Raw genomic sequence first — 57,711 nt, 5'->3', positions numbered from 1 at the left:
GCTGTATGGCAGATGCTACTCAATTTCATCAACTCGACACAAGCTAGAGTCCCTGGGGGAAGAGGAACCTTATCTGAGAAGATGTCCCCGCTAAATGGTGGAGGTATGGTTAGCGAGTGGCAAGTTCCATCCTCTGATCTTCAAACAGGCTTTATTTGTACAAGCAAGATATCACCACAAAAATGGCCTGTGGACATATCTGGGTTTTTGTTGTTGTTGTTGTTGTTTGTTTGTTTTGTTTTGTTTTTTCAAGATAGGGTTTCTCTGTGTAGCTTTGGAGCCTGTCTTGGAACTCACTCTGTAAACCAGGCTGGCCTTGAACTCACAGAGATCTGCCTGCTTCTGCCTCAGCCTCCCAAGTGCTGGGATTAAAGGCATGCACCACTACTGCCCAACTAATCTGTGGGTATTTTTTAAATTAATGATTGATGTAGGTAATTTTTTTTATAATGATTGGTCCACTGTGGGCAGAACTATCCCTGAGCAAGTGGTCCCAGATGGTATGAGAAAGCAAACTAGAAAAGCCTCGGGGAACGAGCCTAGGGAAGAGAGCCCCAGGTAGCAAGTCAGGAATCAGTGTTCCTGCATGACCTCTGTTTCCTTCCTACTTGTAAGGTCCTGCTTTGAATCCTGCTTGGCTTTCCTCCTGTGGCCAGGATGTGTAAGCCAAATGAACTCTTTCCTCCCCAGATTGCTTTTTGGTTGTGGTCTTTAACACTGCAACAAAAGCCTAAGGAGGATGTGGCTCCAATAACTTCCCTGCACCTACATCCCGCTGCTTAAAACAAGTAGTGTTTGAACACGCTGGCAAATTCCAGGCATCATGGCCTGGTGGAACGTGCTTCCCCCAGGTGAAAACTGGTCCTCCAAGGCTTTGAGCCAGCACACAGAGTCTGATACAAAAGGTGAACCCAACTTTTGTTATAATGAGTGTTGCTAGGCATAACCATTTTACAGATACAAAGACTCTGAAACCCAGTGGTGGTCAAAGAGTCATCCAACACAGAGTGGGCTTTTGGTCGCTCTACCTCACCAGTTAAAGGCAAAGGTGACTGAGCCAGCAGAACCAGCTTTTCTGGAGTGCTCTTTGCCAAATATATTCAGAACTGTAGAAGGATCGCCACCTTCTGACCCAGTAGTTTCTTGTGTAAGGCTCTGGTTCATAAGGCATGCCACCAGGACATAGGTGCCTATCACAGTGAAAAGAGGAAACTCTGCAAGCATCCCTGACATAGACATAGCCTTGTGATTGGATAGCACACACCTACTTAAAATAATATCTTTGTGGCTAGTGACATAAAAGGCTTAGCTGGGAAAGTGCTTGCTACCAAACCTGAGCACCTGAGGTCAACCCCAGGGTTCACATGGTAGAAGGAAAGCAATGACTCCTCCAAGCTGTCCCTCGACCTCCAATGTGGTGTGGCATGTATGCCGCCTCCTACACACACACCAAATTTAATTATTTAATTCATTAATATAATTAAAATTTTTATGATGTCTTCAAGGAATGTTTAAATGCCAGGGGTGGGGTGATGGGAATATAAGAGAAAGGATATGTTCTAATGATCTTGGTAATATTTTTTAAAGAACTATAGTAGCAAACACACTGAACTGTGGTCTTGCTTGGCCATCTCAGGTGCACATTTCTTAGCTCAACCTAAAAATCAATATTTGTTGAGTGAACAGGCTAACAGTGACCCTCTTTGTGTGAAATTATACAATATTTTAGTTTACTTATGAATTTTCTGTATCCTGGGGATGCATGGTTTAGTTTTCTGTAATGTGCTGGGATTGAACCCAGGGCCTTGTGGGAACTGAGTAAGTACTCTACTTGAGTTACAAACACTGCCTTTAAAAATATAAGTTTTTAGGCCAGAATGGCCTGAGCTTTCTCTTATTCCTTTGTATCAGGGTCTCACTACTACATAGCACAGGCTGGCCTTGAACTTGCTATGATCTTCTTGACTCATCTCCAAGTGCTGTCATTCCTGGGTCTTCACCCTTAATTTTTTTTCTTTTGCTATTACACATCCAGCACTTAAAAGATGAGAGCAGGATAATGAAGTGTTCAAAGTCACCCTCATCCACATGATGAGTTCAAGGCTAGCTTGATTTGCATGAGACACTATCTCAAATTAGCAATACTAATGATAATAATTTTTTTTGCTTGTGAGTCGGGTCTTACTAAGTTGCCCAGTTTGGACTTGAACTCAATGTGTGGACCAAGAAAGCCCTAAACATCTGGAATTCCAGGCCTGGTTCATTTTGGGGGGTTTTACAATAAGCATATCTTCTTTTAGAATCAGAAATTTGAAGTGTTTTGTTGTTGGTCAGTTTGGATTTGGGGGGGTTGTTTTACATAATTCCATCCAAGAGAAATTAGAGGCAATCTCCTTTCTGGGGTACTTTATCAAAAGAAGTATTTTCCAGGGCTGAAGAGAGATGCTCAGTGGTTAAGAGTGTTTGTTGCTCTTGCAGAGGACCAGGTTCAGTTCTCAGCATCCACACGGTGGCTCCCAAGCATCTGTAACTCCAGTTCCAGGGGATGCAATTCCTTCTTCTGGTCTCTTCAGAGACCAGGCACATACATGGTACACATAAAAACACAGGTAAAGTACTCATACACATAAAATCAAAATAATAAAACTTGGTTTAAGATAGAGTTCATAAAAATCCTCTGGAAGGAAATTCCGGCATTGGGGGGCAGTAGATTTATTAATCAGTCTACAGGCCTGTCAGGTGTTTTCTGAGGCACTATGGGGGCAGTGCTGGGGACTCACCCCATGCTGGCCAGCAGCCCTGGCCATGAGTCAAAGGAAGTGTCCCAAGGCCATAGCCATGGAAATTGGCTTCCGTACAAGGCCTGTGCTGGCTTGGGGCTCACAACACCCGGCTGAGGCATGTCCCAGGAGTGCACACATGGGTCCAGGGCCGCCAAAGCAATACCAGCAGTATCACTCAAGAATGCAGCTGCTAGAGGCCATTCACGCCTCATCGGTGCTCACTCAGTATATGGTGGATGGTGAGCCATAGATGTGTCGGAGCACATCAGGGTAACTTCACTCTGAGCTGCATCCGGACAGTCAAACAAGGGCAGGGGCACATCCACAGCCTGAGGCTGTACTCAGAACCTCAAACATCCCAGGCAGCAGCCTGACTTATGAAACACTCACAGCTTTACATAACCACGGGAATGGCGAGTGCGTGATTACCCAGGCCTCCAGCCTCAGCACTAGGTTTTCAAGATGGAAGTTTCTTTTGCTTTCTTCTGATTTCCAGGCCAGTTATGGTCATTGCCACCAAAACCCTGAGGACAAAAAAAAAAAAAAAGTAATGGTCAAAGAAGAAACTGTTAGTCGCTCAGCCTCATCCTTCAAATCTCTCTAGGTTCTGAGCTTATCCTTGCGACTTTTCTGATTTCTGCTGAGTTCATGTGTGTAACACACACACACACACACACACACACACACACACACACACTGCACACATGCACACATGCATCCGTTTTTCAGAGTGTGTGTGTGTGTGTGTGTGTGTGTGTGTGTGTGTGTGTGTGTGATTTGGAGGTCAGAGGACAGCTTGTGGGAAGACAATTCTCTCCTTCCACCACCTGGGTCCTAGGCCTCAAATTCAGACTAAATCTGTCAAGTTTGGCAGCAAGTTCCTTTCCTCTTTACTTGGTGAGTCATTTCTTCAGCCTTCCCCACTCCTGTAAATGCCTTATTAAAAAAAAAAAAAAAAAAAAAGATTTGATTTGCTTTTGACACAGGTCTCACTATGCACCCTGACTGTCCTGAACTTACTGTGTAGACCAGAATGGCCTCCGACACACAAAGATCTACCAGCTTGTCCCAAGTGCTGGAATGAAAGGTGTGTATAACACACCCAGCCCCTTGTTTTTTTTTTTTTTTTTTTTTTTTTTTTTTTTTACCAATATCTACCTGTTTTTCTGTCCCTTGAGTTTATTCTGGTAATAGTGTGCAATGGGCATCTCAGCTTTTTGTTTTTTGTTTTTTTTCCCCTTAGTATCCCAGTCTGGCACAGAATCTCAGTCCTCCTGTCCCAACTTCTTCAGTGCCAGCCCTTTGAACCCTGCAAAACACTGAGTCCAGGAGTACCCAGTGCCACTACCCTATGTCCTGCTATCAGAATACCCAGGACCCCTACACAGTTGTCTGAGGGTCTTGTTACCAATGCCAAGTGCTAGGCCCACCCAGCTGTATAGAGACAGGTCAGAAAGTTAAATGCAATGCCGAGGAGAGGATTGTCACATCTGGGACCACTATGGAGCAACATTTCCCATGGGTCCTTCTACTTTCCATTCTGGTCAACATGCTTTAGAAAGACTGCTTTTCTCAAGAGCTTTGGAAGCTGGCACAGTAGAACATGACTATAACCCTAGCACTCTGGAGGGCTGGGAGATTACAAGCCAGCCTGGACCACATAGTGAAGGAGCAACTTCAGAGGTTTGGCCTTCACTTTGACCCCATCCCTGCCCACCACCACCAGGGGGAACATCCCTCAGGAGCACCTCTTGGCATAGAGTTCTTGGGTCAATGGGTGTGAGGTCTGCCAGGTCTCAGCTGTGAAAGCCTGAGCCTCCATGTCTGAGGTTCCAGTTCACGCTGATAGCAGGAAGTCTAGGTGGACTCTGGCTTCACCCAGGGCCTCAGCCAAGGCACAGAGGGGCCAACAAGAGAAGAAAACACCAGAAGAGGTATCGGAGAGCATCAGGGACGCCATTGCAGATGGCTGGTGGGGTGTCCTGACAGGGCGTGTGTGAAAGACTGTGAGGGCAGGGACTGAAGGTGAGGGAGTATGAGCCAGCATTTGAAGTGTCCGAGAATAAGAGGAAGCGAGGGGAAGAGCTGAGAGCATAGAAAGTGTGTGCATGTGGAAGAACATGTGAGAGGCTATGTGTCAGTCTCAAACCTCCCCACGCTAGCTGCCCTGTGTGACCTAGCCACACAGTGCTGGCACTTCCTGCTGGGGTGAACTCAGAGCTCTGTTCTTCAATCTCAGTCCAAGCAAACTTTCCAATCCGTCTCCTGTAGCCACTGCATGCTACCCACTCAGCGCCCCTAGTAGCTCCTGGAACACTGTGGTGGTCGTGAATGTCCCTGGAGCTGAGGGGACATTAGGTCATGAGCACAGGCATCCTAAGGGTGCCTACCCTTTGCTGGAGGACCTGTGTGGGTCCTGGGAGACAGCTCACTTCAGTGTGTGGCTCAGCTCTTGGGCAGGTTGCCATGACCTCCGCTGTCACCTGATGCTGGTAGCAGGACATTTGTGCCACTTCTGACCTTCCAACAGAGCACCTTTGTGTCTCAAGGTGGACAGGTTAGAATGGAGGGCATGAGCTGGAGGAGCAGATTCCCTCCTGTGACACCTTCCTGACACCTCTCTTTAGGTGCAGCGCAGCTTTGATATTTACTGGATGAGTTATCTCAGACACTGGACAGTAATGCTTTCATTTCATTGGCATTTGTTGACCACCCCCCTACTATGTATAAGAGGTCCCTGAGTAGGAGTAGAGCAAAAGGCTAGAGGTCTCCTCCTGTATTTTACTGGAATAAATAAAATTATTTGGTGGTGCATGCCTTTAATCCCAGCCCTCTGGAGGCAGAGGCAAGAGAATCTAAATTTGCCGCCAGCTTGGTCTACATAGTGACAGACACAGACCAATTGAGGCTACTTATAGTGAGACCCTGGAGAGAGGGAGAAAAAGAGAGAGAGAAGATGCAGCTAGAAAGGCAGCCCTGCTTCAGACACTGACAATAAGAAACACCAAGAGAAAGACTTCACTGGCTCAAGTTACAGCAGGGACAAACCTCTATGTGGGAATGGGTTTGGTGGGTTTTTTGTTTCTGAGACATCTCCTTATGTAGCCCAGGCTGGCCTCAGTCCTCCCAGCTCAGCTTTCCCGATGCTAGGATTAAGGTGTACACCACCATGCGCAGTTGAGTTTCATGTTGTTGTGTATGAGCTTCTGTGAGTATATATGTGCATGCACAAGTACATGCATATGTGTGGAGGTCAGAGAAAAACCACATGTTTCATTCCTCCTGTGCTGTCCACCTACTTTTAATTTAATTTAATTTTTGAGACAGTATCATTAACCTGGAGCTTGCTAAGTAGGCTAGCTGGACTAGCTGGCCCGTGAGCAGTGTGAATCCATCTGTCTCTGCCTTTCCAGTGCTCAGATTTCAAGGTCACATCACACCACACTGGGTTAAACATAGCTTCCTACACTTGAGTCTCCTGAAGAAACAGCAACTACTCCTAACAACTGAACCACTGAACCATCTCTCCATCCTGGGGTTTTTTGTTTGTTTGTTTGTTTGTTTTTTGGTTTTTGAGACAGGGTTTCCTGGAATTAGCCCTTGTAGATCAGGCTGGTCTCGAACTCACAGAGATCCGCCTGCCTCTGCCTCCCCAGTGCTGAGATTAAAGGTGTGTGGTGTACCACTACCGCCCAGATTGGAGTTAATGTTCTTAAAGCAAGGTGTGGTGGTTTGAAAGAAAATGGTCCCCATAGGGAGTGGCACTATTAGGAGGTGTGGCCTTGTTGGAGGAAATGTGTCACTGTGGGTGGGCTTTGAGGTCTCCTATGCTCAACTACGACCAGTGTGGAAAACAGTTCATGTCCTGTTGCTTGTGGATCAAGATGTAGGACTCTCAGCTCCTTCTCAGGCACTATGTCTGGCTGTACACCGCCATGTTCCACTATGTTGATAATGGACTGAACCTCTGAACTGTAAGCCAGCCCAATTAAAAGAGTTGTGGTGGTCATGGTGTCTCCTCACAGCAATAGAAACCCTAACTAAGGCACAAGGTAAGCCAGGCAGTGATGGCACACACCTTTAATCCCAGCACTCAGGAGGCAAAGGCAGGCAGATCTCTGAGTTCAAGGTCAGCCTGGACTACAGAGTGAGCTCCAGGACAGCCAGGACTGGTACACACAGAAACCCTGTCTTGAAAACTCAAAAACAAAAAAGACACAAGGCAAGTCAGTAGTGTGCTGGAATGGATGGGGTGAATGCCACAAACACAAGAGAATGGGAGGCAGGCTAGGGGAGTGTGTGCTAAATTTTATTCCAACAGTGGAGGAGACCATTGAGGAAGCAACAGGAGTTTTCTCTGGCAACCACAAGGAATTTGAGTAGGAGGCTCAAAGGATATGGGAGGGAGCTGAAAGCCAGGTAAAATCCAAGGTCTTGCTGTCAATATCATGTGATTTATGATGTCTCTGAATAAAGATCCAAACCCTCAGACAGGAGATCTACCCCAACAACAGGACATTGGCAACACCTCCAGGTAGTCCAAGACTCTGATTCCAAAGCCAACTTTAAAGATGACCAAAAGAACTGAAATAAGCATCAAGTCCAGGACAAACTGAGCCTAATTAACATGGAACCCCAGGATGAAACAAGATATTAGAAGCAAGCCAATGATGTCCAAGATCCCAGAGTGGAGGTAGGGACATTGTCACTAGGGTGGACACACAGAAATTAGCCTCTTTTTCATTAATTCTTATCAATATACAACTATGGATATGTATTCCTAAATATAACCTAATCAGTCTATAGAATGTTACTTGTATGTGTGTCTTCAGGGTTAGGGTAATCAATGGGTGTGCCCTTTCCTGGGAAGACTATGTCTCCCACTCTCAGGACTCCTTATAGTTTCCTGAGATCTTTGAGTAGGGTAGAAAGAGAACAAGGAGAAGTATCTGGGAGGGTTTAGGAGGGAGGAAAGAGAAGGGAGAAATGTTGTAACTATGTTATAAACTTATAAAGAAGACATTCAGAGCACCTGCTGCAAAACCAGCTGCCCCAGCTACTGGTGGGGAGTAGACAAGTACCCCGAGCCTGCAGGTCTCATGTGAAGCCTGCAGGTCTCATGTGTGCCTGATGCTGGACAATCGATTCACAGAGGAGCACCTGGCCAAGCTGCAGGACTCCTTCTCTCTCTTTTTGAACTGTATGCAGACCTGCCCCAAGGGTCTGACTCCAGAAAGATGAAATCAGAAAGATGATGTCAACCTACAAGGAGAAGAAGGAATTGGCTTAACCCTCTCTGTGCTGAATGTGTCTTTCTAGTCCCATTTGAATCTCTTCAGGCATCTGAATGCTCCAGAAAAACAACATGCATAGTAAACATTTTAAGAAATAAATAAATAAAAAGACATGCAGATATACAGAAATGAACATTCAGAAATAAAAACATATACTTCTCTAGCTTATTTTACCACTCTCAAATAGATTGTGATAATTTTCCACTGAGAAGAAGAAGATGGCGAAGATGAAGTCAGCACTGTGGCATTGGAGAGGTAGTGAAACAGAGAGCTGGGCTAAGAGTCACAGACCACAGGGTTAGAAGGCCCAAAGGGTTCTAAGGTTTGCCTCCTTGGCCAGTTAGCAGTCCGAGGATAGAGGTGGCACTTTGCCAAGACTCTGACGGTGGAACACTGAGGCCATTCAGTCACAGGTCTAGGTCCTTAGCAGTCAGTCACCAGGAGAGCCAGCCTCCCTGGGCAGGGCCAGCAGAAGCCAGGGGCTATAACACACCACACTAGCTGTCTGATTGGGACACCTGGGAAACAGGCCCGACAGGGAGCATTGGGGGAAGGGTGCTCACTAGCAAGGGCCCATTCAATCTCATGATTGAATGTGAGCTGTGTGGAGGGCACAGAGGATCCGGACTGAGGCTATATCGGTGCCTCTGCCTCTGCCCAGCACCTTTTCACAGGCTTGTCTTTATCTCTGTAAAATGCAGCTTCCTCCTCTGGAAACAGTGCTGACCCGAGTGTGTGTCATGGATTCAAGGCAGATCCAACGCGTCTGGGATGTCTGTTACCTCCACTCTGGGAAGCCTCATTCCTCCCGGATCTACCAGGTCTGGAAAGCAGTAGGTGGTGCTCCTGTCCCTACAGACCTAGAGGCAAACCCAGCAATCCCTCAGTAGGCTCTAGTAGTGAAATCAGCCTGCTCTAGTGATTTCAGTATACCATTACTGGCCGTGTATGTTCATTCTCATGCCCTGTGGAGTCCCTAAAGCCCTGGGCTCTTTGAAGGCTGGGATAGTTGATGCGGTAGACCCTCTATCCACCAGCTCTGTGACCTTAGTTAACCTTGCCAAGTCTCAATCTCTTCCTTAGTATAAAGCGCAATTACCGATGAGTATCCCTCTTCTCAGTCCCACCCAAGTCATCCGGCGAACTCTGAGCCACACTTAGAACACAGAGTAGAGCTGAAGTTAATCTGTTCATACTGTTAGTGCGTGTGTTTAATTCCAACAGAGCACTGTGCCCAGGAAGCTTCTAATAAGAGTCCAGAAAGTGCGGGGCGGGGCCGGAGGCCACTCGTCGGCCTGGGGTGATCCGGGGCCCCGCCCTGCCCCGCCCCGCCCCCGCCCCGCCCCCATAGGCGGGTCCTCGGGAGACTTAACGCGCCCGCCCCGCAGCTACCGGCCTTGGCCGCTGCCTGTCGCCGCCTGAGCCGCCGTTGGCTCTGTATCTCCTTTCTCAGCGTCCTCGTCCTCGCCCGACCGCGCCATGGAAGGCTACCACAAGCCGGATCAGCAGAAGCTGCAGGCCCTGAAGGACACAGCCAATCGCCTGCGCATCAGCTCCATCCAAGCCACCACCGCCGCAGGCTCGGGGTGAGCGCGCGATTCCGCCGGGGCGGGGAGCTGGCTCAGTGTCGCGCTGCACGATGTCGCCATGAGGGCGGTGGCGGGGCTGCGGTCAGATGGCGGAACCTTTCGCTGCGCCGGAGCGGCTGGGTTCGGCGGCGTGGGCCTCGGCCTCGCGAGCGCCTCCAGCCGGCCCGGTTTCCCGGTTCCCGCTGCACTCGAGCGCGCCTCCGAGCTCCGCAGCTGCACCCTGCGGCCACCATGAACCTGGGACACGTGTGGGCCCTAGCCCTCTCCTACAACCTGTGGGTTCCACTGGCTTGCAGATGGGGAAACTGTGGTTCTGGGTTTATATATAATTGTTCAAGGTCACAGGGGGCGCTGGCATTTTCAGCTCTTGCAATGTAAGCGGAGAATGTGTGTAGAGCCCAGGTTGCAGGAGACTCGTGGCCCACCCTTCTCATCTCTAACCACGCTTTCCTCCTCGACTTTTGTTCCTACTCCCGCCTTCTGTGGGTTGGGATCCTACTTTGGATCCCGCGCTGCTGACGACTTCAGGGTTGGGACGGGTAGGTGACTCGTGTTAGCAGCACTCTGGGCTTGGGAGGAAAGAAGGGAGTCTGAGAGCTGACCCTGAGGCAGGAGGTTGGAGCGCGAGGCCGGGGGAAGGAGGTTGGCAAAGCTTGTAGAATGAAGGGGTGAGGCCACACGGAAAGGGAAGCTCTGGGGTAATGGTGTTTCGACACTGGGCCGTTTCAAGAAAGTCTGAGGTTTCCATCGGACCTGGTGTGAGACCACTGAGACAAGGAGACGTTGGCTTCTTGGAATGATTTGGGGGACTGGGTTGGGAGTGTTCAGGAACCCAACCAAGCTGTGAGGATACTGGATTCTGGCCAGTTCCATACAGAACATATTATTAACGGAGTTAATCTCAATGGTCTTTTATGTTTGTTTTGTTTTTTGGTTTTTTGAGACCGGGTTTCTCTATATCGTTTTGGAGCCTGTACTGGAACTCGCTCTGTAGACCAGGCTGGCCTCGAATTTACAGAGATCCGCCTGCCTCTGCCTCCTGAGTGCTGGGATTAAAGGCATGCGCCACCAACGCCCAGCTGTCTCTTACGGTGGATTCCTACTTATCCTTCCCGCTTTTGAGACAAGGTGTTCTCAGAAGGTTGGACTGGGAGCCCTTTGCCACTTACTTCTGCACACTTTGGACCTGTTATCTCTCTTGGGTTTAGAATTTACCTGTGGTGTAGGGTGTTCCCTGCCCAAGTAGAGACCTGAACTTCCCTTTCAACACTGTTTTCTTCCTAGCTTAGCACAGATTAGGTCTTCACATCCCTTATTGCTTGTTCTCTTTCAGGGCCTCTACGATTCCCTTCTGGTCTGAAGTCTAGTCAGAGAGGCAGAGCAATTAACTGGTACCTAGCTATGCACCTGCAAATTCAACAAAGTTGAATAAGTATGCAGACCTTGCTAAGATCGGGGAGCAGTTAGGTGGATATCCCTGGATTCCTTTATTTTAATCAGTTTACACATGAAGACGTTGAAAAGTCGTGTGTTAAGTGATTTGCAGAAACTGGTAGTTAGTTCTGCCTGGCTTCTCAGTCCTCTGGGGTACATGGGCAATATCAGTCTGGAGAATGAATGAAGGGGAAAGAAAGTCAGGCATAGCTTGGAGAGAAATTAAGTAACATTCTCATCTGGAAAGGAACTCCTTCCAAAGCAGGGATGGTCTCAGGGGAAAGGTTACAAATAGCTACAGAGTTAAGCCCATGTTTACATTGTAGCCTTAGGAATTAGATACTCTAAAAGTATCGATGTACAAAATGCAAGAGGCGGGTATGTAAACTATGATGTGTGTATTTGCTTTTGTGTTTGGGTATATTTTAGGTGCAGAAAAGTACTACTTGGAGAAATGTTTTTCAGGAGGAAGTAACATTGCCCCTCCAGCCCTGTCACAAGAATGATTTTGAAATGTGTGTGCAAAGAGTGTATGGGTGTACAGAAAATATTCCAGGAAGGCTTGAGATGGGAGTGTGTTTTGGCTCCTGAATATTTATTTGTAGACTCACTGCAGGGAGTAAGTTCCACCAAGTGTAAGCAGATATAGTACTGAAGTTCTGACCCAGTCAGTTATGTAGACAGAATGGACCACCAAGTGGTAGACTGGTTGGTCCATCCTTCACTAGCCACCCACTGAGGCTATCAGGATGCAGGTTGTTGGTTTTAGGATGTAAGCAGTCCTGAGTGGATAGTATTAAATGCAATAGACCACACTAGGCCACAGAATGTGGCCCCTGTGGGGAGCCAGGTAGACAGAACATCCTCAGAGGCCTTTCTGTTGAGGCAACACCCCAATGGTGGGACTCTGTGGGGTCATCTTCCATGTGCCGAAGTAGCCGTGGCAAGGGTCTAACTCATCCAAGCTTTAACAAAAGGAAATTCCAATGGCCTTGTTAGAAGTGGCCAGGTTGCCGAGGCCTCACCTTGCAGGACTAGACTGTGGAGCCAAGTGTTATCTGTGTGATGCACCAGTCAGGCCTGGTTTAAAGGGGAAGTAGTCTGTGCTTTCAGCTTGTCCCTTAGTGTTTCTGACCTGCAGCTTTGGGGAGAGGCCTGGCCAGACCTGGCTTGTGAGCATGAGGAGATAGGTCTAATCCATCTGTGTCCAGGTATTGAGAAGTCTCTGTCAATTTTCTAGAGTTTATATACTATACTATGGTCTTTGGAGTTGAAGACAGATAGTTATAGTAATGGTTTTTCCTTAGTTATGATAAATGATAAGTTACATATAAGACTTTAGACTCAAAGATAGGATAGATGATAGAATATTTTCTTTAAATCTTACTAAATGTTAATGGGCTAAATATATTGTGACTATAATTCTTATGTGATAACTGTTATTATATATTTTACTATGTTGAAGCTAAAACCTTTTTATTAGACAGAAAAAAGGTGATAGGAGATGTTATTCTGTATATGTTTCTCTTATTGATTGATGAATAAAACACTGATTGGCCAGGCAGAAAGAAAGGTGGGGCTAGGAGATGAGAATTCTGGGAAGTGAAGGCAGAGGTCAGACACCATGTGAGACTGCAAAGGGGTAAGATTTCTGGACCCTTCTCCAGTAAAATAAGAGCATGTAGAAATACTTAGATTAATAGAAATAGGTTATTAATTAAGACAGAGCTAGCCAATAAGAAGCCCTAGTCATCAGCCAACAGTATTATAATTAATATATAAGTCACTGAGTGTTCACTTGGGGTGATGCAGCTATGGGACCAGGCTGGCGGGAAGAATCCCATAATATATCTCTGTTCTGAACAGCTATGTCTTTGTCAGAAAGATCCTATTTCTCCATCTTCAAATGATGGGATCATAGGAAGGTGGTTAGTTTTTCTATAGCAAGATACATGAGGCGATCTAACTTTACAAAGAAAATTTTTTCGTTCATTTATTTGGGTTTTATTTTTTGGATTTATTCTATTTTTGTGAGTATATTGTCTGCATATATATATATACACATATACATACATACATACATATATATATGCATATATATATATGCCTGATGCCCATTAAAGGCAGAAGAGGGCATTGGATCCCCCAGAATAGGAGTTACAGATGGTGCTAGGAATTGAACCTAGGTCCTTGGCAAGAGCAAAAAGTATTTTTAAGCCCTGAGTCTGCTCTCTAGTCCAAAGAAAAGGTTGTTGGGTTTTTGGGTTTTTTTGTTTGGTTGGTTTGTTATTGTTGTTTCTTGTAGTTTTAGATGGAGAGAATCCAAACAACATGGTGGGTGAGGCTTGTGGTGGGAATATGTGTGAGAGGAAAAAACACAGTAAAACGGGAAGTCGGAGAGCATACCTCTAGAGCCCCAAGGACCTTCCAGTGTTCTATACCACCTCTACACTGCAAGCCTCCAACATGTAACACACAAATAGCATCCAAATCATGACTTTCAAAACAGGTCCCTTAGGAGTGAGGCCTTGGGGTCCCACCCATGCTATTGAAGTGGTTGGGGCTATTTCCCTGTTCCCTAGCTCTGGCATTCTGGGGCATTTTGATCAAATGTGCAGAGGGACCTCTCAAGACTTTAGCTCCTATGTGACTTCAGCCTCTTTGGGCAGAACTGGCCTTCTAAGGGCCAGCTTGTCCCTTCAGGCTGCTTGAGGATAGCTGGTTCCTGCCCCTGCTTGGCTCTGATTGAGGCGAGAGAAGAGTGGTTGAGATTACCCCAACAGCAGTGTTTCTCAACTGAGGGTTAAGACACCTGGCAGCTCTTGAACTACTGGGCTCTTTGCCTGGGCAAGTTCTGAATCAGCAGAGCTAAGGCCAGTATTCCTTAAAGCCGAGGACAAGGTGTGGGCACTAGATTAGGGTCTGCTGGAGACCACCTGGTGGCTTCCAGTGAACTCAGGCTCCTAGGCTTGGCCTATTGTCTCCAGAGCCTGGTCCCACAGAATCAGGAGCAATTCTCTTCCCTGGGGGTTAGGACACCCTTGAGACCAGGAAACTGGACAGGGCTGGGATTTTAGGTAGGGTATTATATCTATCTAGAGGTGAGGTAGAGCAGAGCTCACGCTGGGGCCTCTTGTGTAGAAGTTGGTTGCATCTATTATAGATGGAGAAGAATGTGATGGCTGAAGGCTCTATGAGTCTGGGAAGTGCAGACACCTCAGAACCTCAGCACTGTTCTCTTCCTTCACAGACATCAGTAACTGTTGAGTGGATGGAATGTTTGAAATGTTCACTTCTGACTCGTTTTGTTTTGGGAGTATTAGAGGGTGGACCCGGAGCCAGGCAAGTACTCTCTACCGCTGAGTTGTATTCTCCACTAATTCTGAGATTTTGTTGCTGTTGGTTTTGGGGGTTTTGTTTGTTTTTTGAGACAGAACCTCTCTGTCTAGCCCTGGCAGTCCTGGAGCTCACTCTGTAGACCGGGTTGGCTTTGGATTCCCCTTGCCTCTGTCTCCTGAGCATTGGGATTAAAGGGGTAGGCCACCACTGCCCAGCTGAGATTTTTTTTTTTTTGCATCTACATAGTCATTTATGGCAGTTTTAGTGAATTTATAAGTTTTAGTTTTAGGACATTCTCCAAAAGACCTCTCTTGCCCATCTGCAGTTTCTTCCCTTCCCGTACTGGGTCAGCTTTCCTGTCTCCATAAATTTAATTCTTCCGGATATTGTATCATAATGAAATTGGACAGAATGAGGTTTTTTGGGTCTGGCTTCTTTCACATAACATAATATGTAGATTTGTCCATGTGGTAGCATAACTGTTCAATGTGCTAGCATGACTTTCCATGCTTCATTTCTTTTCACAGCTCCCTGTTCCCTCGTATGCCACACATTTTCTTGCTTTTGTCCTAGCCTGCTAGTGACAGGCACTGGGTCTCTGGACCAGTCACTTGACTTCTGAGGGCCCTGACAATCTCAACCCCCAAATGAGAAACACATTAGACCTGTCCTTTGATAATGTCAGTACAGCTATTAGCCGAGCTGGGACAAAGATCTGAAGGAGTGGTCTAGGTCAGGTCCATTCTGGGTGGGAATCAATTTGCTGTTTGAAGAACTTCCATCTGACACCCTGAATTTATTTAGAAACAAGCTCTTACTACATAACACTGGCCTTGAATTCATGGGAAACAGTCTTGTCTCTACCTCCCAAATGCTGAGATTACAGGTGTGCACTAACTACCACACTCAAATTTACCAAATATAAGGAGCATAATTAAGCTGAGTCTGGCAAGCCACAGCTGTAATCCCAGCTCTGTCTGGAGGACCCAAGGGGTTCACTCACCAGCCTGTCTAGCCAATTGGTGAGTTGCAGATTCAATGAGAGACCCTTATCAAAAAATAAGATAGGAAGTGATGGAGGGAGACTACGTCTTTGTCCTTATCTCCCATTCTACCAGAAAAACACCCTGAATGCCCCTTTATTCGGTTGTCTTATAGTGTGTATAAATTACATTTGTATATAGTCATGAGCAGTATGGTCTTCTCTTATGTCTCTGGTCTGCTTTTTTCATGTTCTGTGTTTGTGAGGTAACATTGATAATGGGTCTGTAAACGGTAAGTCCCTTATTGCCACTGCTGTGTACATTTCACTCCTCTATTCTGTTGATGCATGCAAGGGTTGATGCTCATCATTCCTGGCTGTTTAATGTGGGAATGTTCTTGTTTGTTCCTCAGGGTACACATGGAACATACATTTACATTCTTCTGTATGCTCCTGTACATGGGTTTGCTAGGTCTATGGGGCTCAGTGACCACTCAGTCTAGCTTAATTGGTGAGTCCCAGGCCATGAGATTGTCTCAAAAATTAATCAAGGCCACCAGCAGTCAGGAGGCAGAGGCAAGTGGATCTCTGTGAGTTCAAGGCCAGCCTGGTCTACAAAGTGAGTTCCAGGCCAGCCTGAGCTGTTTCACAGAGAAATCTTGTCTTTTTGTTTGTTTCTGTTTTTGTTTTTTCTTTGAGACAGGGTTTCTCTATATTGTTTTGGAACCTGTCCTGGAACTAGCTCTGTAGACCAGGCTAGTCTCAAACTCACAGAGAGATCCACCGGCCTCTGCCTCTCAAGTGCTGGGATTAAAAGCGTACATCACCAATGCCAGGCTAAAAAAAAAAAAAAAAACCAAAAATCAACCAAGGTGGACAGCACCTGAGGAAGACCACCAAGGACATACCCTGGCTCCTTCAATCATGTTCAATCTGAACACTGCACACACAGATGTTTTTTCTGCTCTCTTTAAGCTCAGTCCACTTGACATATTTCAGCAGCTTGGTCTTAGCCGTCATTTCCAGGACCCCCTTGGGTGCCTAAATCTTTTCTTTTTTGTAGACTTTAAGCATTGGAGGCTGCCATAATGAGTGCTTGGCCTCTGGTTTGTTCATTCATTGAGGAACCTTGAGGCCCCTTGGGGGATCTTCTCTGGCCTTTTCCTTCAGGGAAGCCCAAGAGCAGGGATAAATGCTGGGAGAAACGTTACTGGGGTCTGGTTCCAGACTCTACTTTCTGAGTAAACTGATTGTAAATGGCCCCTTGGGCCAAGATGGTTTTTTGTTTTTTAAAAATTTTTCCCAGACAGGGTTTCTCTGTGGCTTTGGAGCCTGTCTTGGAACTAGCTCTGTTGACCAGGCTGGCCTCAAACTCACAGAGATCAGCCTGCCTCTACCTCCCCAGTGCTGGGACTAAAGGCATGTGCCACCAATGCCTGGCCCAAGGCAACATTTTTTTTTTTTTTAAACAAGCAGTCAATTTGAATTGTGACTCCTGTGAAGCACAAAGAACAAACAGGTGGTGTAGGGTAAATACCTCCACCCTTCAGACTGCCTGCTGCTCAGCCCATATCTTCAGGTGTGTTCTACAGCCACAGGCTTCTGGTCCAGGGAGGCTGGATTGCAGGGAGAGTTCACTCCTGAAGCCACAGGTCCCTAGGCTTCTGGCCCCACAGATGTTCTAAAAATTTGGTCTTAAAAGTGGGAGTCTCAATCTTTGGCTCATTTCTTCTCTCTTACCTGGAGTGAAAGGTGAACCAGAGTCGGCCTATAGGTGAATAGTTGAAGGCCCTGAGAAGTTTGGCACCTGGTGCCAAACTAGTGGCAGTGGCCAGTCCACTTTGTACCTTAGCATTAGCTCTCACTGGGTTCCTCAGGCCCCTTCACAGCAACCCCACTCACAAAGAAGCTGAGTGACATCCCACGTGGTACAGCAGCTTATATCCCATCCCCCCACCCCGCCCAGGGGGCACATTGCTTTGAGAGAAGCAGGGAGGACTAGGGCTCCTTGTGTAGGCCTTACTTAGTGGATATGAAGACTACATCAACAGCTGGCCAGATGTGTTGTAGGTTTCTTCTTTGGGGACCTAGCAAGGAAAGCTTGTTTCAGTGATTTGTTCCACTTATCAACTTGGGGGATCTTCTGTAACTCTTCACCTTCCTCCATGCCTGCTGCCTGGGCTTGGGCACTCCTGCCACAGACATCACTGTACCATCCAATTTCTCTGGGGTCCTTAGTTATGGCCATGTCAGTGTCACCCTGTGGTCAATAGGTGGGGCCCCTGCCTGTCTTGCTTCTTTGGACCCTAACTTCCCCCCCCCCACAGGGAAAACAAGCCGTGCATGACATTTCCCATCCCCCCCATATCTTTATTGCACTTTTTAAATGATTTATTTTTAGTTGTGTGTATATGGTCTTGGGTACGTGAGTGTAGATGCCATGGTCAGATGTAGGAAGGGCAGTTGGCCTGGGTGTTCTCAACTCAAGAGTTGGTTCTGGGAACAAGGGATTAGGGTCCCTGTGAGACTGGCAAGAGTTACTTGTTTACATGTCCTCACCTCCCTCTTTTCAGGTGTAGTGTTTTTCCCCCATGACCAGGAGCTCATAGAGATGGTTAAGTATGAGGCTATTGTGTGTTGGGAATGTGGGAACTAAACCAGCATGGACAGTTCTGGATTTCTCTACTAACCTGTCTATGCTGGGAGCGATTTACCCCTAACCTGATGGGGACCCCAAGAGGGGAGGAGGCCATTGGTGTGGGATTCACACCACCCAGGGTTGCATGTGCCCTTGGACTTGGTATTGGCTTGCTTTAGTGTGAAGCGTCTCGAACAATAGCATCAGGGCTGAGCCTAGCTGCATGTGGGGGGGAGGAGGGGCAGACTATGGAGCCAGCCAGGAGCTACAGCTTCTGGCCCCATTCCAGGCTAGGGACCAGGCTAATCAAGGGATCCTGTGAGGCCTGAACTAACCTGGCCTCTAGGATATAATCCTTGTGCTTTCCAAAACCATTCTAAAATAGAGAGCTTACCACTCCTGAACTGGAAGGGTAGGTTCTTGCCTTTGCCAGCCCTGCCTGGGCTCTTATTCACAGGCAGGAGGGGCTTTTGTTTTTATAATAATAATAGCCTTTGTGGATGATGAGCTTGTGTGTTGCACGTTTATGAATGCTAGCCTTCTGAGTGTCCATTCAAAAAACAACCAGGAAACTGAAGTCCAGTGTTTCAGGTTTGCAAACTTCCCCTTACTCCTCTGCCCGTGGCCCCAGTGGACCTGGAGTGGGCAGGGTGTTCTTTATAAGCAGGTGGATTCTGGGCAGTCTCTGGGATTCTGGGCAGTGGCTCCTTGATCAGCTGTATGGATACCATCTTTTCTCAGCTAAGTCATTAGATTCCCTCTAGGAACTCCCATGTAGGGATTAAGCTCTACCGCCCCCACCCCCATACTGGGTACCCTTGGGAAGGTATGGCAGTCTCTGGTACCCACTAACCACTTTTGGTCCTAAGCCACCAACAGTAGCCTCCTTGAAACCTATACCATGTTTCTAAGGAGTAGGAGCCCAAGGCTCTGATGAGCCAGGCCTGTGAGACTCCTCAGGACAGGCTTCCCAGGCCCCTGACATATGGCCAGAGGGGATGTTGTAGGTCAGGGTCTAGGACTAGGATGCTAATGTCTGTCTTCTCTTCTTGGCCACAGCCACCCCACATCATGCTGCAGCGCTGCTGAGATCATGGCTGTCCTGTTTTTCCATACCATGCGCTACAAGGCACTGGATCCCCGAAACCCTCACAATGATCGCTTTGTGCTCTCCAAGGTAAGATCCCTGGAGCTGAGCCCTGGGATGACCCTGGAATGGTGAATGGTAGCCCAGCCCCAGCCTACCCTTCCTTCCCTACCTGCTTATCCTGCTCCCCACTTCCTGCCTTGTGCCAAATTGAACTTGAGCTAAGGAAACAATGTTCAGAATTAATGTTTTTTTTTTTTTTTTTTTCCCCCCGGGTACCCTGGTACATCAGAGAGACTAACAAAGAAGGGTGGGGGATAGTGAGCTTGTGCGTTCAGTTTTGATGCTGACCGGCAGAAATCCAAGTCTGGAGCTCCCGTGTCACCTTCTGCCTAAGTCCCTCTGTGTTGTGCCAGCCTTCTGAGGGCCAACGCTTGCCCTCCTTGTGAGTGGCGGTCCACTGCAGTTTGGGTGTACCAAAGCCTTGTGTTTCCTCTTCTAGTAAAAATCACAGCCACCAACCATACCACAATTGCCCAAAATCCACCTGTCCTCTGGCCTGGCTCAGCAGCCTCTGGTTTCCCGGGTCAGGCCATGGGGCTTAGAAGTCTGTCCAAGTATGTCCCATGCCAGAAACAGGGATTAGGGTGGCGGGTGCCTGCTGGGGTTTTGGACTTGTCCAGCTGCACAGCTGTGCCCCCTGCATCTGCCATGGTGCCTCCCCACTTTGGCTGTGGGAACTTTGGGCTAAACACCAAGAGTCTGGAAAGGGATGAAAGGGGAGAAGTGGCCTTCACTGGCTTCCTCGTCTGAAATGGATATCCTGGCTGGCCAGCTCAGCCAGGCCCCAGAGCTGCATGTGAAGTGGGGATAGCTCTTTCAGGCAGCTCTGCTGCTGACCTCCCTGTGCACCTACCTCCCCACAGGGCCACGCGGCTCCCATCCTATATGCAGTCTGGGCTGAAGCTGGCTTCCTGCCCGAGGCGGAGCTGCTGAACCTGAGGAAGATCAGCTCTGACTTGGATGGGCACCCTGTCCCCGTAAGTTGCCCAACAGGGAGCCCACTGTGGTGAGGAGGGAAAGGAAGTGTTAACTGTTAAAATCCCTTACCCATCTCTAGCTGCTTTATGTGATAAGCTGTGTTTACAGGTGAGGCAGTTGAGGCTCAGAGGGGTTTAGTTCCCAGCCTGAGGTCACATAGTTCACTAGAGGGCACGGTTTGGAATTGAAGCCACTCCCATAGTGACTTTGCTTTTTAAATAAGAACTCAATCTCCAGGGGAGCCTTCTGCAGGGGAGGGGCTCACTGGCTCTGGGTGAAGATGCTGCCGTGGCCAGAGAAGCCAGGACCCTAGGGGGTGAGTTGGAAACAAACAGCTCTTTCCTGGTCCCTTGAATAACTGTGGATCTCTCTCATGACAGAAACAAGCCTTCACTGATGTGGCCACTGGCTCCCTGGGCCAGGGCCTGGGAGCTGCTTGTGGGATGGCCTACACAGGCAAATACTTCGACAAAGCAAGGTAACCTGAGCTCCCTACTGCTACCCTTGGTAATTTTGAGAGGGGGTTCCTCGGTGGCCCACACTTAACCCCTCCTACATTGTTCCTGGCTCCTCTTCTTCCTTACTGGGGCTAAGTAAAATAAACATGTGCTCTCTTCTGTCATCGAGTCCTGAAGATGGTGACATGGCCATCTTCAGATAAAAGGAACCCTCCCAGAGTCTGGCTGTCAGGCCAGGTTTGTACCCTGAGTACATGGTGCTACCACGTGCCCTCAGTCTAGTGCCTGGCTCTAGGAAGTGCCAGAGGAGCCCGCCTCCTCACCCCAATGTCTGACTGGGCACCAGGAAGTGTAGCCTGGGCTGTTTGCCTCCAGGCATGAAGAGGATTGACTTGTGTCTGGAGGGCTCTGGGGTCCTTTTGTCACCTCCCATCAGTGGGGGGTGGGGGGGTTGCAGCCTGGTGGGCAGGTTAGTAATTCTGGTGGTCTGTAGAACTCCCAAGTACCCTCGGGACAGATTTCAGCCACTTGATCTGTAGACAGGTTGCATCTAGGCAACAGAGTGAACAGGCTGCTAGGAGTAATCATTGGTCCGAATAGTTAGTTCCTCCAGTCCACCATATGGGAGCAAGGCTGAATGCTAGGTCGCACCTGGAGAAGCCCCACTGATGGGAGGAGTGTGAGGAGTCACTAGGGAGAATACTTACCTAGACTCTCTGGTCTTACTCTGAGTGTCCAAAGGGCACACCCCAGGTGCCCTGTGGGCAAGGAGCATCCTAAGAGAGGAGGCTTGAAGGCACTGGCCTATAGCCAGGGACATCTCACCTCCCTGCAGGCCAACCCTGCAGAAGAGAAGCCACAGCCAGGCTCTCTGGGGACAGGTGGCTTCGGGAAGCCTGTCTGCCCTGCCCACACACTGGGAAGCACCTGCTATTCACAGGAAATTCTGGATCAGCTCTAGGAGAAGAACCCCAGTCCTTCCAGGACCTAACCCCAGGGTCACCCACAGCACAGCCTTCCTTACAGTTTTTGGCTGAGCTTTAGGGTAAGCATAGCTACACCCAGCAATGATTCACACCGCAGTGCAGTGTCACGGAGAATAAGGTGTGTGCTTAAAAACATTATCTGGCCTAGAACCAGAGATGTGAGTTAATTATTCCCTACAGTTGCTCGAAATAATTCCCTGTGAAGGATCATTTCCTGAACGAGACATAATAGAACAATCCAGTGAGGGAGAAGGGCTTTAGTGGGTTCCCAGAGACTGTGGTGTGGCTTAGAGCCAGGGTCAGCTGAGGCCTGAGCCCTTAGACAGTACCATGTAAGGGGTGGGGGCATGGGGGCGAAGGGCCAAGGCATAGGAGATTATCAGGCCTAACCAGGCACCCAGAGGTAGCTTACTGATAGTCAAATGAGTTGCTGCCACTCTCCCTGCAAGCTCTTTTAAAAGTTCTTTATTTTGTTTTAAGTACATTTATTCATCAACAATGATACCTTTTAAAGAAAAAAAGTTTCTCAGTGTTTTCAAATTCCTGATATGTTGCTCTTTGAGATTCAGTGCCCCAGGATTTTCAAAATTATTATATTTTAGACATATGCCTGACAGTCTTCATGCTCTTTGTTATTTGATAGCTAAAATTCTTGTTTATAAGAATAAAATACACTAAGTTTAGTAGCACTTACAAAATAAACTACATCCTAGAGAGATATTTGGTGGAAAACATAATTTAAAATTCAGGTGTCCTGGAAGATAATAATAGCCACCGTGTATTTTACATGAGGGCACTGCCTGCGTAGCATTGAGTTACATAGAAGTAATTTAAAGAAAAGAAATGTGCATGGCCTTAGCTCTCCATTTCATTATTTTTGTTTGTTTGTGGTTCTTTATGGTTCTGATCGCAGGGGTTAGCCTTGAATTTGTGATCATCCTGCCTGCACGCATCACCAAGTCTGGTTCCCTTTTCTTTATTCTTGATCCTTTTCCTAACTTAAATCTAATAATATATTTCTTCCACATTAAATCTTCATAAAAAGATTTACTAATTTATAATCCTAATATAAATTCACATTCTGCTTTTTAAAACACTAAACATTTCCCCATCCCTGTTTGTGGTACTGAGGAGGGAGTATGCATGCCATGTTGAGGTGTAGAGATTGAGGGTAACTTGAAGACAGTAAGGGACTTGGGGAACTGGACAGGCTTGGCATCAGGCTTGGCATCAGGTACCTTTACCTGCTGAGCCCTAAAACATCTAAACAGGTCTGTCATGGCCATGTCCTGTCCTGTCTTGTCCTGTGAGCCTATCATTTAGTAGAACTTTTGTTGGATGTACAAGGTGGTTTCCATCTTACCTTATTTATCTTAGTTCAGGACTCAATCTTTGCAGCCCTGACCCTTACTGTTGTTTAGTTTTCCTCTAATCTTCTAGAGCTCTATGTGATCTAAAGAACAGAGTAAATGGAATCTCTCAACATTAAGCTGGACAGTGTGTGTCTTTAATCCCTGCATTCAGGAGGCAAAACATGTTGATCTCTTTTAGTCAAGGCCACATAGTAAGACCCTATCTTAACTAAAAAGCAAATCACACACATTAGGCAGGCGCCTGAAACTACAAGGTTTTTACTGGTCTCTGTAGTTTTTAAAAACCTCTTTTGATTTTCTTGCAGGGGGTGGAGTGAATGAAGGCCTTGCCTATACTGAGTTAGCATTCTTCCACTGACTTCCTCCCCCACCCCAACATCTTTGACTTCTTTTGAACCCTTATGTACGGAATAAGTCTAGTGTTGACAATTGCATCTTTGACTGAGTGACTTCATAATTTACAGCCTCCTGAGAGCCATACTAAAACAGGTGCTTAAGCAGATCACAGCATAGAGCAAATCTGTAACATTTGACAGATCTATCTCCAGCTAGGGTTAGCCCAGGCTTCTCTGCCCCCCCCCCCCTTATCTATTTAGCCTTATTCCCGGCATCTCAAGACCTTAGAATAATCTCCTCTCCTTAGTCTTTTGACTAAGCCTTGTCTTGACAAGGCTAATTCTGTAACCTTGCTTGGCTCCAGCCTGACTTTGTGGAAGTGAGTTGGGCATGGGACACAGCCATTCAACCTCCCTAGAAGTTCTCTCTGGAGGTCAGGATCCCCACATGCCCCACAAGGCTCCTATCACATGGAGGTCCTTTTGGAGGGCTTCTGTATCAGACCAGAGCTTCTTTGGGGTGTTTGGGCCTCTGGTAACTTTAGGGAAAACAAAGACAGCTTAAGAAAAACTACATTCCAGAAACGCGTGTGTCTGAAATGTGGGCCTTCCCGGCTAGGGTACTACTGACCCCACCTAGTAGACACCCCACAAGGAAAGCCCCAGGCAGCGAAACATACAGGAAACCCTCTGGCCTGTGCCAGAGAGTGCTGAGTCATTCTGACAGCTCTGACTGCTTGGCTCTGGGCCTGCAGTCAGTTTGGGGACCTTTCTCAGGAACAGCTAAAGGGTTTTGTGTCCTCTGTGAGCCTGGCCAGTTAGAACCACACAGCTGAATACTGGGCAAGCTTTGGGTTACCCTCTTCCCCATGCTGACAGTCCAGGAGGCAGTCAGATATATAACCTTCAGACACATCTTTTAAGCTGGGTGTTTTCTTATACTCCTGGATTTGGGGCACTTAGCTCAAGGTCACTCAGCTCATGGCCCAGCAGCAACCATGGGCTACTGCTATATCACCTCCAAATCCTCACCTCTCTTGGGGGTTGGGAGGGTCTCTGAATCATTCCCCTGCCATTCCTCTGCCTCTTCACCCCACCTCTCCATGGGGCCATCAAAAGTTTCTGTTCTCTTGAGTAATGTATCCTGATTGCTTACTCTTATCTTGACACCCTGCTTTGTAAAGACCACACTTGCCTGTGTTGAGGGGTAAAGCTACACTGGAGAAAGGCCCAGGACAGGTCTTGGGACTTCAAGAGAGCCTGCCTGTGAGGCAATTGGTCCCTCTGCTGAGTAGCTGTGCCCCAGGTGGAATGAACCTGGTTCCCAAGGTTCCATCTATTCAGTCCCTGCTCGGAGGAGGGGGAAGCGGTTTGTCTCTCAAGCCCATTCAACTTATTGGCCAGTCCTGTAGCTCCTGGCAGCTTACTTGTGATGTATGGGCTGAGCATTAGGATCCTAGCGATGCTGTTGACCCTGCCATGTCTCTGCTGCCTGCTCTACATAGCTATGTGTGGCTGGCTGCACCACTGTCTAGTTGGTTTCTTGTGGGAGGGGGGCTACTGAGGGACTCATTTTCCCAGGAGAGAGGGACCAGCCTTCCCAACTTCCTTTTGTCCACAGCTATCGTGTCTATTGCATGCTGGGAGATGGGGAAGTGTCTGAGGGCTCTGTCTGGGAGGCCATGGCCTTTGCTGGAATTTACAAGTTGGACAACCTCGTTGCCATTTTCGACGTCAACCGTCTGGGCCAGAGTGACCCGGCACCGCTGCAGCATCAGGTGGACGTCTACCAGAAGCGCTGTGAGGCCTTTGGGTATGTGAGACTGGTCCGAGAAGGCTCCTTTAAAACGAGTTGATTTATATGGTTGCATGGAGGCTGCAGGACCTGTGGCAAAGGTGAACATGAGTAGGCTAGGCTAACCACCCTCAGAGTAGAAGCAGCTTGCTCTCCAGTCAAGTGCTGTCAGGTGTTCTGAACTCCCCCTGGAGGCTTCATGACAATGAGCACAGAATCAAGTATTGTGAAGCAGATAAAGTAGGTGCAGCCTGAGGCCTTTCCACCTAAGAGTGTTGTTTCTCTTCATCCCCAAAGACAAGATGCTCTGAAGTTGGGGGCTCTGAGGTGCCATGTGGCTGAGGAAGATAGGGCTGCAGGCCCCTGCAAGCCCAGCTGGGGGGATGTGGGACTTAAGAGCCGTAGGGCAGTCATGGCTGCCCTTTGTAATGAATCTAAGTCTGTGACTGTCAATGAGAACATTTGTTGAGGTTGTCCTGATCTTGCAAACCAAGAAAGCTGGTGTTAACAATATTCCTTCTGTTGGGCAGATAAGGAAACATCCATAAGGTGTCTATAGGGTCTCCCCAAGCTCACACCAGTCTGGAAATTTGACCATACCCTGGCTATAACCTCTGGAGTCTGACACACATGCTTTATGACTTTAAACAAATACACATGTGTTACTAAGGATAGAACCAGGGTCTTTTATGTGTTTGGCAAGCATTAATACCACTGAGCTACATCTTTGGTCTACTACCATCTTTATTAATATACCCAAAAGGGTGGTGGTGAGGACATAGCTCAATTGTAAAACCCTTGCCTAGTATGCACAAGGCTTTGGGTTCAATCCCCAATGGGGGTGAGTGAGGTGGGGTCCCAGCTCCTTGACAGAGGTTAGATAACATGGTTGAGTATATAAAAAGTTTGCAGTATCTGTGGAGGAGTCAGGTGTACACCGAACCAAACGTTTTTAGAAATCTAATAAAAGTGCGTTCCAAACTCAGTGCATTGTCTCCAAAACATCTCTTAGGAGGAAATGAATGGATCAGGAAGAAGGTCAGTACATGAACTAAGCTTTGAATTATTTGAAAGGAGGGAAATTAAAACTAACCAAAGGAAGCAGAATAATGTAGGGAAGAAAGTCCAGACTGGGAGCAGTAGTATCTTAGACTTTTCAGCTAGAGTTTGGCCATGGGGTGGTTGCAGGCAAGCTCCAAGGCTCTGGGCCACATCTTTCCCCAGGGGTTTTTCAGGGTGCTCTGGTACCTGGCTGCCCCTTACCCTGTGCCACCTCTGTTCCCAGTTGGCACGCCATCATCGTGGATGGACACAGCGTGGAGGAACTGTGCAAGGCCTTTGGCCAGGCTAAGCACCAACCAACAGCCATCATTGCCAAGACTTTCAAGGGCCGTGGGATCACAGGTCTGTGTGTGTTCTTCATCCCCATAGAGACCCTTGTGCCTGGAGAAATTCCTGTCCTTGGTTGTTTTCTTAAAGTGACTGGTCTCAGCTGAGCTATGTAGACAGGCAGAAGTTTCCTGAGTGAAACAGCCCCTGTACCCTACCTTAGTATAGAGTGTCATTTAATGGAGTGTCCCTGCCAGCTCCAGCCACCTGCCCAGAGTTGCAGTGTAGTACCATGGCACTGTGCAGCTCAGGAGCTCCAGGAAAGACCTGAATTGTCCAGGGAAGCAGTGCACAGCCCCTCACCGGGCCTTAGACGATGGTACCCTACTTGAGAGTGAAGCAGGCATAGTCTCTCCCCAACACCCAGGGGTGAACTCCAGGTCCCAAGGCCTCGCCTAACCCTTGCATACTTTAAAGATAGAAAAATTGAGCTATAAGTGATCAGAGACAATGAGAAATCTCACCCCAGTTCTAATGGTTGTAATTAAAAAAGAAAAAAAGATAAAAAAAAAAAAAAAAAAAAAACCAGAAAATAGAGCTGGGAATATGTGGTACGTGCCCGTAATCCCAGCACTTGGGTGGTGGAGGTAGAAGAGATCAAGGTGACCCTCAGCTACTTAACCAGTTTAGGCCAACCTGGGTTACATGAGACTGTCTCCAAAGGAAAAAGCCTGGCGTGATAGATAGAGGTTCCTGCTGCCAAGATGGACAATTTGAGTTAATCCCTGGAACCGTGGAGGTTTGGGGGTGCCTCAGACTGCCTGGTACTGTTGGTCTGTTCTGGGATCTACTTAGGCTACAGTGACATAAATTGGCCTCGGAGGGAATTAAGCCTCACTGGTCCCCATACGGTGAAGCTCTGATGGGGTGGGAGGCCCGCACTCTGCTTTTGGTAATCTTAGAAGTTCTCTCTCCCTTCTGGTCATCAGCTTCTTCTGGAAGAGAATTCTCCCAACTCCCCAAGACTGAGTCTGAGCTCTCCAGCATGAGCTGTGGAGCTTGGGGCAAGAGGAACAGTGGCCAAGGGGACACACATCTCCTCTTCCTGTTCATCTAAGCCATTTCCGAGTGGTGGGCATGCAGAAGTCCTCTTGTGTGACCCTCCTTTTCTGTCCCTAATAGTGCCCAGTTCTTTTCTGTGACACCACTATTCCCATGAATTTCCTTTGTGGACATTCCTGCCTGACCTTCTGTATTTTCCTGTCATACCCACAGGGATCGAAGATAAAGAGTCATGGCATGGGAAGCCCCTCCCCAAAAACATGGCCGAGCAGATTATTCAGGAGATTTATAGCCAGGTCCAGAGCAAAAAGAAGATCCTGGCCACGCCCCCTCAAGAGGACGCCCCTTCAGTGGACATTGCCAATATCCGCATGCCCACCCCACCCAGCTACAAAGTGGGGGACAAGGTACCTAGTTGGCTCTTTTGTGAACTGGGATGGGGCTGTTATTTGTTTCTCAATGTTTAGACCAAGATGTACCTTCTGGAGGTCTGTGAAATGAATGAGTCTGTGCCAAAGAGGGAGGTTTGGGCTCCTTCTCTGTTCCTGATGGGGGAGTTATATACCTGTAGAGGCTCAGAGAGGGCAAGGGATTTACCCTTGGTCACACAGTAAGCTGCTAGTTAAAAAGACTGCAGAGTTCAGGACTTTGTGGTCTGGTAAAAACTAGGCAGAACTGTCTTGGTCTATGCTTCTTCCCAAGTAAAGCCCTTGGCAGAGTATTCAGCCTTGGAGCCCTAGGCCCTTGGTTTTCTTGTGTTTTGGCAATTTCCAGGTCTCGCTGGGCTTTTTTTTTTTTTTTTGTCTCCCTTTTTGTGTTTTCAGTTTCTTGACACCAAATTTCAGTGTGTAGCCCAAGCTTGGCCCCAAATTCAACATGCTCCTGCCTTAGCCTCCCTAGTGCTGGAGTATAAATGTGTTCTACCACCATGTCCCACCTCTGTTCCCATCTTTATAGTCCCTCAGAAACTTCAGACAAGACTCCAGACCTCAGCCCTACACTTGCCTCAGTGGCACTCAGAGCCTTTCTTCCTCCCCACAGATAGCCACCCGTAAGGCCTATGGACAGGCCCTCGCCAAGCTGGGCCACGCCAGTGACCGCATCATTGCCCTGGATGGGGACACCAAAAATTCCACCTTCTCGGAGATCTTCAAAAAGGAGCATCCAGACCGTTTCATTGAGTGCTACATTGCCGAGCAAAACATGGTGGGTGTTGGGGTAGGCTGAGGGCACAGCCAGCAATGGCTGCAGCACCACCATAATGGGGCGTCGGCAGGCTGAAGCCCTCTTTCTCCCTGGGGCAGCCATATTGGCAATGCCACGTGCTAGCCATGAGTCAGCTCAGAGAAACCATAAGACCTGCTAGGCCCCTACATTGACCTTTGACCTTGAATAGCCACTTTGGGGTAATTATTCTCAAGAGACAGTATGTAGGACAGGTGTGGTGGTAATAAAGAGAACCTGATGGTGGTCTATAGAACTTGTGGTTTTTGTTTTTGTTTTGTTTAAAGATGGGTCCTCATGTAGCCCTGGCTGCCCTAGATGTCAATATGTAGCTAAGACTAGCCTTGAATTCCTGATCCTCCGCTATCCCCAGTGCTGGGGTTACAGACTGCCACCATAAGTGATGTCAAAGGAAAAGATTTTAATGGGAGTTTTGAGATAATTATTTCAAGTCATAGGAGTCTTGGGTTGGGAAACAGATTACAGACAAACTGGTCTCGCATGAATTAGCATGCTAGGATCACTCTTCTACTTCCCACAGTGGCCTCGGGTGGGTTCTGGGTTCCCTGCTTCCTCAGGGCTGATCTGCCCTTCCTGTTCTCAGGTGAGCATTGCTGTAGGCTGTGCCACGCGCAGCAGGACAGTACCCTTCTGCAGCACTTTCGCAGCCTTCTTTACTCGGGCCTTTGACCAGATTCGCATGGCAGCCATCTCTGAGAGCAACATCAACCTTTGTGGCTCCCACTGTGGGGTGTCCATTGGTGAGTTCAGATGTGATGCTTGCACCCAATTCTTCCTTGCCTTAGAGCAGTGGATGTGGGAGGGGTTGGGACCAGGGTACCAGTCATCAGCTTCTTTTCAATACCCCAGGGGAAGATGGGCCCTCTCAGATGGCCCTGGAAGACCTGGCCATGTTTCGGTCAATCCCCATGTCAACTGTCTTTTACCCAAGCGACGGAGTGGCGACAGAGAAGGCAGTGGAGTTAGCAGCCAATACGAAGGTTAGTCATGTTCTTTTTGAAGCTAGCTCTTCCATAGAAAGGCAGAAGAGGAGGCCAGCACAGAGGCCAAGCTGGTCACTGGAGGCCCAGGGAGGCATTTCTTTGACCTTGTCCCTGGTGTTTATATAGCTTAAAGAAATGAGACCAGAAAGAAGAAAACATGCCATTCTTAATGAATCATGGCAGTCATGGCCAGTTTGCTGGTTGATGATGTCTGTCCTTGAGTGGAAGAGCAGAGTAAATTGAGCCTTGTGTGGTTCAGATCAAGAGGTGCCCTACCATAGACTAGTATATACTTTCCTGTTTCTCTCCTGAGAGCAGGGGCTGGTCCTGCTGAGGCATTCTGGGGAACAGCCTCGCTGAGAGGTCAGGCCAGTCAACCTTTCTGCTTCCAGTCTGAGATTAGGGGGATGCTGCTCAGCCACAGGAGACAAGTCAGTCCCATCACCCCGATCTAGTAGCTGGGACACTGTGGCTGTAGTTTATAATTGACTGACGGCTGGAAGAGGCTTGCACCTAGGAAGAGTGGCCCTCCAAAAAACTCCCTCTGAGGTCTAAGTGTGGTCCTATATTCTTGGTTTGTCTGTACCGATCTCAGGGAATCTGTTTCATCCGGACCAGCCGTCCAGAAAATGCCATCATCTACAGCAACAATGAGGATTTCCAGGTTGGCCAAGCCAAGGTCAGTACCCTTCGTGTTTGAGCAAACCCCAGGGAGCTGCCTGCTGACCCTGCTGTTTAAGTCCCATTACCAGACCCTACAGTGGCCCCTGGTCTCTGAACTTCGCTGTTCCCATGTCACCCCCAGGTGGTTCTGAAGGGCAAAGATGACCAGGTGACGGTGATCGGAGCTGGTGTAACTCTCCACGAGGCCTTGGCTGCTGCAGAGTCCTTGAAGAAAGGTAAGGAGGGTGGGACCAGGGAGGTCACAGAGGTCACAGACTGACGCTGTGTACATGTTCTGTGTTGAGGGTTACACAGAATCTCATCTAGTTGAATGGCAATAACTAAAGCCACCCTTTGAGTCATTATGCCATGTCTGGCAAGATGCTAAGTTCTAGGACTGGTGACTATAGTCCTAACCTGTAGTCCCAGTGTATCATATCAGAGGCTTTGACAGTAGGGCTGCAATCACAGCTCAGCCAGGCTCTAGTTAAATAAATTACTCACCATCATTGTACCTTACAACTATCTTGTTCTTACAACTATCCTGAGGACTTAGATGTCACTTGGCATTAATACTCTTATAGGTATTGATGTTAGCTAGTGATACCGTAGGGCAGGCAGGTGTTAGCCTCCTCTTAATAGGATCACCAGACATGTCACATCTCAAGCTGTGAGCACCGGGAAGCGGAAGGGCAGTAGTTTGGTTCAGTGGCCTCAGAGTAGCCTGTGCACTATAGGAGCAAACAGGACTGCCAGGCGGGGCAGCTAGGCAGCTGGCTGTGGTGAGCATCTAGCTCTTCTTCTGAGAGGGTCACTGGCTGCAGCTCTTGTTCCCATCACTCCATAAACCTTTCTTTTATTAGAGCAGCATCTGAAGTCCCCCCTTTATCTTCAAAGGTGAAGGAGCATGAGGGCCCCCACATTCCACTCTGTCCTTGGACAGTCCACAGGGCACACAGCTGAGCAGTATCTCCTAGAGGGCATTGGTAAGCAAAGGCTCAATAGTGAGAACAACAGGACAGACAGCCCCCAGAAAGTAGCTATGAGACAATCTCCAAGACAGCCCACCAGGGTAAAGGGTCACTGAAGTCCTACCACAGGACAGACCACAACACCAGCCTATCTCTTAGCTGTGTCCTGGTCTTCCTTCACAGAGAAGATCAACATCCGGGTGCTGGACCCCTTCACCATCAAGCCCCTGGACAGGAAGCTCATTCTCGAGTGTGCCCGTGCAACCAAAGGCCGGATCCTCACGGTGGAGGACCACTACTATGAGGGTAATTGGGCTGCTTTGGACATGGTGGGGAAGGCTAGAGGGAGGGGCAAGGGCCAGGAAGCCAATGGGTTGATGGGGCTTTAAATTCCTCTGAGGGCAGTCTGCCTTTGCCACTCAGTGCTGGCAGGGGCTCGTGGAGCTCAGCCAGCCAGCAGCTGTGAGCTGGATCCCTAAGCCAAAGCCTAAAGCCTCATAAGAGGCCAAGTCCCAGCTCTATTGACATAAGGCTGTGGGTTTTCTGGCTGCACACAGAATTTTTTAGTCCTTTCAAAGTATCTTCTATGAGTATATGCCACTTCTGTCTTAGAGAAGTCTCCAAGGAAGACATGAGCTTAGACTCTAAGGTCAAGTGTACAACTTGGGGTCAAGATGACCTCTACCTGATCCACACATGTGTGTACACACATACTAATTAAATAAATATTTTAAAAAGAAATAAAGGAGACAGAAAGGCTTAGCAGTCTTCCAGAGGACCTTAGTTTAATCCCTGCCATCCACACAGCAGTTCTCAACCGTCTATAACTCCTATACCAGGGACCAATTTTAAAAAAAAAAAATTTAAATTATATAAAGCTAAGTGTAGTGACAAGCTGCCTTTAAATACCAACACTCAGGGTACAAAGACAAGTGAATCTCTGAATTCAAGGTCACCTTGACCTACATAGGAATTTCTAGGCTAACCAAAGCTACAGACAAAATGGATGTAGGTCAGTTAGTAGAGTCCTTGCCTAGGGTGCATGAAGTCCTGGGTTCCATCCCCAGCACTGCATAATTGGGCAGGTGGCTTACACTTGTAATCCCAATACTCTGGGGGGTAGAGTTAAAAGGATCAAAAGCCTAAGGTTAATGCCACCATGCTAGACTGCATTCTGAGGCCATCCTGAGCTATCTCAAGAAAAGAATGATAGATTGAGAGTGCAGATGTGGTCTTAGACTAGTAATGAGTACTATCTATGATGGATTAGTGATGTCTGCTCTGGCAAGGGGAGCGGTGCATGTGCAGTCTTTGCCATCTTGGACTCAGGGCTAAGACCTATCTGTCTTCCCTTTCACAGGTGGCATAGGAGAGGCAGTGTCTGCTGCAGTCGTGGGTGAACCTGGAATCACTGTCACCCGCTTGGCTGTTAGCCAAGTACCAAGAAGTGGGAAGCCATCTGAGCTGTTGAAGATGTTTGGTATTGACAAAGATGCCATTGTGCAAGCTGTGAAGGGCCTTGTCACCAAGGGCTAGGGGGAGTCCAAGGAGGGCATGGGGTGCTGGGTAGGAAGAACTGCACATTCCCGCGAGGTTCTGGCAAGGTGCTCAGAGATGCACTGAGAGGAGACATAAATATATGTTTTGAGAAAAACTAACCCTGCGACCATTTTTTGTCTGTGGGGTGGACATTATCCAGTGCACACTGTGGTAAGAGTGATGGGAGAGGGAAACTAAGCTTGGGGTTAAGATCTGGTGTCCCCAGGAATTACCTTCCCCTGTCCAGCCTCCCCTGGCCACAGCCAGGGACACTCACTGTACCCTGCCTTTTAGCCAGACTAGGATCCAGCCTGTCCCTCACCAGTGTGCCCTAAAGCCAGCATGTCCTAAAGGAGGCTGTGGAGTTCCCTCCTGGCTTAGACACTTTGCTGGGTCCTTCATGTCCCCCAAGGACCTGTAACTGTTGTCAGAACTTTTGGAGTAGAAAGATTCATATGTTCTTTGTCTTTGTCCTTTGGGGGGGACATGAGCCACTGGTAGGCTCCCTAGGAAACACTCATTGCCCATGGGGAGGATGAAGCACATTTGTAGATCTATGCTCATGCCTGCCCTTGCGTCTGGACAGGGGGAACCCATCAAACTGTGATCAGCTAGTGAGCGGCTTGGCCAGATCTGGCTGTGCCAGGGACTCACTCCAGAAACAGCAGGGAAGGTAGGTCCCCAGGAAATGACTGAGACTTCTCAGTGGATGACTAGGTTCAGGGTAAACCCTGAGAGGCCTTGAACCCCACATATCAGCCATCTCCCTGCCTGAAAGGGGCTGCTTCTCAGCCAAGAGTTTGGAGCCTTGACATAATTACAGTGTTGTTTTTCCCTTACACAGTTAATTTTTTCATAGCAACAACAACAACAAAAAACATAAAACCAGAAGTTTGGGGTGCTTGTTTGCCACCTGGTGGTCATATGTGGTACTACAATGCTAAGCACTCCTCCCCACCCCCCAACACATAGGCACTTAAGAATCTGAGGCAAGAGACTAGGGTATTCTGAATTCTGAGCTCTAGGCAGCAACTGCTTCCAGCAGGTGGAGGAAGTAACAATGGCCTTACTGAACACCTGCAGTATTTTGTATGTGTACATTTTATTTACTCCTTACTACAAGCTACCATTTTAGAGGTGTGACTCAGAAGACATGCCCCTTGACCCAATACGGAAAGTGAAGGACTGCAACTTTGGTGTTTGTGACTACCTTTTTGCCCCTGTGGCCTCCTTAAAGGAGAAGCTATGCAGTTAGCCACATGTAGTTCTTGTCCTGAAGGATGGTGAGAGCAGCCTATAGCTTTCATGCCTGTGTGTCAACAAACTTGATGTGCTCTCTAGAGATGACGGGCATATGTAAAGATGTTTCCAAAAGCCAAGTGGGACAAGGACACCCAGCTATAGGACCTACCTACAAGGCTCTGCTGAGCATGCACCTGCTATGAGCCCAAGGGTTTGGGCAGGATTACCTAATGCAAGGCAGAGAGATGTGGGCTTGGGTTGGTGCAGGGCTCTGAGAATTCCATAGGTGCCTGGGCCAGCTGCCAAGTATAGTTAGTTAGCAGGCTTGTATATAGATGGCTCGGAGCAGCAGGCGGGCATGGATAGACTACTTGCTAGCTGTATAAGGCTCTGAATTTGGCCCCTATCACGGAAAGAGGTAGGGTTGGGGGAACATTTGACATCCAAAGCAGTGATAGGAGTGGATGCTAACTCATCTTTGGGCTGCCCAGCCTCTCCAAGACCCACAATGTCCAAGGAGATAGTGAGAGCCTCAGCAGGCAGGCAGATGCCTGGGGAGTGAGCAGGTCAGCAGAGCCTCCCAAGACCTGTGGCATAGTCACTTTGACCCAGTCCTACAACCTCAAAGACTCAGGAAACTATGACCTTTTGGGAGCAGGGGCTCTGAGGAGTGAGTCAAACTGCTGCTGCTTTCTTTGCTGCAAAGATTTGAGAGTGTGCTGGGATCCCAGACACTTAGGCCCTGAGAACCCGGGAAACCTTTCACTCCTCCTGTAGTCCCTGGGGAGGTGAGAAGCCTGGACAGAGCATCTGAGGCATCCTTGTAGCTCTTGGGCCTACACAGGGCCCAGGCTCTAGGCCGCACAAAGGCCAGAGGTCTGACTTCCTGTACCATGAGAGCCTCTTGCAGCTGGCCATTCGAACTGCCACACAGCCAGGCCATGTGACTTGACAAGACAGGAGGTGCCCTGCTCATTTCCTAGTCTCCAGCTGCACAGGTGTCAGGGCAGGGGCCTCACGAAGCTTCCAGATAACGACTGAAGGGACAGATCTGTGGAGTCTCACCTCCATGGTTGCCTCATCTGTCAAATGGAATAATGACAGCTTCCTAGGCTGCTGGGAAGATGAAATAATACCATTAGCACAACGTCAGATAAGGGCTCAAGGATGATGTTGCCTTTCATAGCAGTTCACTCAGGGCAAGTAGCCTTTAGCACCAGGCTTCCTGTGATTACAGACATGGGGCTGCCTGCAATCTGTGAGTCAGGCCCAGAACTCAGGAGGCTGCCCAGCGTGCTTAGCTATTAGACATTATGACTGTTATTAACACAGCCCTGTCATGTTTATTGAGATCTAAAGACATGCTATACAATTTACCCTTTCAAAATACAAGTCAATGGTTTTTTGGTATACTCATCAAGTACCTTTTTAGCAGACCTGAATGAGAAACATGTGCCTTTTATCCACCACTTCATGGCTGGGGTGGATCCACGCTTCTGGATGCAAAGCTGGGGTGATGTCTCTCCCTCCTGCCAAGCACCCCTTCCCTAGGTGGGTGCATGTGGTGGAAATCTGAACCACTGTCCCCTGTGTCCTCCCTTTGAGTTTGGTTAAAAGGTAAGAGAACAGCCTTAGCAGGTACTCTGGGGTGAGGTTCCAGAAATCAGCCCCAGGGCACCTGGGATTGATAGGCATGTAGATTTTAAAGTAGTAAGCACGGGAAGTAGGTAAGTAGAAAATATGGGCAGGAGTACAATCAGGGCCAGTCACAGGACTTCTGCCCCTGTGGTGGTTCAGTAAACCCACCCCCAATGTAAGGATTCAGGCATTACTCTGGCCTGCCCCTGCCACCTGGCAGAATACACTCAGGCAGTGCTCTGGTCAGCCCAGGGTTCCATGAGTACTAGTCTGCAAGCAGGTGCAAAGGACCCCTTTAAAAGTCAGATCCCGCCCACTTACGTTCTCTCTTGCTCTTTTTGCTTTCTCTTGGTCTCTTTTGCCTTCCAGCTCTCCTCTTCCTCTCTCTCTCTCTCTCTCTCTCTCTCTCTCTCTCTCTCTCTCTCTCCCTCTCTCTCTCTCTCTCTCCCCTCCCCCTGTTCCTGGTGCCTCTATGTCTCTTCCCTTCCCCCTCACTCCCCTTTCTAAATAAACTCATTTAAGCTCTGTCTGCCTGGCATGTTATTTCCTCGGCTTTGGTCACCAATTGTTAACAAAAGACCAACACCCAAGCCTGGGTTCTTGCCCCTCTATGTTGTGGGGGTAGGGACTCACCCACACATGCTGACGGAGGCCCTGCAGCATGGACACCCATGTTCTTCACTGGAACTAGCTTGGGAACTGATGTAGGCTAGGTCAGTCACAGCCTTGGGACACATGAGCCCTTTGTTCCAATCAGCAAGGCAAGAAAAGTCTGTCCTAGGAGCTGCCATATAAGAGCCTGAGCTAACACAGGAAGGATCCAGTTCCCAGCCCTGTGGACTAAGACTGACAATGTCCAGAATTGGGAAGGAGTCCAAAGCCATAGTCATGCCAGTCTTAGGCTCTGGCTCCATAATAAAACACTAAAGAGACTAGTGGCCACATCTGTGAGAGCCAGTAAAGGAGAAAAGGGAATAAGAAAAAGCAGATTGGGAGCTGGGAGATGGCTCAGTGGTTAAGAGCACAGGCTGCTCTTCCAGAGGACTCAGATTCAATTCCCAGCACCCACATGGCAGCTCACAACTGTCTGCAACTCTAGTTCTGGGGGATCTGACACCTTCAACAGACATACACTCAGGCAAAACATCAATGCACATAAAATGGAAATAAAATTTAAAAAGGGAAATTGGGCACACACACCTTTAATCACAGCACTCAGGAGGCAGAGGCAGGTGAATCTCAAGTTCCAGGACAGCCACAGAGAGACCCTGTCATGAAAAGCCAGAAAAAGAAAGGAAAAAGTGAATTTACTCTTTTGCCTGTGGGTAAGAGTATGCTGGGAGGAGCATTTGGAACCCCCAAATAGCCTTCATGCAGCATGAGTGATGGCTTGCCCATATTCCCCTAGAGTTACTCCCCCCGGTTCCCACACACACACACCATTTATCTAAGCTCACCTGTACTCTCTAGCATCTACCCTTCAGGTATGTGCAGTTAGGGCGGAACTGCATAGAGAAGGCTTCAAGGAGCAGTTGGGAGTGACTAGACTCCCAGGTGGGAGTCCAGTAACCACCCCTCCCCCTAACAGGCAGGCGTGGTCTCCCAAAAGCAGGCACAACTGATCTGGTGAAGATGGCGACTGTTTCCCTCAGAGGAGGACATACTGCATGTTCCCGTGGAACTTACATCCAAACGTGTGTATATATGTATTTAGATGTGTGTTTGTAGGTCAATGAGCTAGAAAAGGGAGAGTTGAAGAGCTCTTAAGGGAGGGTGGGAAATAGAGAAGATAACGGAACTGATGTAATAGAAAAGCAGAAGTGAGAACTACCTGGGGGAAGAAAGGGAAGGGGAGGGAAGGGTCACGAGGTATGAGTGGGGGAGAGGAATGAATGAGAACAAAGAATAATGGCTTCTACATAGGAATTTTGGAGGCTATCATCTGGCCGAAGAGCAGTACCCAAATCTGTCAATCTCTAGGTCCACCCATCTTCTCACAGGCCAAGACCAGTCTGGAACTCATGTTTAAGAGAAAAAGGAAAGTACCTGGGGTGGAAATGGAGAGGGAAGAGTCTTCAAACATGAAATGGAAGGCTGGGAGAGGGCTCAGTGTGTAAAGTGCTCGCTGTGCAAACATGAGGACCCCACATAAAAAGCCAGGCAGCTCAATCTCTAACCCAGCACTGGGAGCAGAGATAGCAGGTCCTTGATCTTTGCTGGCCAGCCATTCTAGTTTAAATGACAACTTCATTTCAGTGAGAGACCGCCTCAAAAAGTAAGGAGAAGAAGGCATTGAAGAAGACACCTGACTCCAGCCTCTGGTCTCACATGTGCCCTTGCAGGTGAGCACAGCAGTACATACATGTGCAAACACTCATACATTCCATTCCCCCAGACACACAGACCCCTGACTGCACCTAACAGACTCAGACCCAGAACAAAGCCCGGATCCCATCCTTCATGTAGGCCCTAACTACCAAACAGCAGTCATTTGCAATATTAGTAGTAAGAGCCAGGTGAGTTTGAGGCCAGCCTGTTCTAGAGAGCAAGTTCCAGGACAGCCAGGACTACATGGAGAAACCCTGTGTCCAAAAAACAAACAAACAAACAAAAGTCAAACACACAAAAAAGGAGAAAGTTACCAGTGGAGCAAGGTGGCACATGTCTTTAAACCCGGCACTCCAGAGGCAGAGGCAGAGGCAGAGGCAGACTGATCTCTTGAGTTTAAGGACATCCTGGTCTACAGAGTGAGTTCCAGGACAGCTAGGGCTACACAGAGAAACCCATCTCAAAAGAGAGAGAGAAAAGAAAAAGAACAAGAGAACAAAGGAACAAAGTTACCCTAAATTCCCATTCTTCCTTGGGCCCTTTAACAGCTACTTAACTTCTGCATCTGGCCTGACATTCTTGTGACTAGTAGGAAAACTGCTAAGAATGCATCGTTAATGGAACAAGCCTCTGGCCCTCACCCACCCTAAAAGCTAAGAATACTAGATTACATCTGAATTTGTGGAGAGGTTTTTCCACCCACCAGCAGCCTGCTGGCCTCCTCCGGCCTACAGCCTTGCTGCATGGACTAATTTATGACTTCTCTTTGTTCTGTGTCTGTGGACAATCCTCCCTCCCCAGTGGAGCACAGCATTCAAAATAACTGAAGCATCCCCGTGGTTGAGGCAAGAGGAGCTGAAGTTTGAGGGTAACCTGGACTATGTCGTGTGATCCTGACTCCAAACACCAAAAAAAGCAAAATAGAACAAAAAATCATTTGAATTCTTATCTGCCTCAGCATAAGTCATTTTCTTGTTTGTTCTGAAGAAAAGTCCTTGTTTTAGGTCTACAATCTCCAGACCTGCATCACTCCCCAGCAGGGCAGACTTCTTTCTTTTTGCAGTGTCTCTTTTTACTATGTAGTCCAGAATGGCCTTGAATTCACAAAGATCTGATGAAAGGCATGTGTCACAACTGCCATGTAGGCATGCTTGTGGAAGTCGGAGGACAACCTCTAAAACCTGGCTGGACACCTTCCAGTGAATCTCTTGTCTTCATCTGCCATTTCTCCACAGGAACACAGGTATTACAGATGCCTGCTTGATATGGGTTCTGGGGCTCTGAACTCAGGTTCTCATCCTTGCCTAGCAAGTGCTGCACCCACTCAGCAATCTCCTCAGACCCCAGCAGTCGCTTGGCATTTCCCACTCACAACACAAGCCTAGGGAAACTTCTAAAAGTTGACACAGCCAACTCCTCTACCCTATGGCTGCCTTGAAATGAATCGAAGCATCCGAGAAAGGCTGTGAGTGAGCTCCCTCAGCTCTTACAGCCTCTGCTCTGTGCCCCACCCCAAACTCTCAGCTTCCTATCCAGGCCAGAATTAGAGCTAAGGAAAGCAATAGTCAGTTTGACCACAAGAAAAAAAAAAAAAAACAATGGACCAAACAGTAGGTGGAGAGAACTGGATGGTGAAGGGAGGGTTTCAACAGGAACTTCATAAGGAGAGGGAATTGAAGCTAAGTCTGAAGGCAGAGTCTGGCTTACACTGAGAATGAGTGATGGAGAATGAGGATGGGAGAAGGGTGTGGGACCTGTTGCAGAGGAACAACAAAACACTCAGTTTGAGTAGAGGGTGTTTGCTAGCAGCCTGAGGCTGGGAGATGAGGCCTTGGTTCAGGGAAATAGAGGCCGCCAATCACAGCAGAACTGGAGTCCATCCTGCATAGCTTCAGGCAAATCCCTCACCTACCAGAAGGGACTGTACTTACAAATAAGACAAGATGCTATCACACTCCCTCCCTTTAGAGGGCCACACCCCTTAGACTTCAGGCTGATCTCATAGTTTTAATAAGCAGAAGGGCAGGGCAATGGCAAGAAGAGGTGTGAGCCTAGGCTCCCAGATAAGCAACCTGGGGTCCAGCCCTGGCTGCTGCACCAATAACTCTCAGATTCCAAGCTTTGTTTTCTAGGGTCCTCAACCAAGAACAAGAAGAAACTGAACCCCAGGCTGCTGATGAGAGCCAGAAACTGCTTATCCCAGGTTCAACTTGTCTCTGGGGGATTCTCATTTTACCCAGCCACTCATGCAGGTTTTGGTAGCATGGGGTTGTGCCTCACATATGTTGTTGGACCCTAATTCCCGGGAGAGCCCCGCGACACAAACACCAAAACCAGGAGATGCAACAAGCAAGAGGTGTTTATTGAACGAGTGCACCCGGGTGTCGGTGGTCTCGGGGAAAGCTGCACACCCCTCAAAGGGTCCAGGCTCTTTTTATAGAGCAACACCGCAAATCAGCATACACGCATGGGGCACAAGGTGATTGATTACAAAGTATGATCTCATGTTTGAGAGATCACCCAGGTGTGACCTGTTCTTATTCAAGGGATAAACCATAGAATGGTTGGAAAGTCCCCAGACTGTTTGTTGGCCAGGAGTGACCCAGACAGGGCTGTTCATCTGGAATCATTTGTTACAGGGTTGGGGGCCTATTTCCTTGTTGTGGGCCAAGACCTGTGAGAAACTTTTTTCATACTCTGGCTTTCTCTTGGCTGTACATTTAGAGCTTCAGTTATTCCACAAAGGTTTGATGATTCAGTAACTAGCCCTATTTAACAAGATCAGCCTAGCATTTAACCATTAGCCCCATCACCATAGTAACCTTTCTTGTTCTCATAATTCCTGATTTTTTCCTCCCATGTCAATGTCCATTCTTTATGATTTTCTATATTCCACTTGCAAGAATTATTCTTCTGCCCCTTTCCTACATCCTTGCTCCTTGCTCTGCAAACTAAAATCTTTCAATGTAATTCTAGAACTGGGGAAATCAGCGCAGTAGGGTAGCCAAAAAGCACAGGGAAAAAAAATGTTCACGATTGCTAGTTTCTAGGAAAATGCAAATCAAAGCCACAAGAGACTGTTGCCCCTGATATAACGGCTATTTTAAAAGTAAAATTAAGCCTGATGTGGTGGCCCATGCCCTAATCCCAGCACTCAGGAGGCAGAGGCAGGCAGATCTCTGTGGGATCCAGGCCAGTCTGGTCTACAAAGCCAAAGCTATTACAAAGAGAAATCTTGTCTCAAAGAACAAATCAACCAACCAATAAATAAATTAGTAAATAAATAGGAAGCCTGTCTTGAAAAAACAATAACAAGTAAAAGTAAAAGAGAAAATCGGGCTGTATACGAGCTGCGACTCTAGATCTAGAAGGTGCTGCTCGCTCTGTTGCATCTGCTGCTGCTGCAGGCTGGGAGGATGGCAACTGCCACGTGCTGAGAGCAGGTACATTCATCCCAGAGCAGAAAACCTCCAGCCTGAGAATGCATTGAGCCATACACATCTGCCTTTGATAAGAGCAGTGGGCCATAGCTGTCCTCTGTGTAAAACTCGTTCTACTAAACGTGGGTGTGGTGGAGAATGGCCACACGGGAGTACAGGAGTCAAGATGTAACCCATCCACGAAGACTCTAATACCTCTGAGACCATGAGAAGGTGACGATGCCATCAGCAAGCTGGTCAGAGGGTTGACACGATGGCTCGGGCCAGAAGGATGTCTGCCACTGTGCTTGAGGACTTGAATCCTGTCCCTGGGATCAACAAGGAGAAAAGAACCCATTTTTGAAAGTTGCTCTTTGACCTTGACAAGACCAGCCATTGCTGAACTAAGCTGATAGCCTGAGTTTGGTCCCTAGATCCCATGGATTCCCAAAAGTTGTCCTGTAACCTGTGTATACACACTCTAAGACATTCTCATACCCCCCACATCATACATAACACACACAAATACTACTAGTAATAATAAAAATAACAAAAATAAATGTGAAAGATGAAAAAAGAATTTTAAAAGCCTGCCTCAGTGACACACCTGTGACCTTGGCACTCTGGAGGTTGAGGTAAGATTCTGAATTCAAGGTTCGTGTAATCTACCTAATGAGATATCTCTCTCGCAAAAAAAATGCGTGTGTGTGTATATATATGTGTATATATATATATATATATATACACATATATATGTATATACAGGAAAATAGTGCTTTCTACTCTATAAAATGTAGTTTAAAAATAACCTTTTGCATCACTTAATTGTAGTCTTGGTATTATCCCTTTCTAAATTTTTGAAGTTATGACATTTTTTTTTTGGTTTGTATAGAAAATAATGGAGCTTAATTTTAGAGGTAAAATTTCCAGCAACCACATGTCAGTTCACAACCAGCTATAACTCCTGTTCCAAGGACTACAGTATCTTCTCCAGGCCTCCACAGACACCCCATGCACATAGTGTACAGACGTACATGCGGGCAAAACACTCACACAAAAATAGGCATTAAAAAAAACTCACAAAGTAGTGGATTGTTAGAGGCAGGAAGGGTTAAAGGAGAATGAATATGATCAAACTGTAATGATTTATTTGTATGAAAATATCATAATGAAATCTACTATTTACACCCAACAATCCAGCTTTTGCTTTCAACACAACACAACACACACACACACACACACACACACACACGTTTACATACAAGAGAAAATGTGTGCTATTTTTCTTTCTGAGGAAAATGAAGATGCTTTATAAATTTTCATTTCATCTTGCACAGAAGCCATTCTGGTCTTCTCTGGAGTATCCCAGTTTTAATGTATTTACCACTTGAAGTAAGCACACCTTAAGGCTTGATAGAATTCTCTAATTCTGGGGGTTGTAGCTCAGTAATGGAACACTTGCTTTGAATGCATGAGGCTTTATGTTCAATCCTCAGAACTGATAATGAAAAAAGTAAAAAAGAATTTCCTAATGGCTTTCACAGCTATGGGACTACCTGGGCTATTTACCTCTTCCAGGGCAAGTTTCTTTGACACATCATTCAGGGGATTTGTTCTTCTCATCTGTGGTAGTTTGAATGTAATGGGGCCTTGTAAATTCATAGGGAGTGGCACTATTAGGAAGTGTGGCTATGTTGGAGTGGATGTGGCCTTGTTGGAAGAAGTGTGTCACTGTTGGGGTGGGCTTTGAGGTTCATCCATAATGAAATCTGGTGCCTTCTTCTGGCCTGCAGACAGAACACTATATACATGATAAATAAATCTTAGAAAGAAAAAAGAAAAGGAGCAAGTTGAGCAGAGTAAATTACAAAACGTAAGTTTTGAGAAGAGCTAAATCCTGTGCTCAACCAGATAAATGGACAATGAAATGGAATAAAGGGAGTGGTGACCTTGGGGCAAGACCCCTCCCACCTAAGTTTCCAGCTTGTGAAAAAGCTAAGAAAAAGTTTAGAGCTGGGTGTGGTGATGCACACCTTTAATTCCAGCACTCAGAAGGCAGAGGCTGGTGGTTTAAGGCCAGCCTGGTCTAGGGATCCAGTTTCTGGACAGCCAAGCCTAGGCAATGAAGGAAAGAAAGCTGGTAAAGATGTGATTGAAGATGTAATTGAGGGAGATGTGTTCCAGCCCCAGCAAGCAGCAGAACTTGTCAGCTTTGGCCATGTGGTTCTGGAGATAAGAATAGAAGAAAGGGACAATGGAATTGCACCCAAGACTAAGGAAATCTGCTGAAGCCAGGCATATGTTAGGGGTGTTCCTGAGTAGAGGTCTAGAGAGCTGTGGAGTTGAAATCTAGATTGCCTTGGAAGCCCCAAGATGTTAGAGATGCCCTGGGACACCTGGCAAGGAACCAGCCCAAGGGAAAGAAGTGTGTTGCAATCAACAAAGCTGAATGGAGTTGGAGCTGTGGAAAGCATTTGACATCAGACGTGGAGATGCAGCTTTGAGTTGGTCTGGTCTCAGTCCAGCAGTTCCTCACTGTGCTCCCTTCCCTGTTTTGGAATGGTAGTGTATGTTCTGTGCATTATATGTTGGAAGTATGTGACCTGTTTTTTTTTTTTAATTTGACTTCTATAGGGGATTACAGTAAGAGATTGCATGAATCTCAGAAGAGACTGAACTTTGGACTTTTAAACATTGTTGAGACTGTAAAAGACTAAGGGGAATTTTGAAGTTGGACTTCAAAATGAAGTGCATTTCACATTATGTTGTTATTAAAAGCTTATAGGGGCCAAGGAGTGGAATGTGACAGTTTGAATGTACCCATAAGCACTACTAGGAGGTGTGGCATTGTTGGAGGAAGTATGACACTGTACGGGTAGGCTTTGAGGTTTCCTATGCTCAGGATACCACCCAGTGTCTGGAAGTCCACTTCCTACTGCCTTCTGATCAAGATGTAGCTAGCACCATGTCTGCCTGCATGCTGCTGTGTTCCCGCCATGATGATAATGGACTGAACCTTTAAATTGTAAATGAGCTTCCCCAGTGAAATATGTTCTTTCATAAGTTGCTGTGGTCATGGTGTCTCCTCACAGCAATAGAAACCCTAATGAACCGGCTGGAAAGATGGCTCAGAGGTTAAGAGCATTGGCCCTGAGTTCAATTCCCAGCAACCACAAGGTGGCGCACAACCATCTGTAATGAGATCTGGTGCCCTCTTTTGGATTGCAGGCAAAACACTATATACATAATAAATAAATCTAAAAAGAAAGAAAGAAGAAAGAAACCCTAACTAAGATACCATCTAACCTGTGCTATTTTAGCTGCATCTACCCTAGGAGCTCTTATTTTTATCTCTTCTTTTTTGTGGTTATATTATTTGGCTTAAAAATATTTGGTGGCTTTCCAGAGATCTTTTTATACTGTCCCCCAATTCAGTGTGGTCAGAAAACATGTTTTGTGTGACCTGAAACTTTTAAATGTATTGAAAATTAGTTTTTTGTTTTGTTTATTTTGAAGGGGTTGGCTTTGCTTTGTTTTATATTTGAGTCATGGTTTCACTATGTCATCTGAGCCATGCACTCATGGAAATCCTCTTGCCTCCAGCTCCCAAGTGCTGAAATTACAGTAGTATAATCCACACCAGGCTTTGAGAATTGCTTTATGATATGTGATCTTGAAAAGAATGTCAGCGCCAGTGAGATGACTCAGTGGGTAAAGGCACTCAATACCTGGAAGCCATGGGAAGGCAAGCCATGGGAAGTCAGGAGAGAGCGCATGCCGCACAGTTGCTCTCTGACCTCTGTACATGTGTCACATGTGCAAGCACACACACACACACACACACACACATCTTGGACATTAACACATAAAATTATAAATTTAATTTTAAAAAATGGAGAAGCTGGAGAGACATTTCAGTGTTCTTCCTGAGGATGCAAGTTCAGTTGCCAGCACCTACATCAAGTGGCTCAAAATCACCTGTGACTTCTGCTGCAGGAAGATTCAATGCTGTTGGCCTCTGTGGACTCTTACACACACACACACACACACACACACACACACACACACACACACACACAGAGTTAAAAGTAATTAAAATAAATCTTTGCTTGTTTTGTTTTCCGAGACAGGGTTTCTCTGTGTAACAGCCCTAACTGTCCTGGAACTCTGGAGAGTCACAGATCTTTCTGCCTCTGCCTCCCCAGTACTGGGATTAAAAGCATGTACCACAAACCAGCAACAAATTGTTTTTTGTTTGTTTGTTTTGTTTTTTGAGACAGGGTTTTTCTGTATTGCTTTGGAACCTGTCTTGGAGCTAGCTCTGTAGACCAGATTGGACTGGAACTCGCAGAGATCCACCTGCCTCTGCCTCCTAAGCGCTAGGCTTAAAGGCATTCACCACCAATGCCCGGCTCTACTTCTAAGTTTATTGATAAATATTATTGTTATGTATTTGTGTGTATATGTGTATGTGTCTATATGTGCATGTACCTGAGGTTAGGACCATCTGCTGGAGCTAGAGTTACAACCTGATGTGGGTGCTTGTCTTTCTTTGTCTATGGCTTTCTTGTCTCTACAATGATATCACTGTGGTAGTGTTCCTGAGTTTGCGTCCAAGTTGGCCTCCTGGATGTCCAAATCTGTCCTTATACTGCTGTCCGTGGTTCCCCTTCTCTGTTCACAACCCTGAGACCACTGACAAGCAGTGGGGCTGGGTGACCACGAGGCTGTCTCTGCTCTCTCGAAGAACACTCACCCTGGGTGCCTAATACTGTTGTTTCTTACATTTTTACATGTTAGTTAATGTTTGTTTGTTCCTTCCAGGAAGAAAGGTAAATACGATCTCTTTAATTCCACCTTGGCTGAAAGCAGGATTTTACATCATTTTTTTACTGAATAAATAAACTGTGGTAAGCTTATATGATGGAACACCGTATAACCATGGGAAGGGATGTATTTAACCAGTCACACAAAAAATGGTGTGTGTCTGAGATGTTTTGGACAGGCATATCTGAAGAGACAGAAAATAAATCAGTGGTTGCCTGGTTCTGGGAGGACAGGACTTGGAGGGTGGATTATATATATGGTATTTATCAATAAAACTATTGAGAAAAGAACTAGGAAGGGAAGGAATGTGTTTCAATGAGTGGGCTTAGAAAAGACCAATGTCAAAAACATGTACAGAGGACAATGCCTGCTTTAGAGTATGAAGCATGTCTCTACTGCATAGGCTAGAGGTAGAAAGCATACAGGCATTTTCTATCTATCTATCTATCTATCTATCTATCTATCTATCTATCTATCTATCTATCCATCCTATCTATTTATCTTGGCTTTTCCAGAAAGGGTTTCTCTGCGTAGCCTTTGCTGTCTTGGAACTCACTCTGTAGACCTGGCTGGCTTCAAACTCACAGAGATCTGCTTGCCTCTGCCTCTGCCTCTCCAGTCCTGGGATTAAAGGCATGTGCCAGCACCTCCTGGCTACAATAATTATTTATATGAGGCTTGAAAATTAAATAAAAAATAATGTGTGTGCTTTATTTTGGGTAAAGGTGCTTATCCCCAAGCTGACAACCTGAGTTTAATCCCCAAGATTCCTATAGTAGAAGGAACAAATTGACTCCTGCAAGTTTTCCTCTGACCTCCACACTCAAACTGTGACACATGCAGACACACACACACACACCCAATAACAGATAAATAAGTATGAAATAATGTGAAATGATCCTATAATAGTGACCCTTTCACACACATCCTCATGTCATGGTGTGACCCCCAACCATAAAATTACTTTCATTGCTACCTCATAGCTGTTATTTTGCTACTCTTGTGAACCATAATGTAAATATCTATGTTTTCCAATGGCCTCAGGCAACCTCTGTGAAAGAGTTGTTTGATCCCCACAGGTCGAGACAAGACACTCCCGGCTGTGCTGTTGTGCTGTTTCCTCCCAGGTGGAACATTCCCTCTGAGTGTTAAGCTTAAGAACATTTAGAAGACTCTGGAAGCTCAGGGACTCACAGGACTTACAAGGCCCCTCCCCAAGTTACACAAGCATAAGGGGCTGCAGAGGGAGCACCTCTCCCAGGAGTCCCTAGTATTCCCCAGTAACTTCAGGGGTGCGGCTTGAGTGAGTCATCATCTCCCATACTGGGATGAGATCTTGGTGACACAGCTGACTTTGAGTCACCATGCTCCTGCAAGTAACCCCAATAAACTCATGAGTTCACCAGGGTAGACTTGGGTGGAATCATTTCTCTGGTCTGTCAGCGTCTTATCTGAGGTGAGTAGGTGTTTGTTCACGTCCCCCTGGAAAAGTCACGAAACGCAAGCTAGGGAAAGCCCCAGGCCTGTAAAAGCAGGGGCTGCCTCTTGGTAAAGAGGAAATGAGGTGCATCTAGGGACAGGAGCTGGGGGACGAGAGGTCGAAGGAGATTAAAAGGGCTGCAGTTACATCCCCAGTGTTTTATTTCTTACTTTCCCCCCACCTCTATATGCCTTTATGCCAGAAGAGGGCATCAGACCCTACTATAGATGATTGTGAGCCCCCATGTCATTGCTGGGGCTTGACCTCAGGACCTCTGGAAGAGCAACCAATGCTCTTAACCCGAGCCATCTCTCCAACCCTGTGTTTTATTTCTTGGTCTGGGACAATCATTATAAACTTTTTAGTATCTGAAAGTTTGCTTAACAATTTTGTCAGAAAGAGCCACCATCTCCCCTAATGTCAGGGCCTCTTCCCCTCTACATGTGTAGAAGGCCCATGCAGGGGTCACTTTCTTTTTACCTCAGAAAGGTCACAGACACATAACACATTCTGCTGTAGCCTCTTGTGTTGAAGTTTGCTGTAGCTCTCCTGGGAAAATCACTTGCCCCTGAGGTGTTCATCTCCTCCAGTTTTGCATTAGCCTTGAAGCAGGCCATTGAATTGGTAGAAGACAGGTGGCTGGAGCTGGAGCTGGGGCATGCTTGCCCTCTCCCCAGGCAAGTCACGAGGCCCCTGGTGCTGAGCTCTCATGTGAGCATGGTCACCGCCTCTGGTCAGAAGTACCAGGCTTATAATTCCCACTACTGTAGGTCACAACGCCCATCTCTTACCTCCCCGGGTTCTGGCTTAACCACTCTGGCAATTCAAACCTGTCAGCTCTTCTCCAGCCAGGGTTGAAATCTGACTGCCAGGCCTGCACCCTCAGTGCCAGCACCCCCACTCAATGGTGGGGACAGGGTACAGCCAGCAGGAGCAATGCACCTTCAGGGACCACACATTCATATTGTCACACTCTACCCCCAAGGCCCTCAGCCCTCTCCTCTGCTGCTGCTTTCCTGAACTCAGTTTCTCTCCTCATTTTTTTTTTAATGTCTCAAAATGTGGAAATGGCATATCCACACAGAAAAACACATAGATAAAAAGTGCCCTGAACGAAACTGGAACCATCATAAAAGGCCCCAGATAGCCAGCTGGCAGGTCAAGAATTAGAATGCCTGCTCTTTAAAAAGCACTTTTAAACCACAAGCCCCTTTGAACACAGACAGTAAAATAAGCACTTATAATCCCTGTGGTCTGGGGTGACATTCTCATATCTTCCCTTGCATGTTCCACTCTTCTAGACTAGAACTCAGGGTCTTGCTTTGCTCAAGTGATCTCCCATGGAACCACACCCTGGACCCCAGGTTTTAATAAGCAAACCGTTACTGATGGAGTCGAGGCATTGAGGCTGCCTCAGACTCTCAGGTTTCCTCCTTCACCTCTAGAGTCTGAATCCCCACGGGGTCCTAATATCCTAGATTGGTCCAGGCTTCACAGGGTGTCTCACAAGCCACAAAGAGTGGTGCCAATCTACAGTCCCAGCAAGCAGGAGGTTGAGGCTGTAGGATCATGGATTTGAAGTCAGCATGAGCCACCGAATGATGTCCTTCTAGAAAAGGGAGGCAGAGCAAGAGGAGGAGGAAGGGCTTTACAACACGCCTCCCTTTCCTCCTGAATCCCCTTCCCCCTTTTAAAAGTGTTTTGGGGGAGGTTAGGTTTGTGTCACACAGTTTGTCTATGTAGTACAGGCTGGCTGAGATTGACAGTGCCTGGATTACAGGTATGAACCACTCCTTTAATAGAGGTGGAATTGAAACAGGAGGCTTCCTTGGTCCTTGGATGTCAAAACTGAAAGAACCAATATTGTACAGGGAATGCAGCCCACTTCTTGATCTAGCCTTCTTCTGAGGACATTGCCGTCATTTCCAATTGTTCCTTACAAATATTTGGCCACAGACATTTTTGCCCGTGAAGTGTTCCAGGCCACCACCACGCTGTCTCTGAATGGAGTCATGGGGGTGGGATGAGGAGGTGACCTCCAGTGATGGAAACGAGGCCAGTTTCTATTTCCCCTGTTGCCAACAGGGACCCAGTGCTTTACAACCCACTAGCACTTGATGTTATCAGACCTAAAACATCCCACTGTGGGATTTACTTATATTGGGATATCAGGAGTAAGTTATACACTTTTGCAGGGAACCTTCCTCGGTTGCTGGTGCCCACCCAGGAAAAGTTAGTGTCTTCATGCTCACAAACCCGCCGTGCGTGTAACCCTCTGCTTACACACCTGCCTTCCCAGAGACCTGGAGGCCTCCTTATCTGCCCATTTCCCTGCATCCTTCTCAGCCCTCACACACTGTAGGTACTTACTAATTGCTCAAAAGACAATCAGTAAGTCTGCACTTCCCTTCAGGGTCACAAACCCTCCTGCACCAGGGAATCCTCTAGCACAAGCTTTGCCTTTAGACACTGTTCAAGAAACACTATAGCAAGCTGAGCCTCCAGGCCCTGGATGCTACAAGCCAGGGATGTGGAGGCCTCCAGGCTGCCTGATGGTGCTGCTCTCAGAACAGGAGCAGAAAGTCCTGAGAGAGACCAAACAAGGGCAGAAAAGGAGCCACACCACAGGCATCGCTCGCTCTCAATGCTGCTGCCACGTAGGGTGGAGTTCCGTGACGATGGTAATTACCACCCTTCATATCACTTTATTTTAAATTGTGCCAAGAACTGGGACATTTGACATTCAAATTTTCTTTCTCATAATTTGAAACCACATGGGATCAGTTTGCTGTTCCTATCAGCCTCGGGCACTTATTTTCCTACAGTAGAGCTGGCTGACAGCTCCAAGTCCTCAGGGTTCGGAGGTGAATGGGGGTGGGGTGGGGGGGTAGGATGATAAGCCCTGCTGTAGATTCCTGACTCCCAGTCCAGGACTCCTTACCCTGTTGCTGAGCCTGGAAAGTACCCCCCCCACACACACACACAGGATTCCTGGCACTACCAAGCCCAGCCATACCTTACATTTATGCATATTTAGCTGGAAACACATTTAAAATACTCACTGCATTAAGAATAAAGCCAGCCAGCCAGCCTGGTCTACAGAGTAAATTCCAGGATAGCAGGGGCTACACAGGGGTATTTTGTCTCAAAAAAAGAAAACACACACACACACACAAAACAAAAACAAAAAACAGTTTAATATTTTTGGAGCATGAACTGGGTCTCTAGCAGCATGTAGAATTCTCTGTAGTGTCTGGTAATGCCCCCAAACAGTGTTTACTATTGTGTATACGATATGGTTGAGCACACTGAGGATCCAAGAGGCTCGTCCATGGTCCCATGGTCCATGTTATGATAAACTCGTGGGACCGTAGGGGATTCCATATCAGGTGGGGTTGACTGAGGGAGGGAGACAGGAAAAATCCTGTCTGTCCCAGGGGAACCACAGGAAAGAGAGTGTAAGTGGGCAAATGTCTTTCTTTTAAAGGGGTCCTTTGCACCTCTGTGCAGACTAGTAGTCATGGAATGCCAGGCTGACCAGGGTACTGACTGAGTGCATTCTACCAGGTGACAGGGGCAGGCCAGCGAAATGCCTGAATCCTTATAGTCGCGCCTGGCTTTTTTTTTTTTTTTTTTTTTTTTTTTTTTTTGCACGGTCTGTGGTGTCACTGTACCTCCCGGCAGAAGTGCTTGGTATAGGAGGTCTATTCACTTCACCTTGGCTAAAAACAAAAACAGGAAGGGGCGGGGTCCTAATAGCCCTTTCAAGAGCACATGTTTAGTGACCTCACCTCCTTTTACTAAGAGTACCTCTTAAAGATCCACTGCCTTCCCATAACTCCACAGTCTGGAGCTAAGCCTTGACCAGCCGAACTAGGCACGGTGGCCCATGCACCTGCCACCCCAGCATTTTCAAGGATGGGTAGAGAGGATTGAGTTTGGGGTCAGCCTGGCCTGTATGAAATAGTCTTTGACTGTCTCAAAGGAGGAGGACAAGTTGAAGAGGTACCTCAGAGTTTAAAGGTGCTTTTCACTCTTGTAGAGGACCTGAGTTCATTTCCCAGCACCGACATCAGACAGCTTACACGTGCCTGTAACTGCAGCTAAAGGGGATCCAATGGCCTCCATTCCATGGAAACCTGCACATATATGTGCGTGCTCGCGCGCGCGCGCACACACACACACACACACACAGAAAGAGAGAGACAGAGACAGACAGAGAGACAGAGAGAGGAGATTTTAAAAAGAAATGGCCTGCCAGATGGCTCAGCACATAAGGGTACTTGCTACCAAGACTAATGACCTGAGTTCTATCCTTGGAACCCATATGTAGAAAGAGAGAACTGACCCTCTCAAGTTGTACTCTCATGCCCACAGTAACATGCATGTGTGCCATGCACACACACTTAAACAAATCAACAAAACTTTTAAAGAAACAGAGCTCCACAGGAGCTTTTGGAGACTACTTAAGACCCAAACCACAGCCCCTGCTAGGGTCTTACACTCGGAATGGAGCAAGCAGGTGGGGACATCGATTCTCCTCTAAGCCTGTGTTCTACAGTTCAACCAACAGCAATGTTAACTCCTGGACATGCCAGGTGGAGGTTGAGTATGGGTCCATTGTCAACAGAGCCTGTGCTACTGGGCTATTGATACACCTGAGCCAGTTTGAAACATCTTTTAAAAATTTGAAACATAAAACCTTGTTTCCAAACAGGATATTCAAAAACAATTAAGCTAACCAAACCTATTTTGTGAAATGTGTTGTTTTTGATTCACCGTTGAGGCAGACTGTGTCTGATTGCCTCCCTTCTGAACCCGGGGTTTAAAGGCCAGGAAGTGGCTTAGAGAAACCTTGCTGTGCTGCTGCTGGCAGGTGTCCAATACACTGGGGCCTCCTGCAGCTGCCTTGCCCCTGAACTGGTTCCCAAGCCTCTGCTAGGACAGTGAGCAGCTACCACACCAGCTGGAGAGCATCACTTACTGAGGGTGGACTTGGATCGCCTGCTATTGTAATGTCCCAGGAAGGACTGAAGATTAGCTCTGTTTCCTCCTGCTGCCTCCTCTAGCGCAATAAGGGGAGAAGGCAGAGTGAGGGCAGGACACGCCTAGGCGAAAGAAGCTCTCTGTTGCTATGTCCTGCGCTCTCACTCACTTGCACACTGAGCTGTGATCTAGGCTCAGTGTGCTGTGAACCTGCCGAGGGCAGAGAAGAGCCAGGCTTCTGATCTACAGGAGGTGGCATGCTGAGAACACACCTGACTGTTCCCTTTGAAGGTTCCCCGCGTCCCTGTGACTGCCTACTCACGGAAACCTGGTCCAACACCACCCTTCTCCCTTTGGCTCCAGTTACCAAATTGTGAATCCACAAAGATTAAAGACACTAGTGATCTAATTACCCAAGCACTTTCCAGGGCCAAGGCAAACTGTGGCCCCTTCTAGCCATCCTCTGCAGTTTCTGCTCATTTTCTCTCTTCTTGGGGCCTCTGTGGACCAGGAAAGGGCATCTTCCCTTTCCACTCCTGACTAGAGTGGAGCAATCATAGCAGCCTGTGAGCAATTACGCTCATTGCCAAAGAAAGCATGACAAGGGAACCAAGTCGCAGACTCCAAGGAGCTTCCGAGAGCTGCGGGGCAAACCCTTCACCCTTCAGACCCTCTCCTCACTCACTGCTCAAGTGTGGGGCTTAACAGCCATTTCCTCAGGGGCTGTTGTGAATATTAATTACAGACCACACTTCAGGGAAGAACAGTGCTTGGCATGGCTCTGAGGGATACCTGTGGAGCTCCTCACACACAGCAGGCACTGCTCTTACCAAAGAAGATAAGCGCTCAGGCGCACAGCACACACACCACTGCCACCCACAGCACGTGTGTCCACTATCCCAAGTGAAATCAGGAGAAAGATTGGCTCCAACAGGCCTCCCAGAAGAGAAAAGTTCATTCCCACAGGGCCTTGGCCTTTGTGCAGCACTTAATGTGGGCTGAGCAGCAAATGTCAGGGCTGAGTATGTATTTAACACAGGCGGAGAGAGGAAACCGTGGCTCTTCCAAGGCCCACTTAAAAAGCCTGGTTTAGGAACACAAGTTTCAAAGACTGAAATCACCAAGACTATAGTGTGGAAGGTTGAAGTCGATTAGATAATGGGGCTTAGAAAAAGCCTCAGACCTCAGGAGCCTGGTGCCATCCAGGTCATGGTGACTTGGCCAGCCCCCCCCCCCCCCCCATTTTGGGAGCCTTTGTGTCCTTGATCTCCTTTGTTTTCAGATCTTGTGTGTGATGTCCTCCCTCCTTGGTTGGTGGTCAGGATTCAGAAGACCAAGCCCAGGTATACAGCCTCATAAGCAGTCATCCAAGGTCATCTGCTAGGCACAGTAGGGGGAGGGGTCCAGAGGTCCCAAAGGGGTTCTGGGTGCTTGGGAGAGCTGTAGAGGGGAGGTCCTGCTAAAGCGAGGCAGCCACGGGAAGTCCTGGAGCCCTCTGAGCCCTTCCCACCCTGGCAAACTCTGAATGCACTTTTATTTCCTCTTATTAGAATCTGTTAACGGTGTGGACCTCCCAGCTGTATCAGTTGTTTATACATTCATAAGGATGTGCTGGGAAATGTGGCTACTGCTTTAGAATGGATTGCACTCTCTGGACAAATCACACAACTGTTTATGCAAGAAGAGGTATCGCCTCTGCATTTCCGGGTCTCCAGCAGCTAGAGACTAACAGTTTAGAATGAGCAAGTATTCAGCATGGTCCCCAGGACAAAGACTGAGTGGACAAATCTGAGTCTCTGCAGCATTCACTAGACAGCCTCCACTAGGGGGCGATATAGCCCAGCCAGGCAGTAGGCAATATAGCTCTGCTAAGGGGCTACCTCACTCACCAAATTTTCTTAGGTCCCAGACACAGAGCAGTACTTCAGAGGCTAGAGATCTGAGCCTCCTCCACACAAGGGCTTGCTTAGCAATGCTGGCAGGTGACTTCAATTTCCAAGGTTTGGCTTTTCTGAGCAGCTTTGCCTAGCTTCACTGGGAAATAAGCAGATTCTCATCTTGCCTAATTGGCTCTCCATCCTGACACACATAAGAATCAGAGAGCTTTCAAACTGTGATGTCTGGGCCTCCTTCAAGATCACAGTGTACACAGACCTGGTCAACCTGGGCATTGGGTCCCAGGCTTCAGCCAGGAGTGAGACCCCTGCTTTAGAACTTGGCATGGGAGACATACCTTTTATCAGTACGCATGCTGATGTATCCTGGATTCCAGAGCCACTGCTTGACAGACACTTGAATTCCAAGTGGCCTAACAGACAGAGTCTAGCTCGTCCCTCCATCCATTCACCCATCCATCCATACACTCATTCACTCACTTGTGCTTCTTTTCAATAGCTCTGTTCTGTACCCCAGATTCCAGTGCCCTGAAAAGCAGGCACATTTGGAGCTAGAGAGTGGCTCAGTGGTTACAAGGACCAGAGCTTGGTTTCCATCACTTGCAACAGATGGCTCACAACTCCCTGTAATTCCAGCTTCATGGGATCTGACTTCTCTGCCTCTGAGGATACCTACACTACACACACACACACACACACACACACTTGCTGTTGTTTTGAGACAGGGTTTTTCTATGTAACATTCTGGCTGCCCTGGAACTCACTTTGTAGACCAGGATGGCTTCGAACTCACAGAGTTAAAGGCATGGACTACCACACCTGGCTAAAAATAAAAATATATTTTAAAGTAAATGCACAGCACCCTGGCATGTCTGGGCATGAGGTTCTTGAGTACCTCTGTCTAACATATTAGTTGTCTACCCGCAGTCCAGTCAGAAGCCCCTGGAGTCTAGTGTGGAGTAGAATGTTTCTTCCCACTGAAGGGCAGGGCACACTGGCTGCTATTTACTAATCTGAGTATATGTGATACATGTAAACACGATTGTGTCCTCACAGCCAACAGCATTTTCCAGTGGAGGAAATGGAAGCGGGGCTCTGGGAGATTAAGTCACTTGCTGGAGTCACTGGGACATACAGAATTGAAACCAGGGCAATTTGTGGCACCTGTGCTCCTGTCCCCAGGCTTCAGAGCATCTGTGTCCATCTGTCCTTCAATGGGGTACTTGTTCTGTCCTTTACACTGAAGACTGAGCTACCTGCTGCTTGCATACCCATTTGGCAAGGGAAAGGGCTACCTGTTTTCTCCCAGGCCCCTAGATGCCAGAAAAAGTGGCTGAGTCGAGCATGAGAGACATTTCCTTATGCCACAGGCCAGGCCTGGCACCTACTCACAAGTTGGGAACAGGTCTAGAGACATATGCCCTTCCAAGCAATCAGGCAGTGACGGTGTCCTTGAGAGCCCCTTCCCATAGGGGATCACGCTTTCTGAGGCCCCACAGATCTGGACTGTGCCCTGTATGAAGCCTTCCCAAACCAGCTGCTCCATGAGGCAGCACAGATTAGTGGTTCCATTCTACAGGTGAGGAGACTGAGATTGGTGAGAAAGTGATCTAGTGTATGGGTAGCACAGTGAAACGCACACCTCAGGATTCCGGCAGCTCCTCACTGCCTGAAGCTGCTAAACCACTTAGCCCTCCCTTCTGCAGAGGAGGAACTGCATCTTTGCATACAATGCTGTCTGTGCACGAGGCTCTGACTTAGAGCCGCAGGATGGCAGGTGGCCCTTAACATAAACACCACCACTCTGGTGGCCTCTTGGAGGTTCTGGGGACCTTTGCGTGTTATAGGAGGAGATTGGGGACCAGAGGCACCAAGTGGTGGCTTCTGTTATCCCAGGGTTCTCCAGTACACCCCACGTCACATTGTGTCTGTGAACCTAAGGGGTATGAGTGTCACTGCCCACAGCGTCCAGGCTGGCCGGGCACAGGTACAGTGCTTCCTGAGGACGGAGAGGACAAAACCACACTTCCACCCCTAGAGCCCTCTCCCTGGGTCAGCTCCAGCCCATCCTGCCTTCCCAGGCTGTGGAAATTTATACCTCAGCCCAGAAGAATGAACTGCTGGCAGTCAGCAGTAAGGCTACTGGACCAGCCAATCAGGCGCTAGGACTGCCAAAGCCATCTCCAGGACAAAGAGCCAGTTGGGCTCCAGGGGCTGGACCAGAGGGGCCCAAGGGAGAGCCCTGTCTGAGACCTGTGCCCCAGGCAGCAGGCAGGAGGGAGGCAGGGACAGATTGGAAGCTTGTAGAATGGGAGGCATGGAGGCAGTGAATAGAGCCTAGTCAGAGACCCCTGCACCAAGGCCACGCAGACTCACAGGCAGCCACCAGTTGCTGTGTCCTGGAGCCAGTCTCCTTGACTGTGCAGTCAGTGTGGTCAGCTAACTGGACCAGCTTGGGCGCTCCATCTAGGTCCCATCCCTCTCCTCCAGGTAGGCAAGGACTCTTGTGTATATAGTTCTAGAACTTAAATGCTGGGTCCTCTCTGAAGAATGAAGATAAGCAAGAATAAGATGTACAGGTACATCTGGGCATCGTAGTGCATATCTTTAATTCTAGCACTTGGGAGGCAGAGGCCAGCCTGGTCTACAGAGCGAGTTCTAGTTCATGCTCCAAAACAATAGCCCAGGGTGGCCTCGAAACTCACTGTGTGGCTGAAAATGAATCTTGAGTCCTGATCTTTCTGCTTCCATCTCCCAAATGTCAGGTTTATACATTGCTGGGGATAGGGCTTCACACGAATGTTAGACAAGTACTCTACCAACTGAACTACATCCCTCATGTCCTTTTTTACATTTACTGTCAGTGTGTGTGTGTGTGTGTGTGTGTGCGCGCGCGCACACACACATGGTGACCAAGCAGGAGATGGAACGCAGAGTTTTATGCAAGGGAAGCAGACACTGCAGCCGTGA

At 47.7% G+C, this 57,711-nt stretch overlaps 1 protein-coding gene and 1 non-coding gene across 3 annotated transcripts; one reads left to right on the top strand and one right to left on the bottom strand.

Annotated features, from left to right (window-relative positions):
* The first annotated feature begins 9,478 nt into the window (after positions 1–9,478).
* Tkt (transketolase) lies at positions 9,479–33,045 on the top strand. Of its 2 annotated transcripts, none has more exons than XM_051204784.1 (14): positions 9,479–9,663; positions 19,119–19,236; positions 20,073–20,186; positions 20,568–20,665; positions 24,961–25,152; positions 26,420–26,538; positions 27,739–27,932; positions 28,567–28,731; positions 29,354–29,510; positions 29,620–29,750; positions 30,349–30,432; positions 30,559–30,652; positions 31,571–31,693; positions 32,748–33,045. In XM_051204784.1, the coding sequence occupies exons 1-14, from the start codon at positions 9,557–9,559 to the stop codon at positions 32,921–32,923; spliced, it is 1,872 nt and encodes a 623-aa protein (XP_051060741.1). In that variant the 5' UTR covers positions 9,479–9,556; the 3' UTR covers positions 32,924–33,045. The 2 variants fall into 2 exon arrangements, with proteins under 2 accessions (XP_051060741.1, XP_051060742.1); XM_051204785.1 differs by lacking the exon at positions 9,479–9,663 and adding an exon at positions 18,016–18,035.
* A 9,800-nt stretch (positions 33,046–42,845) lies between these two features.
* On the bottom strand, positions 42,846–42,949 carry LOC127236864 (U6 spliceosomal RNA). The gene has a single exon (XR_007835804.1). It is a non-coding gene; the product is annotated as a U6 spliceosomal RNA (small nuclear RNA).
* Between the last annotated feature and the right edge of the window lie 14,762 nt (positions 42,950–57,711).

This window comes from Phodopus roborovskii, unplaced genomic scaffold, assembly GCF_943737965.1.
Source record: "Phodopus roborovskii unplaced genomic scaffold, PHOROB, whole genome shotgun sequence".
In the NCBI taxonomy this organism is placed as follows: Eukaryota; Metazoa; Chordata; class Mammalia; order Rodentia; family Cricetidae; genus Phodopus; species Phodopus roborovskii.
The sequence above is the reverse complement of the archived record's forward strand: the minus strand, read 5'-3'. Positions and strand labels throughout refer to the sequence as shown.

Coding starts and splice junctions, on each gene's coding strand:
- Tkt (XM_051204784.1), top strand. CDS start 9,557: ATGGAAGGCTACCACAAGCCGGATCAGCAGAAGCTGCAGGCCCTGAAG. Junction 9,664..19,118: donor ACCACCGCCGCAGGCTCGGG/GTGAGCGCGCGA, acceptor TCTTGGCCACAG/CCACCCCACATCATGCTGCA. Junction 29,751..30,348: donor AGTTAGCAGCCAATACGAAG/GTTAGTCATGTT, acceptor TACCGATCTCAG/GGAATCTGTTTCATCCGGAC.